Source organism: Atta cephalotes (assembly GCF_000143395.1).
Source record: "Atta cephalotes unplaced genomic scaffold scaffold00034, whole genome shotgun sequence".
Classification (NCBI taxonomy): domain Eukaryota; kingdom Metazoa; phylum Arthropoda; class Insecta; order Hymenoptera; family Formicidae; genus Atta; species Atta cephalotes.
In genome coordinates this window covers 278,141-346,209 of record NW_012130098.1, presented here as the reverse complement: position 1 = coordinate 346,209, position 68,069 = coordinate 278,141, and the positions used below count along the sequence as shown (strand labels likewise).

Genomic DNA, 68,069 nt, shown 5'->3' with positions numbered 1-68,069 from the left:
TCAAATGAAAGAAGGCATTGATAGGAATCTGTCTGATTTTGATAAATTTTTTTTATCAATATTTATGTATACTGCATGTTAATATATGTATATGAAAGAAAGATATAAACTAATTTATTAAAGATTTATTAATAAAATATTTAATTAAAATTTTATTTAAAAAAAATTGCACAAAGAATTATCTTCTCAACAAGAATTATCTTCACAACAAGATATTTACTTTTTCTTTGTGTATCTAATTTTTATACATTAAACAACTAATATTTTATAAAACATGTGCAATATTCTCTACACTTTAAGACTCAAAGACAAGGGAGAGTTAAAAAATCAGTCAAAAGTATTTTTGCTATCTTTTTTTTTAAATATTGCGGTGTTAAGTTTTTTACTGATTCGAAGAACTTTGCTAAACATAAATTTTATTATCGCTTTACGATATTAAACTTTGTATTTTATTTTAAATTTTGTCTGAAAAATAAGTCTGTCCGATTAGTTAATACTTTCTGGCCATTAACTTAAGAGTTAACATTTAGTAAATATAATCGATACATAAATATATCTATAATTAAAACTTCATGCTATTAATAAATATATGGCACGAAACATTTATGTATAATTGGAACTTCATCCTATTAATAAACATGGAAGGGAACGAAGAATTATCTTTTGCGATATGTGCACTCATATACGTTTTCGATTTCAGGCAGTGATAATTTCCATATGCTATATGAAAATATATATCTGCAGAACATAATATTATCTTTTCTTTTTTCAAATCAGATCTATGTACATCAGTCAGACTTTATTAATGCTAATTAATGATTAAAACCTGCCTGCAGGCTTTTTCTGATTTTCGCCAACAATTATTTGCCTCATTTATAAGGGTCTAATATGTTCTAATATTTTGTTTTACAATCTATACTTTCTTTGTATATAGGAAGGAAAATGGTTTAATTATATTTTTATGTTATAAATGATGGTAGGCCGAAGTGTTCTGGCTTGAAGTCTTCCAAACTTTCTAAGACCAACGTTGCGTTGTTAGTGAGGTGTTTAGGAAGCTGAGGATCTGGCACCATTATCACTTGCATCTTAGCAGCAATACCAGCCTGTACTCCATTCGGTGAATCTTCAAAGACTAGGCACTATATACAGATAAATAAATAATTTTTGATTTGAATTTTGATTTAAGAATGTATATATAAAATATGTATTGAAATATACAACAAACCTTTAAAGGATCAGGATTATCAGGGAAACGTTTTGCAGCAATCAAAAATATATCTGGATGTGGTTTTCCTCGGATAACTTCTGGGTCAGAACCACCATATACTTTATGATTGAATAGATCGAATAAGTGTTTCCATTTTTGAGTTTTTAAATCGCTACTCTCCTCGCTTGAACTTGTAGCTAGTGCGATAGGTATATTATTCTTTTTAAGATGCTGCAACAATTTTTCTGCACCTACATACAATTAAAATCAATCAGAATACAATGCTGATTCACTTTCGTCTTATATATATATATAATTTACCTGGCATAAGATTACATTGAAGAAATACTTCTTTGCATATAGGAGCGAGCTTATCTTCAAATGATTGCACTGTAATCGGAAGCTGTAACATTTCTATTAAAGTTTGCAGAGCTTCGGTAGTTTTATTACCCATAATTTTCGCTTTGTGCTCCCAGCCATACGTTTTCCCATATTCCTGAGTGACATGGTTGTACGCCATTGTATATATGGATTCTGTATCTATCATGTAATAAATTGAATAAATTAATATAAATTATTTTAAAAAATACATTTCTGTAAATATCTCAATGTCACGATCGTCAAAAGAAATTGATGTCATTACAAAAATATGTCATCATATTCTTGAAACTTCCACGAGTGCTTTCTATATAAAGATTATGTGTTTGATACAGTATCATACAGATTGCTCCTCGCTCTGATGAACTGCAAGGTTCACGGAACATTGGCATTCCAAGAATGGATCTGGACACGGAGAAAACCCGCGAAACGCATAATCTTTATGTCATCATATTGTATAGTAGCACAATGACACGGTGAAATTTCCCCAACAAACGAAAATGAACTGGAATGAATTGAAATAAATTTTCAGAAATATTGATTCACTAATATTAAAATGAACTTTTCAATCCTGAATTTTTATTTATTTATAGGAATTGCATGGAGCATATTTCTATGCCTTTCAATCTAAAAATAATATTAGCTTTTTCTGTGCAACACACACATTGTGAATTGTTCAATTCAAAATTTTAAATAGGAAATGCAGTTTTTCAATCCAATTGCATCCAATTGAATCTAATTAAATCCAATTAAATCCAATTAAATCCAAAAAAAATATTTGCTATTTAAAATATGCATTCGGATAGAAAAAATTTTAATCCATCTTAATCTATTCTCATTTGTTGGGTCAATTAATACAGAAATCGTTATAGAATATAAAATTGTGTAAATATTATTTATAACAATCCAAAATGTTCTTACCTAGTAATAAACCATCCATGTCGAAAATGCAATGAGTAACATCGTGAAAATCCATTCTAATCACTGATTCTCTTAGGTTATATACGGTATAATCCGCCGGAATTCTTATAAGGATCTCTTTTTGTATTTCGAAAAATATGAGAATTATTATTCGACAAAAAATAGCAGCTCGCCCGAAAATGTATGTTACCTACGTGATGACGTGATGTTTCAAACTAATTTCCGTGATAAAAAAGCAGATGTTAATACTTATGCTTGTGCAATCAGATTTCGACATGTAGTCATGTAGATACGGTATTGAGCGATACGAGTCTCCCTCCCTCTCGATATCTAGCATTAATCCTACACGTGATCTTCAACCCTGCTAGGGAACTCTCCACTATCTAGTTATCGAGCTAAGAAGAGCAAGATTCAATAATTGACTTGATAAATAATGTAAAATGTTTATACCAGTATTGGATAATGCATAAATTATGTAAAACTTGGAAAATTTGAAAATAAAATTTTAGATATCGTAAAAAGTCACAATGAGAACACAAACATTTGTAGTATATATATGAGTTGGGGAAATACAATATACATTTTTTATTATAAAAATTTTTACGAAATGTGTTCACCAAGTATATTTGATAATTAATGATTAAACAAGTGTATATATATATATACAATGATCTAGTATTATCAATACTAATAATGATACAATATAAAACGTATATAATTATTTTGTCTGATTCTATACAAAAGGCTGATACTATTTATATACTTATGCATTTAACTAGTTCCCATGTTTTTGTTCCAATCTTTTAGCTTTTAGATTCTGTGGATTACATGCGAACTAATTATTTAAATTATAACATAATTTAATTATGACATGCGAACTAATTATTTAAATAATTATTGATTTTTCTGTTTGCATGTCTAAACAATAAGAATCTTATTTTTAGACCATAAAATAAAATTTAGAAATTTAGAAATTTAGAAATTTTATATGTTTAATACGTTATTGTGTGTCGCATGTTTTCCAATTTTAATCAATTGGCACAAAAACATAGTCGTCTTTATTCAAGTTTCATCTTAACTTTTACCTATGTTGAATTAAATCATTTTCCGTAACATTAGGAATGCTGTAAAAGTTATACGGCAAGTTCGTTGGCAAAAAGTTTTGTAATCCTGGCACTGTATTGAAATATGTGTTTCGATCTCTGAATACCGTTTCTTGGACAGTGCTAGTGACATCCGTTTGGAAAGTTTGAATAGCAGTTGTTGGAATAGCTTGGATGACTATCGGTTGTGATGCTGAAGCATGAGGAACTGCTTGTATTACCTGTAAAAATACAACATTGAAATAATCCTTTGCGTTAATGCTGCTTGCAAACAGCTGTAAATTATCTAAACAATAAGATTTGCGCTTTCTCATACATTTTTCAATTTAATATAGTCTATCTTGAATAAAATGTGATTTAGCTTATATTTTTTTCAATTATTATTACTTTAATTATTATTGATGTACATACATAAAATAGAATGTTATTAATAATTCAACATCTGATAAAATTATATGCTATGATAAAATTATATGCTACTTAACTTTAAAGGCACTTAAATATTCACTATTTGAAAGTTTCTAAAAAAAATTATAATGAAATCAATTTGAAACCTTTGACCCACTCAGGATTGTGATGCAATAAAATAAACAATACTTAACGAATAAAAAATTATAAAAACATGCATATCTACTTGTACTGTCGTTGATTCTGTTTGAGGTATTGGAAGTGGATCCTCTTCAGCAGACTGCTGTTGTATCGGAGTTTGCGTTTGTTCTGTCGACTGCTGCTGTTGCAATTGTTGATTATTGGTTAGATGCTTAGTATGAGAAGTATTAATTCCATGTCTACGTTTCATGTGTTTGTTATAATTTGGCCAATTCGTAAAATGATGCTGACACTCCAAACAACTGTATGGACGCTCTCCGGTGTGTTGTCGCCTGTGTGTCTGCGAATGTGAAATAATCGCATTAAGTAGAGCAAAATATAATTAGATTTCATAATGATAACTTACAGTTAATATCCCTTTGAAACGGAAGCACTTTCCACAGAATTCACAGGTAAACGGCATTGCACCGGTATGAATTCTGTGATGTTCTCTCAAGGTTCCTTTCTCTCTAAAAGTTCGTCCACATACAGCACATTGATGCGGCTTAGCCCCAGTATGTACTGTTTCATGTTTTTTCAATTGTAAGGGTGTTTTAAATCTGGAAGTTTATATTCTTAGATTCCGAATTCATTTCTAACTTTTATTCTATGGTTTATCATCTCATCATCATGATAATAATATTTTTATGCTATTCTGAAGTGTATTAAATATGAAAGAGGCAGCTAAAATTTCATTCAATTGTTACATGAAAAAATATTAAAATTTTTAAGAATACCAAACGTGTAAAAAATTTTAAACATATTAAACTTAATTATAGATTTAAGGAAAAAAAAGAATATGTATATTTTTACTTACGCTTTTGTACATTGAGAGCAATTGTATGGCTTATCTGGTGAATGAGTTAGGAAATGAGCTTCTAAATTTCCTTTTTGTATGAAGCTCTTACCACATTGATCGCACGTAAAGTTTCTGACACCAGAATGAATACGTTTGTGTGTTACAAGATTTGGTTTTGTCGAAAACCTAAAAAAGTAAACTTTTTTATTAACATATAAAAATTTTCTAAAATGTGTAATTTAAAAAAAATAGGTTATACCTTTTATCACATTGGTCGCATGGAAATCTATTCTTCATAGTTTCAGGCAAATGGCATCGATTATGAATACATAAAGCACTTTGCTGCCTAAAAGCTTTACCGCAAGTTTGGCACACATATGGCCGTTCCTCGCTGTGAATTGTCTTATGAGAGTCTAATACTTTTTTATGTACAAATGATTTTCCACAATCGTCACAGCTAAAAATAAATTAAATTATATTAATATACGAATACACAAAGTTCTTATACAATCCTGATATAACAGCAAATAATTTTTACCTGAATTTCGCTTTATTCTTATGCCTTTTAACATGAGTAAGAAATCCATAATATTTATCATAAACCTTACAACATTGCACACACATATACTTGGCTTGCTGATTATGCACCATTTCATGATGCTCTTCTAATGCTTCTAGAGATGGTAATTTGTCATTACAATCTGTACATAACCAAGGATATCTCTCCAAACCTTCTGCCTTTTTTCTTCCATGCTTTGTTGACTCTATCGTTCGTGTTTCTCTTATTTCTAAATTTGATTCTGTCTCTACTTTAAAAGTACATATTATATTAGATTTATGATAGATTGATATCATTAATATTATATACATATATATATGTGGGAAAAAGTCGTGACGTTTTTCTCGTTAAATGGCATTAAAAAAACGCCACGAACTTTTTCCCACACCTAATATATATTATATATATATGTATACATGACAACTTTTAAGAAATAAAACAAATAATAAAAAAAACACATTTTTTATAAATTATTTATTTTTATAAATTATTAATCTTACCAGGCATATAATTATCTACGACTTCATTTGCGACATCATTCTGATCCTTGTCTACTTGAGAAGGTATATCAAGCTCAGATTCTTCTTCAATTTTTTGTATTTGACCTTTTTTTTTAATTTTTTCTTAGTTTGTTTGGGAGAGCTCTTCTTTATCTGTAGCTTACACTTCTTCTGTTTTGCATTATCTTGCATCTCTTGAGTTTCGGAATTCGCGTTTTTATTACATCCTTCAATGAAGTAAGAATTATTCAAGATATTAACTGTTTCATTAATATAATTGCCAGATAATTGACACTGGACAATCTCCTCCTTATTATTGGCTTCGTTCTTTGGAAACTCTACGGTCTCCTCAACACAATCTATATTTGGTTCGGTCGGTTGTGGTTCAGACTTTGAATCTATTAGCAATTGTCTTAGAGATATTTGTGCTTGATTTGTCTTCTCAAAGAATTCATTGCATTGGTTCAATGAATCACAGCAGTCTATGCAAACCATGAGTGGCAAGCCATCTGTTATTACAACCTGCACAATTGTAATAATTATTACAAATAAAAATATATCAGAAGTAGTATAGTTTACAAAATAAGGAAATTGAGGAAATTTACAAATCAATTATTTCTTAAATAAAAACTTTTATTTTATTATTTTAATGAAATATAAACTTAAACATTATCTTTGCAAAATTTATTAAGTTTCTAATATAAAAGAATTATGCATAAAATTGAAGTTTGTTTGATCTAATATCTCTATTTTTTAAATTTTCGAAAAAGACAGTTTTCATTCAGGAATTGAATAAATAAATGAATTTTAAAGAATCTAGATTTCTTAAATACAGAAATATAACAAAATAAAAGAATATATTGGGCGTTCCGTTTCATGCATGATGCGCATATCGTTTTATCTTTCTTTAATATTTGATGAACAACAAGGATAAATGATATATCATACGCACTACGCATGAAACGAAACGCATCTATTATAATATATTATTTAAGATTTTTATTCTTAATATTTAAAATTTTTTCTTTCAAAGAGAAACTGTGTAACAATAGTTACATTCAATAAAATACATTCATTTTCGTCTTCTTAGATCAGACAGATGGTTTTCACCAAGGAAATAGAACTGCCGGTTGACTGTGATAACTGCATGTACCTGTATCTGCAGGCATTTCGCGATCTTGGCCTCGATCGCGAGCTTCTGGCCTTCGGCATCGTAGATCCCGATGAGACTGTCCTTGGTCTCGGCGCATAGCCGGCAAAGTTCCGGATCCGTCATCGTCGTACAGTGCGTATACAAAGTCGTCGCCGTCGTCGTCGTCGTTGTGCGCGAGATCGTCGTACGCCGTCGTCGACGTAGCGCGTGGACGCATCGCGTTTACCCCCTAAGCTCGTATGCGTCGCGCGCGCATCATCGTATCGCGCCGCACGCGTAGTACGAGATCCCGGGGACCACACCGACCCGGGTTGTAGCGGACATGTTGTATCCACGCTCGTGCAACGAAAGTACCGCGACCACAGGCGCGCTGATGATGAGAGGCAGGCGACTTGTTGCTCCTCTACGCAACACACTGCTGATCGATCAAACGACCGGCCGGATTACTCAGCGATTATCCACCTCGTTCTCGGAAGCAGGGAATAAAACGCCGCGTGTGTCCGTGTACTCTAATATACTTCGCAATGGTCCCACGAAAACATATACAATCGTCGGAGCGTTTGTTTGGAGTAAAAAAAACATTAGACTTACGAGCGCGCACGCGCATACGTTATCCGGCTAGTCGATATAGTTGGCGATCATATTTACTGACGGTCGATAATGTCGAGTGTGATAATACAATTGCTTTGAAAAATGAAACATGGCCGTTTGGAAAATATTGTAGTAGAGATCATTTGCGGATTGAAATGAATCGAGTGGATCATGGATGATGTTTTAGTTGTTCCAAGTAAGTTAAACAATAGATATTGATTACATAAAGATTAATGATTTATGATACAACGAAGATATATACATAATAAGCAATTTATTGAAACAGAAATTAAATCAATTGACAAACATTTTTTTTCCTTCATTTTGTTTTTATTTCAATGAAAAATAAAAACAAATTTTTATTGTCTTTTTTTATTAAATCTGCTGAAATTATTTATTAAGCAAGTGTCACTGCAGACTCATATACACATAGATTCTGTTCACTGCATCATTTCCCAGCAAACGAGAACGATGGATTAAAATGAATTGAAATTTTTTTTCTATCCGAATATTTTAAATAGCGAATACTTTTTTTTGAATTCAATTGGATTCAATTGGATTAAAAAACTGCATTTCCTATTCAAAATTTTGAATCGAACAGTATTCACAATACACACACAGAAAAAGTTAATATTATTTTTAGATTGAAAGACATAGAAATATGCAATTCTTCATGCAATTCCTATAAATGAATAAAAATGCATTTATTTTAATCCATTCTCATTTGCTGGATTTCTAACAGGGACTCTCGGATTGAACCGAAACTAGATGGTGCAACCCAGCAAATGAGAAATTGAAATGAATTGAAATGGATTCAGATTTTCAAAAATATTGATTCACGAATGTTAAAATGAATGCTTTTCAATTCTGAATGCATTTTTATTCATTTATAGGAATTGCATGGAACATACCTCTATGCCTTTCAATCTAAAAATAATATTAATTTTTTCTGTGCACACAAATACAATTGTGAATATTGTTCAATTCAAAATTTTGAATAGGAAATGCAGTTTTTCAATCCAATGCATCCAATTGAATCTAATTGAATCCAATTGAATCCAATTAAATCCAAAAAAAAGTATTCGTTATTTAAAATATGTATTCGATAGAAAAAAATTTCATTCCATTTTTATCCATTCTCGTTTGCTGGAAAGTTTTGTTCCCTTCTAAGTCACTTTCGTTTCTAACGGAAAACGGAACGGTACTTGTACTAAATAAAATAACGGTTACAGTCCGCAAACGAGAATCGAATTTAATTGGATTCAATTAGATTTAATTGGTTGCAATTGGATTGAAAAACTGCATTTCCTATTCAAAATTTTGAATTGAATAGTATTCACAATGCACAGAAAAAACTAATATTATTTTTGAATTCAATTGGATTCAATTAGATTCAATTGGATTGAAAAACTGCATCTCCTATTCAAAATTTTGAATTGAACATTATTTTGAAAGGCATAAAGATATGCTCCATGCAATTTCTATAAACGAATAAAAATGAAAAGAAAATTCAAAATTGAAAAGCATTCATTTTAACATTCGTGAATCAATATTTCTGAAAATCTGAATCCATTTCAATTCATTTCAATCCATTCTCGTTTTTTGAGCGGTTATCGGTTTCAGTCTTGTCCGAGTCCCTGTTAGAAAACAGTGGACAAAGTCTATTAAATGTTTCAAAACTTTAAACACGTTTTTTTCGAAATCATGTTTTCGTATATGGTGATCATGATTCCAAAAAAACTATTAGTCCGACTTTTACGGTTATACTTAGAGAAACATATTATTAATATATTATTATCGCCTGAATTAATAGTTTACGTTAATTTTTTTATTTTTTTTGGAAGATCAAATAATAGGAAAAAATGAGTAAAATTCAAATCATTTTTTCAAACTGTAGATATTTTGAATATCTACAGATATGCATGTGATATTAATTCTAGTTCAGGCGAGAATTACAAATCCACTCATTAAGAAAAAACTCCAATTTTGCTTCCAGACTAACAATACTACTTTTACTTTTATCACCATTTCTGTTCGTGGTGCAAGCTAACTTCAGTGCTTATTACTACTTTATAAAAAATAAACATTAAAAAAAATTTTTTTACATGTATGCACTTTCTAAACCTGTATTATTTTTTAAGTAAATACTTAAATTTTTATTCATTAAAAAATTCTTAAAAAATTCCTTTAAAATCGGCCCTCAAACGTAAAGATCCCCTTAAAAAATGTTTCTTTCAATAAACATGAATTTTTATATGCAATTTATACTTATTATATTAGTCAGCAAATGGAGAATGGATTGAAATAAATGAATTGAAATGGATTCAGATTTTTAGAAATATTGATTCACGAATATTAATTAAAATGAATGCTTTTCAATCCTGAATGCGTTTTTATTCGTTTATAGGAAATGCATGGAGCATATCTCTATGCCTTTCAATCTAAAAATAATATTAGCTTTTTCTGCATAACATACACATTGTAAATACTTCAATTCAAAATTTTGAATAAGAAATGCAAATTTTGAATCCAATTGCATCCAATTGAATTCAATTGAATTCAATTAAATCCAAAAAAAAGTATTCGCTATTTAAAATACGCATTCGGATAGAAAAAAATTTCAATCCATTTTAATCCATTCTCATTTGCTGGGTACCTTTTTCTATAATAGATAATCATAACAAAAAACCGTAACCATAACAAAAAAAAATTGAAATTTAAATGGTTATGATCATCATTGTTAATAAAAGAGCTGAAACCATTTGGATTTCGGACGTTTCCGATCCGGAATCGAAAAAGATCGAAACCATTATCCGATAAAAAGACCGAAATCGGAACCGAAATTGAGTAGCCTCTGACCGTGACTGTAACCGGAAATTTCATTTCAGTCCGAGTCCCTGATTTCTAATATCCTTGTCTTACATGATGTTATATCATGTACATTATTTAAGCGCATCAATCGAGAAACAAAGGAAAGCCAATGGTTAATTTTATTTGATAACAAAAGACTAAATTGAAATTAGCGCCAATATGTCTATATATTTTTAATATCATTTTTTGAAACTCAAATTATCTTTTCTAAAAAAAATCATCAAATATCTTGTTAAAATTATTTCTGATTTTAAGTTCATGCGGACAACTTCAATAAGCAATATTTTTATTCTAATTCTAAATTTTTATTTTAATTCTAATTAAATTTGTGTAGAGTAAGAATTTGCAGAAATTGAACGTTCACATAATGAAAAATTCTCAGGATCTAAGGATGAAGCATAAGCCGATCACGCGCCTTAACATTTATTTGGTCCCGTAAAAATGTCTGGACGAATCGCTTAAAATTCAACGGGCGTGTTAGCGAAAGTCTACGTTTTCTCGCAAAGTCATCATGTCAAACGCAGTCAAACGGTCCTGTTGAACAAACATGCAAACATGATCGTGCCGTTAATCAATTCTACATATTTGCGGGTATTACGGAATGTATGCTTTTTCCGAGAATTTTTGACGCAGCGTTATTTCAATTTTCATGCTTTCGTATACTTTACTCCCCTTTCACTCAGCATTGGCAAACAAAGATTTTACTTTCCACTTTTCATATAATCTGCGAAAATTGAACTTTAAAGATAATTTTGTTTTGAAATCTGAAAATTATGTTTCAGTAGAAAATTCTCTTGAATTTATTTTAGAGAAATTATATGTTATCTTCAGACTCTCGACTTATGAAAGTGTTCTTTAAAATTTGTTTTTTATTGGATTGGGAAATTATGGCTGCGGAAAAAATTATATCATCAATTAACACTTAGTGATTCTTTAATATAATTGGTTCCTGTATACTTGGATTTTGGAAAGAACTAAAGGCAAGAATCATATTAAAGAATCGCTAAACTGCAGATTAATTTTCTCTGCTGAACATAGCTAATGTGATGAGAAATAACCAATTAATTATACAAGCCTACAAAAAAACATTTTTTTTATCCAAAAATGGCAGTATGCCATATAATCCTGAAAGTTTTCAGCATGCTAAAACCAAATCCGTAGCTAAATTGCTCCATTACGTCAAGTTTCCGAGATATTCTAAAAGTCAAAAAGGCTTATTTCAGGCATTTTTAAATTAAAATATCTCTATCTAAACCTGATGTGATGGAGCAATTTTGGCTACGGATTAGAATTCAATATGAATAAAAATCTATGAATCACTTATGATTATAAATGGATAAACACAGTAACATGAAAAAAATTATTGCGGTCTTAAAGCGTTTCCAAACGATATGATCAATATATACGCCAACTTTGCATACATTCACTAAATATTGACTATATTCAATATGAATAATTATTCACAGTTTAATTAACAATAGCAAATAAGTGAAAATCGAAAGCGGACATCCGAATAATTGTGTGTTTTAGAAATTATTGTAAGGCGCAAAGAACTCGGAATTAGAACCATATTAAATTCAAATGATGCATGTAATGGTTCTGGGTTTTAAATCTCTTCGTGGTTGCAATAACTATTCTATTCATTTTATTTTTAGGAGTATATTCTGCAATCCAAATGTCATCACGCGTATATTGTCCGCTTTCATGTCCAATTGCTGCCACAATAATGGAAGGAAAGTTTTTTTTTTCTTTAAGGCAGAATTCTTCCAATATTCCATATTTTTTGGAGAAAAGATCCTTTCCGCATCGAGGACGGAAGAGTTTTTGAGCATCACTTGAAATATCATTGGAAACACGTCTCCACGCCCAAGCACGGTTCTCCTTACAGAAGAGGGAAAGAAAGAGGGAACGAGCAGTTCACGAAACGTACAGCGTCAAAGTCTTCGTGATGGGCGAGACCCGTCTCTCGAAAACGTTATTCAGCGGGTGGTAAAAGTACTGACACGACGTGTCCTCCTTGTGTATATATAGGGGTGCCTGCCAAGAAAGTATTGCAGTTCTTTGCAGAACGTCTGCAAGACAACATCAGTGAATATTCGTCCTTTTAACGTTCTTTGGTGGAGATATTCAACTGTTCAATCATCGATTACAAGAAAATCGATTACAAAAAAAAAGGTAAGTTTAACAAAGAAAACACTCGATCGCAGGCTGATCGTAGTAAATTAATTTAATATGTGAATGTTATGCAGTTAAGATTATATTTTGATGATTTATAGTAAGAAGTTAGATTATATCAAGATTACATCATTCTATGTAAAATATTAAATGTTAAATTTCAAATTATTACGAATTAATTAAATTATTACAAAGTAATTTTAATCAATGTAATTAATATTTAAAAAATTGCAATATTTATTTACTAACATTCAGTAAAATTATTGCGAATGGATTTTGTATAATCGATATTATATTTTAATATTATTATTTGCAAGAAAGATTAAAAACTGGCACTAGTTGAAATATTTGTCACACAAAAAAAAGATTGAGCGTAAGGTACCACCCTGTATAATATTGGCATCACGAAACCGGTTTAAGAGTTGCTTCTTCATGAAAGTTCGGACATTTATGTAAATCCATAGATAACGAAGAAAGCACTAATGATCACAATAGGCTAAAAATAAATTTCTTTAAATTAGAACAGATCATGGAAATTATGTTCATGCACATTAATTTCATATTTCTTTAGTGACCGTGGCGTAAAAAGAAGAAAAATGATAACATTCGTACTTCTTATTGCTTTGGTGACGTTGTCCTCTGCCCAATTTCAACCACAACCCAGCGGTCGAATTCTAGAATCACCGAATCCAGCACTTTGCGCGCAGAGTAAGTCTCATATTTATTATTGTCAATATTATTAAAAGAGGAGTATAAAAGTCAACGCAAATTTTTTTTATAGCGGAAACATTTATATAACATAAATTTCATAACAAAAGATATAAGACGGTTTGACCATATTATTTGCAGTTTTTTGATCTAAAAGAAAGAAATTATAAAATTATTATATATAGCTAGTGTATCAAAATAATAAATACCTAATTAAATTATATCGCTTACTTTTTACACATTTATGTCATTATTTTAATCTAGCTAAGGAACATGAAAATAACTTCTAAAAACATTTAAAATTTTTTAATTATCCTTTGTATCTTTAAATTTCTATATTGTTTAGAAATGAGAAAGAGAGAAATGAAGAAAAAATGTAAAATTAATTTTTAAAAATATTGTTTAATATTAAAAGTAATTAATTTAATACTGTTATTATTATTCTTGGCTGACAAAGGAAATTGCTATTGCCATTATTAATTTTATGCTATTAGATTGATCATAGAAATCATCATTTAGAGAACCTTTGTTGATCTTCTACTAAGATAAGTAATATGTTCCCGCGATGCTTAAAGATCCACGCTGGAGAGAGTCTTCCTTATTCCTGTTTTCCTCGACAATTGATTGTTTATCCAAGAAAACCTCGAACTAGAGAAAGTATTTTCAATATTTGTTATTAAAGAGAGGCCGTGACCTATAATCCTATGACGAAATTCTCCTCCTACTTTGATTTTTTACTTCCTACTCTACCTCAGTCCGCTTCGAGGTCATTGTTTAACTCTCGACTCTTCAGCCATCCCCGTCCAACGCGTCCTCTTACATCGACGTCTATCGTTAGTTAACACTATCGCTAATTATACGTGCCCATCCAGCCTTATACCTCGCGTCTTTCTGGGTTCACGCTCGTTATAGAAAGTGTGACGATGACACGGACAGCAGTGTAACCCGAACGCATTTGAATTGGAAATGTTCTCGTCCTCGTCGTAAGTAGTACGGAATGTCAGTTGGCATTTTCATCATTTTTTGATTGGATCGAAATGGTGATAATATATCATTGTTAGAATATTCATGCTTATCTATTTTGGAATGGAAAATCTTTTGGAAATCAGTTCTCAGGTTCTTATAAGCTATATTGTAAACAAAGATAATTCGTAGATAAACGATTTATCAATCAAATTTTCCTCTTTTCCAAGAATATAATCTTGAACTCTTTTGGAACCGATTCTCAGATTTTGATCAGGAATAAGAAATCTTTTGAGAAACTTCCGCTTCCTAGATTCTGATAAGCTATATTATTAATCAAGATAATTCGTAATAAAAGATTTATCAATTCCAAAAAAAGATTAAATTTTATTTAAATTACATTCCTGTTTTTTAAATTCTATTTTTATTAAAGATAATGAAATAATTTTAACTTACAAGTTGAAAGACTCTTTTAATTAAAATTTTAATTAAAATTGTATCTCGTATTATAAATATAAACAATCTGATTGATGTCTCCTGGATTGTCGTCTTGATGATATGTATATTATTTTCTTAGTTGTCTATTTTTATTAATTTTTCATCTTTATTAAAATAAGATGAATTTTCTCTATTCTATATAAAAATCTTATTAAAAAAATCTAATGATAGAAGAATTAAATCATAATACAAAGCTGTCTGATGGAACATCGTCAAGCTTTCAGACTTCTAAGACGAAAGAATGTGGTATGTACGGAACTCAGATAACCGATTATTCATTCATTAGGCGTAGCCTATCGACGTGTTCCAAGACACGCCTCATAAAAAACTTTCTTTTTCTTTATTTAGAAAGTGACGATGTAATCAGCATACTACACTGGTGCCAATGTCTAGGTCGTGACTGTGGTCCCTCGAGGTCATCGTCATGACTGACACTAATTTCGTAACTTTCACTCCGGGAATGAGCGAAAGATCTCCAGCTCTTCCCGGTTAACTCTCACGTTCAAAGATATTCATAAAGATTATGGCCTATTGTTTATTGCCTATCTGATTTGCTTCATCTTCTAATTACGGTTTTTCACAGGAAGCATCCATCGACGATTCAATGGAAAAGGTTATTACTTCTCATGGGCCGATCCGAGGACAACTGGACAGGAGGTAGATTGGCTGTCAGGTAGAAACTTCTGCCGACAACGTTGTATGGACCTGGTTTCGTTGGAAACCTCGGCCGAGAACGAGTTCATCAAGAGTCACATCGTTCAAAGTATGCATGATTCTGCAAGTTGTATTTATGAAAGCAAAAACAAAGGATGACGAAATGAAACGTTTCTCTTGTAGACAACATAAAGTACATCTGGACCTCCGGTCGTCTATGTGATTTCAAAGGCTGTGATCGGCCGGATCTACAACCCCTTCACATCAACGGCTGGTTCTGGACCGCCGAATTACAGAAGCTCGCGCCGACCAACGATCGTAGCCAAAATGACTGGTCTGAGAGTGGCGGGTAAGATTTATTATTTGCAGTATAACGCATTCTTATAGCATATATCAACCTATAATTTTGTATGTGAAAATAATGCCTCTTAGAATGCTTATATCAAGATGCCAAGAGAGTACAAATGCTATTTTCATTATTGAGATCAAGGATGTCGAACGGTTGTGATTAGATCTTTTTCTATTCAGTGTAAATTCCTGTTATTATCTGTTCTGTAATGATCTCTGTATATACACGCATATCAATACTCAGGGTCTAATACTCAACTTTCTTAAATATCTACGATATAAAAACAATAATATATGCATCTCGCAAGAATTATTGTGGACAATATGTACATTTTTAGTATTGGCAAACCGCAACCTGATAATCGTGAGGCTCTTCAGGGAGGCGCTCCTGAAAATTGCCTTGCAATCCTCAATCAATTCTACAACGATGGAGTGAATTGGCACGACGTGGCATGTCATCACAAGAAACCATGGGTCTGCGAGGATAACGAGTCTCTTTTGAAATATGTTCGCTTCACCAATCCTAATATTCGTATATAATGGAAAAAAAAACTAAGTAATGACAACTTTATCTTGGTTTGAGTAGATTTAAGCATACCTATAAAATTACAACGTTCAAAAGCGCATCTATACGACACGCCAGTGAAGCGACTGAATAGTATATCATCTTATTTATTGTATTTAATACTTCCATACTCTCATTTACCCAAAAAACATGAATTATTTAATGAAAATTTTATGAATGTTAACTTCAGGAAATATCACTATTTATATTATATACTAGATATAATCATAGATACACATGGAAAATTATATTTAATAGAGAGACTGCAGTTCAAGATTTATAGATTAGTTTACTCTATATAAAAAATTATATATTCCTAAAATATTATACTAATTATATATTCAGATAGCAATAAATTTATGAATGAATAATATGACGAATTTATTTATTATTAAAAAACATCATTTTACTTTATATGTATCAATTTATGGCAAGTATTATTGGGTTAAATTACCCTGAATTACTTTCTTCATGTAAAAATTCAAGATATACAAAACATGCTTATTATAATAAATATCACAGATATTTAAAAAATCAGTACCTAAATGATATAATATATATTTACTCCATCAGATATGTAACAAGACAAAATATTCACAAAAGAGTTTAAAAAAGTTTTGGCAATTATTTTTGATTACTTTTTACCTTCCACCATTATGATGTGATACCCGAACTTCGTTTTTACTGGTGGATCCGTATAAACCGGAGATCCCAGGCTAGAAACTGGTAATGCAAAGGCAGCATCTTGGAAAGGTCCCACCATGGAACCTCGCGTCATCCAACCAAGATCACCCTTTAAAATAATAAATAAAATACAAGATTTATAATACATTTTCTCTCTAATTATTCACATATCCAAAGAATATAAATATATTCTTTATGTTACCCCAGATCTGGCTTTGTCCTCGCTGTATGTTGCCGCAACCTCATTGAATTTCTGACCAGTCTTCAACTTCTCCAATGCCTCCAATATCTTGGACTGTTTCTCGCACAAAATATGTCTAACCTGTGCCCAGGGAAAAAATGTATGAAGAAAATGACACAACAATCAATAGTAAAAATCTATTTTTATACATTTGTAACTGGAGTAATCAATCATTGAAAGACCGATTACATGTGATACACATGTCGCTATCAGATAAATTCCAAATATGTTAAAATGCATCTTCACCTTCACCGAAGTTCCTCCTTTTTTCTCTGTCTTCCCGCCGCTGCTCTCCTCCGAGGATTTTCCCTTGCTGGACTTCGCGGCACCGGCGTTCTTCTTCGGCGGCATGATCGCGTGCTATCAACGTAATTTCGGGTTACAGTCAATACAACGGAAATCAGCTGGAAATAGCATGTTTGAAGATTCAGCTGTAGATAAATTTTACGAATGGATAATCGGTAGTGCCGACATAACCAACTATCGATGACGAAGCTTGAAATTCAAGCTGTCGAACGTGAGCATGTATATAGAATTCAAGGTCGGGAGATAAAAGAGATATAAACATGTGTATGTGAGTTGATTTTCAGTGCACTTCAGTCCAACTCTGGTCTAGGATCCATTGTGATCAACAACGCAATTGTGATATACTATACAGCCTAAATATATTTTGAATCTTATATTTGTTTCTCTTTTTATTTTACATTTGTATTTTACTTCAAGCTTAGCGTTCTGTGATAAAGCGTGCTTCTGTATCTAGCAAGAACCGGCATACTAATTTTATAGAATATTTAATCTCAATACCAATTAACGCTGATAATAGTGGTAAGTAAATTAAAATCATTGTGTATCATTTAAATAGTCACGAGATAGTAGAGTTTGCTCGGCTTTTTTCATAGTCGATTTGCTATCATATTTGTGGCAAATTTCATTATTTCTGCTGACGAAGTATTTACCAACAAAGTTTGTAACAGACTTTGCAAATCTGTTTTGTCAGATTCGGCTATCTGAGTTATCACAGTTTCTTCTATAATTTTATCTGTAAAACATTTTTGAACTTAAATTGTGCAAGAAAAACAAGAAAAAAAATTGCAAAAGAAGTTAAACTTATTTACTGCCACGTTGATGTCTCGCTGTTAAACTTACGAAAATACATATAAGCTTTAAGATATCTTTTAAAATATTTAAGATATATAATATTTAAATGCACATTTAAATATTCAAGATATTTATAAAAGATGTATTTATAAATTTAAGGAACTTTTTAAATATCTGAGAGATATAATTTATATTATAAAGAGTAAAAAAATCATTCAGCATTTATATATAACAGATAACACATACAATACTGCATAAAATAATCTTAATGAACATAGGTCGAAATAAGCTTGACCGTTTCTGATATAAATATTTTTTTTGTATGTTAGCATTACAGATGACTTATTAGCTTCTACAATGTTGTCATTTAATTCCTATATTCATATTTCATCATTTTATTCCTATATTTCATAACAGAAAATTTCACTGACAATAAATCATTTGTTATCAACTGTATATATTATTTGATGATTTGATGAACACAGTTATAACTAATTGCCTAAAATCTTTTATTATGAAGTATTTGTGGAAATTAAATGGAGACATTTAGGATATCGTTTATAAATATTGAGATAAACATCATATGAGATACGTAGAAGCTATTAAGAATTGATGAACATACAAAAAAAATGTTTATATCTCAGAAACGGTTGAATTTTCGATCTATGTTCACTAAGATTTTATATTCAGTAGTGTGTAATATATATCTATCATATAAATAAATGATTTTTTAAATATCTTTTATATTATTATAATTTATTACAGCTAATTTTTACTTGATTGATAAACAAAGGAAAAGACTGCTATATAATGGAACTGATACGGCCAGACCGACCATCTAAATGTACATATAAAGTGAATGGAGAAAATTCACCACATACGAAACAAACGAAGTAAGTTTGTCATAACTGAAAGCTTTACAAAAAATTTTGTCCATATAATCAATTTACACATCTTTTCGTAATTGCACGATATACATTACAAACTTGTGCTAATTTTAACAGAAGAAAAATTTCACCTGCTTTGAGATATCAAAATTTATCAGTAAACTATACAAATATGTGTTATTACTACATTGTCATACATGAAACAAAGAGAGAACATCATAAAACTTGTCATAAATATTGCCATAAACTGTAATGGGCTATGCAAATAAACATGACTTAGATAGTTATTGTAAGATATTAATGTAACAGATATGATAATAGCATGTTTGCGTTATTTTCTAGGTTTCCAAATCGTAAAAAGATATTGCCAAACATTTTAAGTACAATTGGCCAGACACCTCTCATTCGACTTAATAAAATTCCCAAGGCTCATGGAATCAAATGTGAAATGTGTTAGTACAAATTTGATATTATATTAATTATATTTTATTTATAGAATAGAAATTTTCTTTAATAAGAAAAATCTGATGAGAAAATTTTTCTATGTTATACAGACGTTAAATGTGAATTCTTTAATCCCGGAGGATCTGTCAAAGACAGAATAGCGGAGAGAATGATCTCAGATGCAGAAGAAAAGGGTCTAATAAAACCGGGATATACCATCATCGAACCAACAAGCGGAAACACTGGAATCGGTTTAGCCATGGCCGCAGTGGTCAAGGGCTATAAATGCATCATCGTAATGCCAGAGAAAATGTCTAATGAAAAAGTCTATGTGCTTCGCGCTTTGGGTGCAGATATAGTTAGAACACCGACTGAAGCTTCTTGGGACAGTCCGGAAGCGCATATCAGTGTTGCCCAAAAATTGCAAAAGGAAATACCCAATAGTATTGTTTTAGATCAGGTGCCTTATTTCAATAACTTTTTTAAAACATTCTTAAATTAATGAATTATATTTTTATGTAAATACTATTATTTTAATGTAAATACTATTAAATGTTACATAGTATACAAATCCTGGTAATCCATTGGCGCACTATGACCAAACTGCAACAGAAATTTGGGAGCAATGCGACGGCAATGTAGATTATGTGGTACTTGGTGCTGGCACTGGAGGCACTATATCCGGAATTGGAAGAAAATTGAAGGAATTATCGCCTAGTGTAAAAATTATCGGAGTAGATCCTAAAGGCAGCATTTTAGCGGAACCACCTGAATTGAATGAAAACAGCGTTGGTTTCTATGAAGTAGAAGGAATTGGTTATGACTTCATTCCTACCGTTTTAGATCGAAAAGTGGTTGATGAGTGGCACAAAACTGAAGACGACGAATCTTTAAAAGCGGCGCGAGAATTAATTAGGGAAGAAGGATTGTTGTGTGGCGGTAGCAGTGGTGCGGCACTCGTGGCGGCGTTGAAAGTCGCCAAAGACTTGCCTGCGGATAAACGTTTGGTCGTTCTCTTACCGGACAGTATAAGAAATTACATGACTAAATTTGTGTCAGATCAATGGATGGAAGCTAGAGATTTTTTGGTAAAGTTATAAATTATACATCTAGAATATCGTAAATATATTGCAAATATTAAATATTTACTTAAATTACAATTTATTTTCAGGTGTCTAAACCTTCAACAGAAGCAAATAAAAAGTGGTGGAACTTACCAGTATCAAAGTTATCACTAAAGAAGCATATATTATTAAGAGAGATGTCATGTCAAAATGTTGTGGATTTTTTGAAATCCTCTAATCAAAACATTCAGCAATTGTTAGTAACTGATGCGAAGGAAACAAAAGTATTAGGCGTTATCACATTGGATGCCCTTCTATCTCATTTAATATCCGGTACAGTGAATGGAACTGATTTCGCTGAGAAAATCATGACTAAACAGTTTACGAAGATCACAGCTTCTACGACAATCGGTAAAGTGTCGCGTATTCTTGAAAAAGAATCTTATGTCGTAGTTGTAGACGATCATGATGCTTTAATCGGACTTGTAAGTCGAAACGAAATTTTTGATTTTATTACTAAGGATGATGATGGCAACGCGAAATAATGGTATAGCATAAAATCCGTTCCATGTTGTATGTGATCAAGATTGTCACCTGTGTTGTGTATGTTTCGATAATTAAGATTAATTATGTCAGGAAGTTTCTTCCTTTTTAATATTGTATTTGATACTATTCTTATATTATCTAAATTGAATGTATTATTTACATAATACATAATGAATTGTCAATATGGCATTTATACAATTTAAGTATTTAAGTTACTTTTGTAATAATTTTATGAATATTTATCAATGCAAATGTAAAGGCAAATACAGACGAATAAAATAAAAAAAATGTGAAACGAAAATTGTTGTATGAATGTAGACATATATTAATTCTTTATTTTTCATTATATTTTGGGATCGGAGCAAAATTTACAAATGGATATAAACATTGTATAAGAATATCAGAAAATACTTAATCCCTGGGAATATTAATATATTTTTTCCACTAAATACAATAAAAATATGTATGTCATGGTACGATAAATATTTAGTCATATTTTACATTTCACATAAGAGATTTACTATATACCTTTTTATCTCTGTACCTTCTTATTTCTCGAGTCTCAGAATGACTATTAAATCTTTTGAACTTGAACATGGAACTTGCAGCTTGGTAACGTAGTAGTTTCTGCTGTGACAGTGCTAATAATGCCAAGATTCGCTAAACTACCTCGAAGAAGGCCACAAGTAAAAGCCAGTAGACGAGGGCTCTCCTTGAGGTACTGCTTACTATTGCTCGTACCAACTTTATCTAGCAACCTAAAGGCATTGTCTTGCAATACGTACACTCCGTGATGGTTAGTTCTGAGATTATCGATTTGTTTGTGATACAGGCTAGACCAGAAGTCTGTGCAGATAAATTTGATCATGTCTAACTCATCTTTGAATCTACTCCACTCTCTCGTCAGTCGTTCAATAATTCTATATCCGACGCTAAATCCCATCCATTCTAAACGCGAGAGCTCCTCCTCACCTTCCTATTGAAAATAAAAAAAATTTAAGATTCTTTCTTATTCTTTTGTTAGTAAATAACAGGACTTGGCTATTCTCAGCCAAAAGTAAGTTATATGTACCTGTTAGTTTTAGTTTCCTACTCAATAATATAATTGTAATATAACATAATATATTAGATCACAGTTATATTGTTGAGTAGAAAATTATAATTAATAGGTACGTTACATGTAACTTGGTGTTTGCTGAGTTACTCTTGTCATGATCGATTACTCACTGCATTAGACGAACAAGCAGCATTAGATGTGCCCGCGGCATTAGATGATCTGCTCAAAACATAATTGACCAGCTCGGCGTGTAAATATTCGAAAAGACAGTCGTCTGCTTCCCCGGTTGAGCTAGGATTCGCTTTGGAATCAATTATCTGTTGTTTCATCGTTATTCGACGTTTTGGCTCGATTACGGACAATTAATATTTTCTTATGTAACTTAAGGTATAAATGTATCGTTTACAGAAAAAAAAGTTAAACTTGAACACAATCGTCAACGTTTCCTAGATTGTTAATTAAAGAAAAATTACTTTCGCATCTGACTGCAAAATTTGCTTAACGAAATATGATAAAACATATGATATCTTTGACAGATTCGCGCATGCGCTGTGAAGCGATTGCATGATAATACAGTGTACCACAATGGTAACCATAGAAACTGTAAAGCATGCTTATTCCACGCTGCAGGATAATCATATCGTACAACGATAATTATTTTCTTTTTAAAAGATATATTTTAGTTCATATAATCACGTTAATCTTCTTTTCATGTATTTATATTTAATAAAAATCTTGAAAAGTAAGTATATTAAGTTTCGATTATATTTTATATAAAATATTATGTATTTAATTATTACATTTGCAATAATAATCATTAATAACAATAAATAAATTAATAAATAATTTTGATTATATATTTTAATTATTTAACAAATATACCTTTAATTATTTTATCTAGTTAATTGTGTATAATATTTATACTGATTGATATATGCGACTATTTTTATACAAGAGTAATAAAAAATATTTGTTATTCGTAATTTTAATAATATAAATTGTTGAATAAAATAGAATATGGACAAATATATTATCAACGGTCAAATCGGTGAAGGAGCGCAAGGCATAGTCCTGAAAGCCCACGACTCATCTCGAGATCAAGAAGTAGCATTAAAGAAAATCCTGATTAAAAAGATCGAAGGTGGTCTACCGACATCAATCATACGCGAAGTAAAAAGTCTGCAACAACTTAAGCATCCCTATGTAAGCTTTCTTTCATCTGATATCTTTTTAGCTTTCTTCAAATCAAGAAAAAATTATATTTAAAGCATTTACTGTAATTTTCTGAATTAATTCAACGAATTTACATGCATTATACCATTTGTTTGCAGGTAGTGGAACTACTAGATGCTTTCCCAAATGGTTTGGACTTCATAATGGTGTTTGAATACATGCCAACAGGTCTGTGGGAAGTATTAAGAGACTTCGAGATATCTTTGACGCTGGCACAAATTAAAACGTACATGAAAATGTTGTTGGAGGGCATAGCGTACGTGCATGGTAAAAATATAATGCACAGGGTACACAACTTTTTATTTAAAAATTATTTAAAAATAATTTAGATTCAGATGTATGTAATCCGAATCTTTTACATGTTAATATAATGTTAAAGAGTTTCACATTTTAGGATTTGAAACCTGCAAATTTGTTGATCAGTGCGAAGGGTATCTTGAAAATTGCGGATTTTGGCTTAAGCAGATTGATGTGGAAGGACGGTACAAAGCCGTATTCACATCAAGTCGCTACACGATGGTATCGAGCACCGGAACTACTCTATGGAGCACGTTATTACACGTCTGCGATCGATATTTGGTCGATCGGTTGCATATTTGGTGAAATGTTGAACACTTCCCCATTATTTCCAGTAAATTATTCCTTTTTCATTGAAATAAATTATTAATTTATATAGCAGTATTCTGTTACTTGTAATTGCAGGGTGAAACTGATATTGAACAATTGGCCATTGTTCTGAAGTATTTGGGTTCTCCTACATCCGAATCCTGGCCCGAATTAACTTCGTTACCAGATTACAACAAAATCACCTTTCCTTATCACAAAAGCACATCATGGGAAAATATTATTCAAGATGCTCAGCCGGAAGCTATTGATCTAATCAGGCAAATTTTGATTTACAATTCGTCGAAACGTCTCACAGCTGAACAGGTAATATACAAAATTATATAATGACATATAGATAATGAGGTATATAACACAGAGTTATAAGATCTCTATTATCTTCGATTTTTTATTAGTAATTTTTATTAGACTATTATTTTTGTTCATAGCATTTCATTAAAGAAAAAGCAAAAGAAGATATAGACATAACATAAATAAAAATAAGAAATTATTGTTACAGGCATTGTGTCACACATATTTTTATTCCAAACCATATCCCTCTATGAAGACTCTGATAAAACCACCATCGGATCATCGTCTCCGCGTAAAATCAAAAGAAATCAATCCGAATGTGCAACCAAGCACGCTTTTTGAAAATCTTCTAAGCATTGTATAACGATGGCATGATATATATTAATAGTATGTTATTAATATAAATAAAAATATTCTTCATAAAAAAGATTAAAAAATCTTTTAACAATTTTATTTAATTTAACAGATTTTATTTAACTTCCATTCCTGTAAAACGCAAATATTCTTCTGAATACTTCTGGATTGTATCCTTCGACTACTGGTCTAGCATTATCATATTCAGCTTTTTCATAAAGCGTCAACGGCGATAAAGGATACCAGAAATTCTTTACACTGACATCATTGGCGTCTAACGAATTGAGTTGAAATACGAAAAAGTGATAATTTTTTCCATCTGATTGAATGCATTGCACAGTCACGGGTTCTGGTAGTTTTTTCACGGATGAGCCAAACTTTTGCCGTGCACAAGATGCTGCCACGACGTACGTTTTTATCAAAGTGCGACTAAAAATCTGACTCTGTGTTACAGGTAATTCCGTCTTATTTCTCACACGAACAGGATCGTAATGCACAAAAATAGTGTGGACATTTATCCAAGGTATAGTTGGACTGACAGCTGTTAATATATTTATGATATTAGAAATATATTGTGTATATATATATATATATATATATTGAAAATAATCAGCATTAAACTTACGATATATATCCTCAGTTTTGTAGAAGTTTGTCTCGTCCAAACCAATGGTGTGATGCAGTGGCTGCATATTCGGAAGATCTATTTCCATATTGCTGTTAGAATTTTCTATTGGTTTTAGAGGATTTGTCGACATGACCGTCACATCTGAACTTAGGGTAAATTGAATAAGGTCTGATTCCTTATCTAAGAAACATTTTTATTTGAATAAAAGTTGAATGCAATATTAAAATATTGCAATATTTAGTTATCTATAGCTAAGCTACCTAAGTTTAACTTTGTGATTCCATTATAAAATATGCATCGTTTCTGTGCGATCTCTGGACCCGACAAGGACTCGCAAAGTTGTAATAATTTCCTAGACAAATTCTGCCTGCAAAAATATTCAAAAAATAAATGTGTAAATGTGCAAAAATATTTTTATTGTATAAAAATAATACTTAAATATTTCTTAACTAACATTTTTCTACGATTAGTTATGCCATAATCTCTAGGAAACACCCATGCAGGTCTTTCAGGATCTTTTCTCTTTGGTAATTTTTCTTGATAAGCATCAAATATATTCGAAGTATAAATTATCCTACAATGGCAAGAAATATTTTATATATATGTATAGAATTAAAATTAAATAATTTAATATACCTTTTTACTATGTTGTCCACATGTTCCGGTAAATCTGGAAATAAATCTTGGATATAATTTGAAGAACTGTTCGACAGACACACAGTGTTCGTCAATATCTGTGCTTGATGAAATCCTTCTTGCAAAACGTTATTATCTTTAAATACCAAGCAAGCTTTAGCTTTCCAGTTGGGATGCGTTTCATCAAACACTATTGGTCTTGGCTTCAAAAATTCTAGCTTTAACCTTATATAAAATACAATTTACAATTAATGTCTTAGTATAGAATTTGCAAAAAATGCAAAACTTTATAGAAAAAAAGTACTTTGGAAATTCCTGTTTTGGATTGATCATTTCTAAAGAATCCTTCACTTCAATTCCCAATTTCGACAATTGTCTTTCTATTTTGGTATCATTCACTTTGCGTTCTCGCTTCACATACCACAATTTTTTAAGTTGTCTACCTATATGTTGCTTGTATAACACCCCCGTGAGTTTCATTGTTTTTATTTGAAACAAGAAAATTAATATAAATTTTTCAAAAATTTCGAGGTTATGCGGTTTAATAGAAAACCTTCTCTTTTTCAATATTAAATTTTTATCAAACTATCTAAAAAATCGTATGATAATATTCGATATCGTAACTTATGATAAGAAATAATGAAATCAAATTGTATGTAATACTTTTTTTAAATCTTCAATATATTTTCGGGGTAAAACGTAACCTATTTTCCGGTTCATATATGCTATGGCACAATCATAGACTTCTATATATACTATAGAAATCTGTTGTCACAACTCAAGCTATATCGATAATATAGGATTCTTCTATCCTTGTTTTATATCTACAAATGATAAAGCATAGAATGACATAAAAGCGTCTCCTCGAACGCACTCCAAGTAAAAAGTTGCCTACAATTGATCTTGACCTTTTTGATAATGGAAATTACATTTGGATTGAGACTTAATATACATATAATAGAATTAGAAATTTTAATTAGTAAACAAATATTTTTTTTATAAATTTTTTTAACGGATATCGAATTAGAGCAAAACTAGAAATCTTATTTCTATAAAAAATTATCAAAATCTTGGTAACTTCAGCAAAATATATATACTTTTTATAAAATATTTTTGTATTTAATATTTTACTATATGCAGATTTTCAATAACATATAAACCCCCTCTATTCCTTTTTTGTACATATAAATATGATTATGAAAATATACAACAAATGTATATAGATTTAAATTAATTAGTTTTCTTCGCAGCAACACTAGGATTAAGTATTTTCCGCCTTTGTGCAAACATGTGCAAGTAAAGTGGTGGAAAACCTACAGTGAAAAATATAATTTTATGAATTCATAATTTTACGATTTATTTTTGTATTTATACGCTTTTTATATTCACCTGGAATGTAAAATAGCATAACTGCTATCAGGAGATACAAATAGCTAAATGTGAAATTCCATTTATTTGGTAGAACATAACTCCAGGAGTCAGGATTAGCGTTGGCGTATTTTACAGCGGTATATAAACACAATAGTTCACCAGTCACGCCCAATGGATATAGTATGATGAATGTAGTATATCTAGAAGCATGTTTCCATTTAATGCGATATATATGAAAGTAATTTTAGATTTAAAATGGTAGAAGAGATTAAACTCACCTCAGCCAGACTAATACACGTGGCACAATATCAGAGACAAGATTTACGAAATAATAGGAGTATCTAATGATTTCTGTAATGGACCATGCGATGAGAGCTAGTGGAAGACCTGGAGACGAAGCAGCGTATGTATAAGGAGTAGCCAGAAGAACTCCGTTTACAAGCATGATACGACTGAAGACTTGAGCCAATGTGATTAAAACATTGGATGGTACTAGCCCAATTCCTGCATGCATTATCTGAAATAGGAAGTTTTTATATAATGAACGATGTATAATTAACACACTTTATTATTAACAACACTTTAAGAGATAAATGTATAGAAACTAGGTAATACTTATAGTCTCTAATCTACTAAAATATTTCATGAAATTTGTATCTCAGTGTGTTTATCAATAATTTTAATTAAATTTTAGTCTTAATTTTAACAACTTTTTTGGATTATATTTTTTTGGATTATTTGATATATTATTTGATATATTTTCAAATTTAAAATCTAAAACTCAATATTTGGCTTAAAGGTTTCAAATAATTAATTATCTGTCTGCCTCATATATTCAACCAAGTTCTAAGATCAAATACCTCCAATAGAGCTGCATTTTGAAAAATGATTACAGGTAGCTTGGTTTCATTCCACAAGGTATTATCTGAGGAGGAAGATTCAAGATAATATTGTATAATCTGATACAATAAATAACTCCATCTGAAATAGAAGAAAATTTATTTCCAAATTAATTTAAGAAGAAAAAATACATAAAGAAAACTCTATAATAAATTCTAGAACAGAGTAATAAAAAATTGTGTACAATATTGTGTTAAAAAGTTATTAATTATATAAAAATAGTTCAGAGAATTTCAGATTTTATTTTGTTATTTACAAGACAAAACGTACCCCAAAGTCTGACCGAGATTATATGACGCCAGATATAACTTCGAGAAAAAGCTTGGTTTCTTGGATTTCACTCCTGCCATTTTTACGTGGAAATTCGTTAAACGTTCTCAGATAATTCACGATGAACTAAATTTAAGCTGATACCCTTCGATCCTGAAGAATATAAACACTCTTTAATATTCACATATGTAATAAAAAAAATATAACAAAAAAAACCTTAATCGTGTGCTTTCGAATATTACATAATTTATAAGAAAAAAAACTGCGAAGTAAGCATGGCAAAGTAAGTATTGCAACTCACTCACTTTTTTATTCTTGCAACGATATACATATTTTTATATAGAACATATCGAGTGATCAACATCGAACGATGAATTTATAAATTCTGCACTCCTACCAGAACATCAACTCCCACTCCTCTCAGGATCGATCTCACAACACAACAGTCATGTCGGCCACATGTAATAATAAATTTGTAACTCCGATCAACTTCGACTTAAGTCGGCCGATTAAATTTCAGAATTGCCAACTGCAAAATTAGATCTTTTTCCTCTAAATGCTTCATGATCTTTTTGCACTCGAGGTTTATATTTTTTTAACTACAATTTTTGTATCTTCGTTATTGGTTCAGCAGAACATAACAATTTTGCAACTGTTTAATGATTGTTTGCTGAGATAGGATCATTTTTTTTTAGATCTAAAAATATAATCTAATTAGCGTGAAAAAAACTTCCAACAGTTGCAAATAAATGTTCTTTTTCTAAAGCCTGCATTCTACAAATGCTCAATGTTTCTTTGTTTCCTATTCTTTGTTTTTTTACCTTTTGTTTTTTTTTCCTTTGCAACCGTTTTATCAATAATTGTATTTTTTGCTACGTAATATATTTCTTGTTTTTTTCGAAGTTCATTAACTTTTATCTCGGATGATATAAAACAAAAAACCGGATAAGAAGCAAAAAGACAAGATGTAAAAAATAACAAGAGGCAAGAAATAGGAAACAAAAAATACATTGTAGAACAGGTTTAAACGCTTCTAAACGCAGTCTTTTTTTTCTTTTCTAGATTTATATATTTATTTTTTATATTTATATATTTATTAAAAAGCATATTCAGTTCTGAAAAAAGACGTAAATAGAATAGAATTTTATTACTTCAGTTTAATGAGGACGCTAGTTGACTTTTTGTTTAATAAAAAAAAAGTTAATTTCAGCATAACTATAGTAAACAATTTTAATTTAAGCAATTTCGTCAAGTTAAGTAGCCAATTTTATAGTTAATCGAAGATGCTTAATTTATCCAACAAATGAATAGATTAAAATGGATTGAAATTTTTTTCTATCCGAATGCGTATTTTAAATAACGAATACTTTTTTTTATTTAATTGGATTCAATTAGATTCAATTGGATGCAATTGGATTGAAAAATTGTATTTCCTATTCAAAATTTTGAATTGAATAGTATTCATAATGCACAGAAAAAGCTATAAATATTATTTTTAGATTTAGAAAAGCATAGAGATATGCTCCATGCAATTCCTATAAATGAATAAAAATGCATTCAGGAAAAGCATTCATTTTAACATTCGTGAATCAATGATTTTGAAAATCTGAATCCATTTCAATTCATTTCAATCAACTCTCGTTTGCTGGGTAGTTAATAAACGTTAAATATTAGTTGTATAATAGGCTTCAAGCAAAAAAATTAAATAATAGGAGGGAAAAAATATGATTGGTCGCGATAAATAAGTTAAGATCGCATGTAAGGGATTTGACATATACTTTGATATCGGAACATGCCTGGAGCTTTTAAGGCCAGGTTCACACCTTGACGGAAAAACGGAAAGCGGAAAAGCGGAAGCGACTCGAACTCAAAAGAGGAAAAACAGAAGCAGATAAGCAAAATGTACCGCCTACTACTACTGCAAGTTCCGATTGACTTCTGCTTTTTCGCTTTCCGTTTTTTCATCAAGGTGTGAATCTAGTCTTAAAAGCTCACATACCATCGAATCGTAACCAATCGTATCGTTAAGCGGGAAGCACAGACTCTTGTATAACGCATAAAACATGAGGCATAAAAAAATCAACCAATCAAAGAATCCTATTTCATGGAAAGGAAGGAAATGAAGGACTTTGATTGATACATTTTCTTAGACCGGAATCAAACTACGCTATCAGACTAAGTTTGATCAATCAGAAGGGAGCTCAATAAGAAAGGAGCTAAAATTTCTTTGTCCTCATTGAAATTTTCAATCTTTAATCTTTAATCTCAATCTTCAATGCATAATCTGATTCCAGCCTTAAGTCGTTCTACATTAGTTGCAAGCCGATCACAAGTTTGTTGAGACACCAATCTAAAGCTTGCATTTTAAAATTAACGCTTCATATTGGCTATCGCAACAAACTTGCGATCAACTTATAATTAATGTAGACCGGCTTAATGTAAAACCAGCTTTATGCGCTATGCAAGAGTCTGGTACTTTCCGGTTTACTCGCGTCAACTCGCGTCGCAAGTTGCAAGTAGCTTTGTTTTTGTTTGGGCATTTGATTTATACGAAGTTGCATGAATTGCATGCTACGCGATCGAATCGCATTACCGAGAGACAAGAGCGAATCAGAGATAGTGAGGTAAAAAGTGAGATAAAGGAAAACGATAATCTCTTCTCGAAGAGATAAAAACGTGTTTGCACTATCACACTCGACGACTTTGATTTTACAAAGGTTTTGCGAGAGACATTTATTCGAAGAGTACGAAATTGCATGAATTAACTCTGCAAATTGTCACAAATTGATTCGAGCGGGAAAGAATGATGTGCCCTGCCAAGATTTTCACCGCGCGAATTATCACGTTTGACATAATTAACGTCATGCATTTTTCGAGTCAGCTGTGGTCGTGATTTATGAAGCAATAATCTTATCTCTGAGGTAACGCAGTAAAAGACGCGCGGTAAACATCTCTCTGCCTAAATCCTCTCGCATTTGTACATAGCAAAGCAAGCGTGAAGGGAATTCTCAAAAGCACGTGATCCTGCGCGGTGGAGAGTTAACGTCAAGATGAATAATATTGTCGAGTTGGTCGTAAATTGCGCTTTGCTATGGATTTTCCTCCAGACCGCGATAAGTGTGCTGATCACCATCCTGTATGAGTTTTGCATTCCCTGGATCGTTTGGGGCTCATTGATTATCATGATATCGATGAAATTGGCCCGAGTGTCCCCTCCGCCTACCAGCATCATACAAGAGGTGCTTGGCGTGAATCCGCTCTTCCTGTGCAAAGATAACTCCGTGTCCGAAAACCACGGTAATGGAGAGCAATATTGCATGCGAGTGGTGGCCCACCGTGGTGGAGGATATGATTATCCTGAGAACAGTTTGTTGGCTTTCCGAAATGTAAAGTTACACTCTTCGATGTAGCTTAACTTTTATAGTATCTAAGATTTTTGTAGTAGTTCTTTTGTGTGTCTTGATCTTATCAGCTTGTTTAACATTTATTATTGCTTGATAATGTAAGGAAGAAGGAACTAAAAATAATAATGCATTGTTCTATTTAATCATCAAATATTTCTTGTAACTTTAAACATACTAATTTTTTTTTACTTATTATCTGACAAATATGTTTATTTTAGATATATTTCATGGTGCATTATCTAAACTTTTTACAGTGCATAAAAAAGGGTTGTAATGCAGTAGAGCTTGATTTACGTCTAACAAAAGATAACATTCCAATATTATTCCATGATCCAACAATTGAAAGAGTCACAGGCCGAACAGGAATGATTAGTGAAATGACATGGGAAGAATTGAGGGAAGTTGATATATCTTATAATCATCCACTTAGGTACGATTATATGTATTTCAGCTTAATCATAATCTTTTATATAAAATACATGTCTATAATGTATCTCAGAGTATTTTAACAGAGAAAAATAATTATTTTGCCAAAGGAACAAATTTTCCGAAGGCGCGAGAATCGCACTATTAGACGACGTATTACAAATATGTCTGAACAGTGAGCAAAGAATAATTATAGATGTAAAAGAGACGAGCAAATTGTTGGATGTCGTGCAAGTTGTTCTAGACATTTACAAAAAATACCCAAAACTGTTCCAAAGATGCGTCATATCGAGTTTCAATCCAATTTTAATATACATGGTACGTGTAATATAAACATTAATTAATATAACTTAAATTATATATCTTAAATTATATATATTTCGCAAACATATTTTTAATTTTATATTCAGATTAGGAAGAAAGAGCCACGTATTGTTTCGAGTCTCGCTTGGAGGCCGTATTTTTTTTCAAGATCATCATACAATGGTCTAGAAGCACCCGGCCCAGTACGAAATCACAATCAATTTAAGCATTTGACAGCTTGCATCTCGGAAATTGTGTATGAATGGCTGCTACCAAGTTTTATCTACTATGTAGTTGGCATTTCCGTTGTGTTGTTGCACAAGGACATAATAAACCCGTAAGTAATTATTACATAACTCAAATTTTTATGATATGTGTATATATATATATATATATATATATATATATGGATTCACAAAAACGAATGTATGTATGATTTTCATTCCAGACGCGTAATCGAAAAATGGCGCGATCGCAATGTTCGCGTCATAGCATGGACGGTGAATCGGCCGTCGGAGAAAGCGCATTTCTCGAAGTTCTTTAAAATCACCTATTTAACCGATACGCTACATCTAGAGGACATGTAGTGATGTCCGATATATTTTTGTTCAGTATTAAATTTCAAAGACTTTGTACTATACGCTGGCATTATGCACGTACAAATTTTTATATTTTCGATTATACAGATTATACGTCATTGATACACGATCGATCAATTATCTAGTCGGGTCGTAAAAAAATTGACATAACGACTTACATTATTTTAAACATAGATTATAAGGCATTTATTTTATAATGTCTTGTACAAGGCATATATATGTGCGAATAGTGATAATAAAATTAAATTATTCGTGACTGATTGAGGGGATTTAAATGGACGGAATTATCAATGATTTCTATAAAAGATTCATTGTAACTAACTACTGAGAGTAAATTAATTACTACATAAAAGTTTTTTTTAAGAGTACACATTAAATATAGAACTATAAAAATTATTCATTTATTATCCATTTTTCACACATTATCGATAAGACGCTTTAAAATAGATCGTTTCTTTCATGATTGCACAGATATGTAATATATATGTAAAAAAAAAGATGAAAAAATATTCTTTCAAATATAATGTCCATAATCACATTTCACAATTAGCATTATAAATATAGTTATTTGATTATTCGAATGCAATCTTCATATTGCTTAGCATAATTAGATAATATGATGATCTCTTTCTTTGGATAACGCGTAATGTCATAAAAAAATAGCACGATTTATACATCGGGTCGAGGAAGAATTAGAAACGACTATCTAAGATTATTATAACAAAATTGCAAAAGAAAAGAAAGTCAGTCGGTGCGATACAAAAATTTGTAAACGTATGATACTTAGGTTTATGTTCAAGATGTCTCTTCTCAAACGATAGTAGTAAGTTTACTTTTACGAGATTCCATACCTTCAATGAGGCCAGTCAATAGATCTTCCATCTCTGTGGTGGCACGTTTCAATTTACAATTGTCATTGCCGTCGTATGATTCTACAAATGTATTACATTAGCGTGTGTATACATTAGCTATGTACATATTTACATTTCATGCTGCATAACTTACCGTCAAAGCAGTCATTGGCAACCATATTTTGCAATCTATCTAATATATCATTAAGATCTCCTTGAATATTTTGCAAACTACTATGTTGCGAATGTTTGTCAGGACGCTGCAGGGAAGACGGCGTGTTGTCTCTATGAGTGCCACTCGGAGATTGAGAAGTTATCAGTGATGTATCGTTATCTGTACTACTAATTGCCGTATTGGTTGCATAATTATCCTCTTTGCAATTTGAGTTGCCAGCGACTAACCACTGAGAGAAACCACTGTCGGTTGCATTCAATTCTCTCCTTCTTGTTCCTAATTTAACAAGTATTATATATTAAATTCATATAAATTTATGAATTTCTTTCTAATTATGTTAATGTATTTTGCACTCACCTCCAATCCAAGTACTTAATTCTATACGATTTTCTGATATATTAGCGAATCCAGTACTCGTAGAAGCCTCTTCGATGCAAGGAAGAACATTAGCATTATTCTCCTCCACTATACGTTCTATAGGTGACGATGTATTAAAATTATCCAATGTTAATGTGTCATTTCTATGTTGTAATGTTTTGGCTCCTGACTGATTTGTGTTGTCTTGTCTGATAATCGGGCTCAATTCGAATTCTAGAGGCAAAGCCGTTAATCTAGATGCTAAGGGTGGCAGCATCGGGGTACTTTGCATACGAGTAATAATCTGTGGCACTTGGGCCGTATCGGTGAATAAATATTTCTGTAAAAATTAAACATTTTCAGTGAACAATGCCTAAAGAATCTTTAACTTGATGTACCTTAAGTAATTTCAATCGCTGCAATTGAGATTCGATAGTCGCTCTATGACGCTGTAATCTTTCCGCTTTTGTACCCTGTATATCTAACAACTCAATTTGCAATTGTCGATTTTCTTCTTCCAAATGCATTATGATACTTTGTAATTCTTTTTGTGGATCAGTTAAAATTTTTCGTTTAACTGTGCTCCTTAACGAGCTATAATCCGCTCGTCTAGTTTCGTTACTAAAAGAAAATATATTTTCTACTAAAAAAGAATATTGCATAATTGTTTTTAAAAGTGCAGTTTATATAACAACAAACCTGGCAGTATCTACAACCGAGTCCTCTACCGCTGTTCTGGTAGGACACAATCTCAGTTTATTTCTAATCAGTTCAAGGATCAGTTTTGTAATTTCACGATGTGAAGTCTACGAGAATTGCTTCTGAGTAATATATTTCATATATAAAAAAGGAATTACAGAAAAGAAATCTAAACATACCTTTACACAAAACTCACGAATTGGATGTTTCAATTTATGTTTGTTCGATGTCTTTCCTAAGAAAAAACAGTCCTGGCATTGATGATATCCTGTGCATTTTAAACACGTATATCTTGGTCCCTGTACTGGTGTTACTTTACACGAGGAACATCTGATATTATGTACAACTGCAAGTTCAAAAATTGTTCAGTATTACATTTAGATACACGCGAAACTTTAACTTTGTCACTTACTATGTTCTGCAGATTTTATTCGATTGAATGTTGTTATCCAGACTAATAATGGAGGTTCCTGAATAATCCATGCAGCAAATTCTACTTCAGTAATCCCAAGACCACCCTGAGACTAAAATGGATTGACAAAATGATTAAAGAGCTCATTTTTAATAGATAATGTACATAAAAGTAGTTTTGTTTATACCTTTATAAAACAGGCATCTATATGTGACTGAATCTGTTCATATCCATATGCTATATTTTCTCCTAGCATTTCTGTTATTTTACAGATATTTGTTAATAAAGTATGCAAACCAGCTCGAGACAAACATGCATTGTGATCAGCTAATTGTTGATATAAATATCCATATTTCTCTTGTAATTTACCATTGCACAGCAATACTAATGCAACTTTTACTGAAAATACTAAAATATTTCCAGTATTTTGTCTGCAATGTTAAATACATTTTCATATTATTTCAAAATTTCCTTTTTATTGTAATTATTACTAAGAATATGCACATTTAACAAGAGGTATTTTAAATTATATTAAGAAATTATAAATATACAACACTATTATATGGAGAGATAAAACTTACTTGTCAAAAGTATTAAGGATATAATTTGTGGCAAGCTTGGTCACAAGGTCAACGTCAAAATTGAAATTACTTTCTTTCTGTGCTGCGAAATAGATGTCAGATAGAACATCCTCAATTTCACTCGGGTCTAAGTTGACACAATTTTCAGTGATGGAGAGTCTATGACGTTCAAATACTCCTGCTATTAATTCCAGCTGTACGTGTGTCACTAAGTGAGAATAAAGAAAATTTGAGAAAATCAGTGATATTTCATTCAACAGAAGATCAGATAAGGTTGACTACTTACTATTCAATTCTCTATGTAATATCTGCATTTTTGCAGCAGTTCTATATGATGGATAACGAATAGCGTTACACTCTTGCATGGACCGCATGATATTCTCCATGATAGAATATTACCACTCTGAATTGTTCGATACTCAACTATAAATAGTTTTTAAAATTTGAATCTTTGTCAATATAATAATTTAAAAAATTTTTATTAAGTTTACATGAGAAATCATTGGATATATATTCTTAACTTTATTAGTAAAGTAGAAAAACAAAGTAAATAAATATTCTTGGGTACTTTTCCCGATTTATAAACATTCATTTTATATAATCTATTTAATATATATATATATATATATATATATATATATTCAGCATTATATAAAATAATAATAATAATGCTAATACAATTAATTGTATTAAAAAATATTATATTTGTTAGCATTAATTGTTAAAAAAGATATATGTTGATAGCATTCAATGTTCTACTTGTGCAGTAAATAGCTCAGAAAATGAGTTTTTAATTACAATTAATGTATATAAATAATAATTTAATATTTTCCGTATTTAATTAAATACGGTAAATTAAAAAGCGTGATCGATTCGATGACATCGACAGTTCAAAGAGATATAAAAATACATCAACATAAAGTGAAACAAATTATAAATGTATCAGAGAACAATATTTTTACGAGAATTATCAAAAGATGCTTACTCTCTGTCATCTCGACATAATTTTGTAGTTTAAATTATTGATGTAAACAAAAGAAACGATCTTTCACTGTGTTTAACCACGAAACGTAAAATGTATAGAGGACACAAAAGTAGGAAAACATAAAAAGTCACTAGCAGTTGATTAAAAACTGAACCTAACGAATGGACTAACGATACTCCATTCTAATAATTATTCATTATTACAGAATCGCGAGCAAAATCTATAATTGCGTAAGATTGCGTTACTCAAAGAATTTTCTTAGCTAAGATTAGATGTACGTAAATAAGACCTTCGCGTCGCGGTTTTAATAGTGCGCTCCAAAAAAGAAAATTACATTATGCGCGAGCAATAGTGCAATATCCTGCAAGAAACACGTGTTGTAACAGGACATAAAGTTTACATAAAGTTTAGGAGTAATAAATTATTAGAATAAGTTATTGGAAGACATCCAATCATGTCGGAAAAATTCGAGGACGGGCAATTCAGCGACGTTGAGGAGGATACACTGCCTTGGGCGTAAGTTTCATGTTTTGTATTTATATTCTTAATTCTCAAAAAAGAAAGAGAGAGAGAGAGAGAGAGAGAGAGAGAGAGAGATGAATAAAATAATAAGAAAGAGAGAATAATGAACAAAAGAGTTTAATTAAACTACGAGTCGAAGATTAAGAACATTTATAAAATGTTTGCAAATCTATTGTATTCATTTTTACAAAAAAAGACTTTATTTACATTATATCATTTTGCACAGGCAGAACAAATTCAAAGGAAAACCTTTATCTAATGGATATCCCAAGGAGCAACTCGAAGCAGAAGTGGCCAATCTGCACATTACAGACAGTAAAGAGAATAATGGAGACGATATCGATGACGATTATTATTGTAACAATGATTATGATTTGGATGAAAAGAAGAATACTGTCATAAAAACAAGTTCGCAGAGATCCAACACTCAAACTGAATCTACGAGGGTAATAAATTATCAACCTAAACACAAGCTGTTATCTCGTTATGCCAACAAAATTAATTTAGAGAAATATGCGGGTCCGTCATTACCAGGCTATGTGGCCAATGTGCTGATCGAAAGCGACAAACGGGTCGATAGAGATCGCATAAGAATGAAGGACAAAAGTGATCATGCGACGATTGAGAATGTATTGGATTCGCGCATTAAAAACAAACTACACAAGCTGTTTGAGAAAGGAATACTGGCAGAGATAAATGGTTGTATCTCGACTGGGAAAGAGGCCAATGTCTATTATGCCAAGTCGAAGAATAAAGACGAGATCGCTATCAAAATATACAGAACATCTATTTTGACATTTAGAAATCGAGAAAAGTATATCAGGGGTGAATATCGTTTCGACCATGTGCATTCCCTAAGCAATCCACGCAAAATGGTGAAAGTCTGGGCAGAGAAAGAATTTTCTAATTTAAAGCGTCTGGAACAAGGAGGCGTCCGAGCACCGCGGCCGATTTTGTCCGGTGGTCATCTGTTGTTGATGGAATTCCTGGGATCGGATGGCTGGGCGGCACCCAAACTTAAGGATGCTGTACTTACAGATTCAAAATCGAGAACATTGTATAGGGAATGTATTGAAATTATGTGGAAGATGTACAACAAATGCAGGCTTGTTCATGCTGACCTAAGCGAATATAACATGCTGTATCACAACGGATCGATTGTAGTCATTGATGTTTCACAGGCTGTAGATCGTGATCATTGTAATGCAATGGAATTCCTTAGAAATGACTGTAGCAATATTACAAGTATGACAAAGAAATATTTTATCACTTGTTAGTTAAAAAAGTAAATTTATTATTTTTTATTGAATAGATTTACTAAAGCAAATATTTGAAATATATAATTTTTTTCAGCATTTTTCAAAAAGTACAACGTGGGAGTTATGACGCTCCAAGCATTGTTTGACTTTATAACAGATCCAACTATAAACGAAAATAACATGGACGAATATCTAGATATACGGATGCAAGAGGGAAATGATGAAAAAGATCCACAGCAACAGGAAGTAGAGGAGGCAGTTTTTAAGCAAGCTTACATACCTCAAAGATTGACGCAGGTATCGATGATTATTGTAAATGTATACAATGCATGACCTTTATTTCATTTTGTATTTTGTGATAGGTGATTAATGTGGAACGCGATATAAATCTCGCGAAATCTGGAAAAGATTTGATTTACAAGACATTGATAGGCTTGAAAACAGACTTATCGAAGCCTGCAGAAAAACCGGAGATCCTTGCTAATAAACACAAGGCAGATAACAAAAGTACGAAGGAAGGGAGCGATATTTATACCTCCTCCGAGGAGAGTGACGATTCAGATAGCGAAAACGAAAATGAAACAGACAGCGAGGATAATAAGATCAAATTTGTAAGCTCGGCTAGGCCTAGAAACGAAAGTCCCGAAAGTAGAAAAGTAAGTACATTATTTATTTTTCTGCGTAATTATACATTTATTTCAAGTGTAATTATACATTCTTTACTGCGTAATTATATATTTATTTCAAGTGTAATTAATCTCCAGATTTCATATTTTTTTAGGCGCGCAAGAAGGCAGTCAAAGAACAGCAGGCGGAGAAGCGGAAAGTCAAGATAAAAAAGCACGTGAAGAAACGTAAAATAAAAGTATCAAGAGGAGGAAAATGAATATTTGTATTTAAAAAAAAAATGAGAAAATTATATAATATATGCATTGTATAATTATTAGTTTACTTAGGCTCTTAAATAACGTTTTAAAAAAAAAGAATACAAAAAAATAGCAGGACGCGATTTAAAAAATGTTTGAGCGCAATTTGACTTTAGTAAAAAATACGTGCATTATATCTTTTTTGACATTATCTAGTACTTTTCCTAACGTATTTTTTGTCGTTGACAAAAGACGGCGCTACAATCGCGAGGAAAATAATAAGTACCATCTGATACTCAATTTACCAGACTGGTATCACTTTCGAGAACACTGAGATTCAATCGATTATCCAAAATGTCAATTTTCAAACAATTGTAATATAAAAGTGATACATACAATATATCAAACTATTGGGAAATCATCTTTTGATCATCTCGAGATAGATCTGCTAGATATTATTTAAGAAAAGAAAAAGTAAGTAAATGGGAGTAATATTTTGACATTTGCGACTGCACGTATATTTAAATACACTATAATATTTATGCTGTGTGATTGCACGTTAGTGCTGGATGCAGCCTCTATTAAAGATAGGTTTTTGACAACCGGTTGTTCGAGACTGGATGCAAAACTCCGGGGCGGCATACCTTGCAGGGGTATCACACAGCTTTATGGTGCTGCCGGTACTGGGAAGACACAGTTGGCTCTACAGTTGTGTCTCACCGTCCAACTGCCGATAACCGCTGGTGGTCTCGGAGCTGGTAACTTGTAAAGCACTTGATATATTTAAAAAATTAGAGAATTTAATATAATCAAATTTGTGAATAATAAATTTCTATTGTTACATTTTCAATCTTTTCTCTTTTTCTTTTATCTAGAATCCTTTTTAAATATTTTATGCTATTATGAAATGTTTATGGTGAAATTACTGATGTTAACAGGTGCCATATACATTTGCACAGAAACTGCTTTTCCTTCAAAACGGTTGCAACAATTGCTGACGAAATCAGAGATAGCCAAAACTCATTCTGTGAATGGAGATGTGATACTTGTGGGCCATATAGCTACCAGTGTAATTAAGATATTATATTATTTATTAATTGAGGGATAAAGCAATGTAAGAAATTATATATCGCTAACTGTACATACGCTGATGAATGTTGAAGGAAGAGTTGGTACTGTGCCTACAACGCAGAGTTCCAGTGCTGATGAATACTCGTAAAATAGGATTGTTAATTATCGATTCGATAGCTGCCCCTTATAGAGCAGAGGATTGGAATGATGCGGAACAATGCAGAACTAAGAGGAGCATCGGAAGGCAGTTACATGAACTTTGTAAAAATGATAATTTGTGTGTAATCTGCATTAACCAGGTAAACATATTTTAAATAAATGCATTGTTATATCGCATGCTAATATATCTGTTTTCTAGGTTTCTGCAGTTATAGATGATCATAGACTTATTTCTGAAGGTACAAATGAGCAGCCAGCTTTAGGATTAGCATGGTCGAGTATGATAACCACCTCTATATATTTCTACAGAAGACTGTCCTCGCGATACGCTTGCGTAATGCTTGCTTCACATTTGCCGAGGATTACTTTTCAGTTTGAGGTGGAAGAATCTGGTGTCAAGGCAGTTGAATAAATCTATGTTATACAAAACAAAAACATCTTTATTCCACAAGTTTGTATATATCGCGAAATATATTTTCGTCCAAGATCTTCGTTACATTTGTCGCTTTATAATCGGACAATATAGTGGCATCAAACGGATCCGCCGTTCTCACATCTATATTTTCGATATCACAGTTTAATATTAACCTTGAAAATAAATATAATATTAATAAAAAATAATTATGTGTATCCCAAACGGTGATATGTTAATTGTACCTGAGAGAATGGAGGTAGGTTCTATGAGGTTCTATATCTTTGCCTTCGCTATATGTGTAATCTCCTATGACTGTATGACCAATGTAATGACAATGTACTCTCAACTGATGTCTTCTACCAGTACCAGGTGCTAGTAAGATTTTAGTGGCGGGCTTTCCTTTCCAAAACCCACGTTCCAATACAACCAGTGTTGTGTAAGATCTGCGTGGCTTGTCGCAAAAGATACTATCACTTATGCACATTTTGTGATTACCAGTCTTTTCTCGAATATCAGCACCTAGATCAAGAAAGAAATCAAGATGAGACTTTATCAAACTTGTTACTATATATTTAGCATTTTCCAGCAAGGACACACATTTGCTGATGTTAAACAAGGATAAAATGATTCATTGTGTGTTATATTAGATCTGTTTTGTGATTAAATTAATATATACTTTGGAACTTGAAGTGAGATACTTGGCAGTGATATTTGGCAGTGATGAGATTTCTAGTGCATGAATAAAAAAGATCTATATACACTGTTAGAAATGTAATCAGAGCTTCCTTTATATATGTAAATGAAGCTTATGATAATGAACGAAATTAAAAGTAATAAATGATTTAAATGAAAATTAAGCTATAGTAGTCACTTAAATGAAATGAACATGTACATTAAATTTCATAAATTTTCATAAAAAATAAATACATTAAATTTTACATATACAAATACTGTAATTTGTAATTATAAATATATTAAATTTAATGTAATGTCATGAAATTAAATTCAAATTGTGTAACTTAAAAGTTAATAAAATTTAAGAACATTTCTAACAGTGTAGGGTCTTTGCTGGAAACGCATTGTTGCATTATCACAATTCCTAACCAATAGGCTTGTCGATTATGATATGAGGTTCGTGTATATGACCATGTACCAATGCTAAATAAAATTTTTGCACTTTATGATTTTCGAAAGCGGACGACGCTGCTCTAGCCGCCTTTTTATTCAACGCTATGCACATGACGCCGCTCGTGGGATAATCTAATCGATGCACAAAGTGAAATTCATGGCACAATCGTGGATTAACCAAGTCCGGCAGCATCTGTCGCAATTCCATTTGAAGAGTATTCTGAAAACATTAATACCTGATTTATGGACACGTTAATTGCAAGCACTTGAATGAGAATGTCCTCACCTTTCGATCAGGATTATTACTATTTATGTACATGTCGTAAGGCTTATCGATTACTAAAAAGTTCTCGCTGCGATGCATAATCTTGACGGATTTATGCTTCTCGTGCCAATTGTTCAACAGTCTCTTGATGTACGAATGTATCAAACGAATTATCGTGTACATGACATTGCAGATGATCAGCGTACATGTGTGTAAGAATTTGTTAACATTTACTCTAACCATTGTAGAGCAAGATGTTTACCTCAACTCCGAACGATGTTTTCACATTGCGGCCATTTTCAGTTGTTTACATACACACGCGGAGGGAACGTTATATATATCATACATGCACATAGCATTCGACATATATGCTGTATCCATTCATGTATACATACATTCATGTATATAGGGTGTTCTGAATTTTTGCGAATCAAATTATTAGCAAGAAAATTTTCGAAAAATTAAATAAAAAAAGTTATATATATATTTTCATTTCAAATAGTTTTTGAGATGTAAGGGTTTAAATATAATTAATTACAGATTACACGTTTAGAGTTTAATTACCTGTTTCATGAATTTTGTGTGTAATAGTATTAATAATAAAAGCGCATTCTTCACCATCTAAATATAATCCGTAGTATACACGTAGTAATTGGCCTTTGAAAATTTAATTCTTACTGTGATATTTTGATTTGTGAATTTGAGACATCCTGTATACAATATGTATCTATAAATAATCTTATAAATAATCTTATTTTCATCTATTTTACGATAGCCAATGAGTGTCTTTCAACACAGCATACACATGACACTGTGCATCATTATGTTCTTATTGTTCGCCAATTAAACAAGGCTGAGATGATCACTGTGTTATACTGAGTCGCTTGTTGAAAGACATCCAATAATTTTATGAATCATGCACATGCAAACTATGCGGACTTTCATATAACGTGAATCTGCGCGGTGTGTAACATAAGGATGTGAGAATGCAATACAAAGATGCGTGAGAGTACACGTAAGAGAGAAAACGAGAACGGACGTATCTTTGTCTCTTTTCAATTAAGAAACTTGAGAAGTTTTTGTTTTCCCTCTCAAGTTATATATTTCTATAATTTTTAATTTCTTTTCTGCTTTTAACTATTTTGCTTCCCCTAATTTTTTAAAATCTTAATCAATTGTTCAACATAATCATAGTAAATAAATATACATATATATGAAAAATTCATTGCAAAATAAAAATATAATATCTATTAGGCCGTATGAAACAAATCTTAACAATCTTAACAATGGCAAATCTTAACTTATTATTGAAAAGAAATAATATAGGTAATGCATTTCTTAATATGTAGAATGTCTAAAATCGACGCATATAATACAACTTTTAAGATATCTTTACAAATTCAATTTTTAAGAAACATCTTCAAGATATTTTATAGATGCACAGATTTTTAGATATTTTTAGATATTTTGCACACTGGATTGTGGTGATAATATAATACTTTTTTAATATCAATATAAAGCTCTATGCGAAATTCGTTGTCAGCACTGAAGATCTATAGCTTACATTAACTGTACTACAAATTTTCAACGCTGACAGTAAAATTTGGAACACAGTCAAAATCGGCCACTAGCAAATAATGCGGGAAATTGCATTTTCTAATAATTGAAATAAAGAATTACCATGCGGATAATTGATGGAGATGTAGGAGATTTGTATATAGAACGACATATACGTTCTCATTTACATAGATGACACAAAGCTTGTGCCGACGAGATACGTATCTAGAGAGGAATTGAATGCCATACACAAAAAGATCCTCTCTCGACATGTATTCGCTCAAGGAGATTGCATTCATCGTGTCTGTTCGACGTAAAATATAATCGAGCAAATGAAAGGATTTTTCATCTCATTATTACATCATATTTTATTTACTTTAATCCTTCTATCAGAAATGATTCTGTCACAAAGATATAATCTAAACGTAGAGATAATAAATTTACACAAGACTAAATCTCGATTGTTATATAAATTACGTCGTTCAAATTATTTAAGTATTATTATATCTCGAAAATAAAATTGCATTAATTATAAAATAAATTTAAAATATATTAAATTCATGAATGTAAGGAAAGCACTCTTTTTTTATCGTTCTTCACTGAAAAATTGAAACATCATTCTGGTTAGAGTAATCGGAATAAGATAAAAGTTAATCGACGTTCAACGATCAATTAGATTAATGAATGCTTAGAGAGTTACTTCCAGTTACCTCGCGTACTTATTTGGTACTTCGCGTACAAATGTATGCACGTCGTCCGGGGAAAATTTGTGCAATCCGAGCATTCGTACCGAATGCAAGTGATGGTAGCGGTAGCACGCTAGATGAGATGGAGATACGTTATGCAAGTTTGCAGCATAGAGAAGTCTATTGCGTCAGAGTGGATCGTCAGTTCTATGTGCAGACAGAGAAGTCGCGATGTTTAGGCTTTTTACTTTTATAATTGGAGAACATACATTTTACGCGCTTGTTATTACCATTGGCATTTAAACGCGTCAACCATGAGGGGCAGAGGTCGGCTAATTTTTTCCGTAGAGGACCAGATATAAACATTTAAACTTTGCAAATCAAAACTTTCCATAAATTTTTTATTCAATTTAAAATATCTGATAATAATATAATAATAATAATAATAATAATAATAATAATAATAGAATTGATAGATAATAATAGATAGATAATAATACACATACAAATAATAATAATTCATCTATCATCTAATTATAATTTGACGACTCTTGCGCTAAAGTGTGGATTTTTTGATCATTTCATTGACAAAGGAAAAATTAATAAAATAAATTGAATGATGCGGTTACATATACTATGATAAGTTAATAACAAGGAACACGGTGTCTGCGCTATGTATTCTAAGTCTTATATCTACACATATACATGATGTAAGCAATTCCTCAGTTTTGCATCGTAAAGCTTAAGAAAAGATACTGCTAAGCGTACATTTTTACGTTCTTTCGCGTAGCATAGATTTCGGAGCGATATATCAAGGACCACGTCAAAGATACTACGTGAGACGATTTAGAGGCGCTCCAGATGATTACGAGTTAACGATTTGCGGTGCAACTCTGACGGGAGTCTCGATCGGCGAGATATAGAGCGCGAATCTTCTCGTGAGCATACGCTTACGTACATGCCGATCCGATTCTTTTCCATCGATCCCGTGCAGCATCTTGTGACACACTTGCGTCGAACGTTGCTGTAAATCTTGCCGATTGCACCAAACTATGATCTAGAAACGCGGATGAGCCCCGGGATATATAAAGAGCGGAGCAGACCTCATGTTTGTCATTCCCTCGAGAAATCCATCCTGCGCTGAAAGGGTAGCAACAAGAGACAGGGAGAGCGAGTCTCCCCCAGAGGGATAGCTAGAATAACAAAAATTCGATTTCTTTTTTGTCACTGGAGAGCATTATGGGAATCGTCAATATGCTTAAGGTGAGAAAAAATAATATCTAGCTTCACACGAAACATGAAACTAATGTATCTTCAAATATATCGAAATTTAGAAATTACTTTATTGAGAAGAAGTTGATCATGTATTCATGAGAAAGTATTTATTTTTGGCATCAATAACAAATATTGTGCTTAAATCATAAATGTGTATTTTTAGATATTATAATATTTTGTCAACATTATATTAAGATTTTGTCTTCGACAAAAATTTATTTAGCATGGAAATTATGTAATATTTACAATCATAACAATTAATTATTTAATGATGTATGAGATTAGATACAAAGAGAATTGTTTAACATTTTGTAAAATTAACATTATTCAAATATTTTTGTTATTTATAATATATATTTTATGATTTATAAAATTCTTGTCACAGATCAGTGGAACGTTTATTGCGATGTTAGCCGTGGTGCGTTCGGAACCTCCGGTTAATTCGTATTTACATCCAGGATCGGATACCTCTGGTACGAATGGCGGTCGAACTGACTTGTCTACCCAGTACGGAGCGCCGGATTTCAATAACAGGGGTAATGGAAATAGTGGCGCAACAAGTTTCGGAGGGTCCGGCGCAGGTAATGGTCCGTCAAAACTTTACGATGTACCCATCAGAGGAAATACTGGCGGAAATGGTTTAGGTCAGTTTCGAGGAAATGGATTTGAGAGTGGACAACCTTCTAGCTCTTACGGCGCTCCTAAAGGTGGTTTTGGTGAAAATCGTGGCAACAGAGGAAGACCGTCGACTAGCTATGGCGTTCCCGACTCAAATAGGAATAACAGAGGTGGTTTCGGAAATGGAGGTAGCGAAGCAAGACCGTCAACTAGTTACGGTGTTCCCGGTGCGAATGGGAACCAAGGTGGTTTTGGAAGCGGAAGTATCGGAGGAAGGCCCTCGACTAGTTATGGTGTTCCTGGTGCGAATGGGAATAACGGGGATAGTTTCAGAAACGGAGATATCGGAGGAAGACCGTCGACTAATTATGGCGCTCCCGGAGCGAATGGAAACCACGGGGGCGGAAACGGTGGTAACGGAAGGCCCTCGAATAATTACGGAGTACCTGGAGCAAATGGAAATACGAATGGTAAAGGTCGTTTGAATGGAAATAGTGGCGGAGGACCATCGAATAACTATGGATCTCCGAATGGATTCGGTAAAGGATTATCAACCAGTTACGGTTCACCTAATAGAGGTGGAAATGATAATCATTATCCATCGAGAGGAAGTTTTATAAATGGTGGAATTAACGGCTATTCATCTGGAAGTCCAAATGGAAACGCAGGGAATTTCGGACACGGCGATGAAAGTTTTGGCAGAGGAGGAGGAGAAGGAGAAAATACTGGCGAGGGTTATAATGCCAACGCGCAAGAAGAGAGTACTGTAAGTATACATAAATATAAATCTCATATAAATCTCATTAAAATAATTGAGTCAGAAGCGAATGAGACAATTATCAGAGATGAATTGTAGAAATATTTTCTTCAGAAATATTTACCAGATTTTCTGATATTTGTCAGACTACATACTTTTACTTTTAGTATAGACTTGAAAATTATCTCACGTTATCTCATGTTTTTTAGGAACCGGCGAAATACGAGTTTTCATATAAAGTGAAGGATCAGCAAACCGGCAGCGATTACAGTCATACGGAGACTAGAGACGGTGACCATGCTCAAGGCGAGTTCAACGTTTTGCTTCCAGATGGTAGGAAGCAGATTGTTGAGTATGAGGCTGATCAGGATGGATTTAAACCGCAAATTAGATACGAGGGCGAAGCGAATGCCGACGGAGGATATGGCTCTGGACTGAATGATAACAATGACGGTTATTCTTCTGGCCGACCGGATAGCGAAAGCGGTGGCTTTGCGAACTCAGGATTTAATGGAGGTAGTAGTAACGGCGGTTATCCAAATGGTGGCCCTGGCGAAAGAAAACTCGGTGGATTTAATAACGGAGGCAGCAGCGGTTATCAGTCAGGAAGATCAGGTGCGATAAGATTGCGATCTGCCGTTTAATTGAATCGAAGTGACGCGAAAGACAAATGGATATTTCCAAGAATATATTGAAAAACTTTTATAATAAGAGATATTTAAATTCTATATATTAAATCTTATATTAAAAAAATCAAATTTTAAAGTTAAGAAATATTATTCTAATAAAATCAAGAAAAATATTTTATTATTAAAAACTTGATTTTTCTCTCACTTTCTTTCATTTTTGTTTATATAATAGTAGTAATAAAGAGAACACATAATTTCCGCAGAAAAATAATAAATTATTTTATTTATATTTTAACTTATTTATAATTCTTTGATTGTAATTCGATTTATGTTTTATAGCAGGACAATCCTTTGGCCGAGATAATGCTGGTGATTTGAACAATGATATCGGCGGCTACTTTTCCAATTCTCCTAACAACATTGGCGATAGTGACAATGCGAATGTTGGAAGTAATAGACAAAACGATGGTAACAGTGGATATCAATATTAAAAGAACACATAGTGTTCTTAATCAATAGATTTAGAGACTATAACTATTTTGAATAATTTTGCATAAAGGTGACGAATTAAATGTAATCAATTATTTAACATAAAAATATTTAGCCAAATTAATTATTATTATTTTATAATAATCACACGGATAATGGGAAATTTTCATATAACCATATTATTATATCATATTACCGTATTATGCGTTTCTGAGAATTTTTTGTCAACAAAAGAAATAAATTTATTAAAATATAAATTTCTTGCGCTCTATAGATTCGTTAAATAAAATTTATAAATTCATATAAATTTATTATTAATGTTTCGCGTACATAGCATGACTTATTTAAACTGTGTAGCAACTTTTAATTAGTGAGCAACAAAGAAAAAATAAACAAATGTATAACTGACATCGATACAAAATTTTTCTTTATTATTAGGATCCCAAAATTTTTTTTTTTTTACTTTATGAATGAACAATTTACTGAAGTATATATACCATTCTGTTCTATCATGTTTCTCTGAAAGTTTCATGATATCAATTTTTCGCAATTTCGAAATTTTTTTATTTACTGACAAAATACTAATTGAGGTGATTTTTTTATATTATTCATATAGAAGAGCTGAATTTTTTATTACAAAGACAATTTTGTAGAAAAAGGAACAAGTGATAATTAGAAGAGGTGAACTTCAGAGAATAAAAAGGATGAGATAGAACTAATCAAACGCCAGCAACTTGTTTCAAATGTACATCTTTTTGGTCGTTTGAAACAAGTTGTTAGTATTTGATTAGGACGTTCTACCCTATTCTTGTTACTATTTAGACCTTTCGCCCTTTCTGACTACTACTTGTAGACTGAAATACACGTAATAGAGCAAAATGGCTCGTATATACTTCGATAAATTGTTGCTTTTAAGTAAAAAAAAATAAAAAAAAAAAAAAAACGTAAAAAGAAAGTAAAGAACTTTTTGGAATCATTTAATATAAAACGTGCTTTTCTTCATACAATTATTCATTAGTCGAAAGATATATCTTTCTATATGCAAAGACATATCTTTCTATATGCTTTAAAAAAACAAAAATATATACGAAAATATTATATAATATTTTTTAGTGAAATTAACACGAAGAGCCAGACATCGAATTTTACCGTTATATGGAATTAGACATTGTATGTGCATGCAGCTGCGTAGAATAATTTCGTCCTCTTATGCCGAACTAATTTCGCACTTCCGTGGCGTGCTTGGGGAAGCGCAACCTTAAGGGTCGCACGACGCGCTCGACGCTACGACAAAGATTAACACGGCAGAAACATAGCCGATGTGTACAATTATGTAGCTCTGTATCCGGCTTGCGTTATACCTCATGCGACCCGCTCGCTCGGCCGTCGACAGGAAGTCAAACTCGGCCCGGTCCGCCGCCATACATACGTGTGAATCTCCGGGCATTAAAACGCGCGTGCGTTGCAGCCGGTCGCGGTTTCCTAAACGGCCCCCGCGATGTGCCCAGACACCAACGAGAGAATCGTGAAAGACAACACAAAAGTCACCTCCGAGTCCGTTGTTTTAATAGACTGAATCGCTGAGATATGAAATTTGACCGATCTGAAATGAATGATAAAAAAAATTCTCTGAGAAAATTAAAAAAAAATTCTCTAAAACTTTAAGAGAGAAAGAAAAGATAAAAAATAAAAATATGCATATTATATATTTAATTTAAAATTATTACGCGTTTATTGTAAAGACATTAAAATTTGAAACTTCCCTATATAATAAAGAAAAAAACTTAACATTAAAACTTATTTCTTTGAATGCTTGTAATGCAAGAAAAAAGATTTATTTGACTCTTCTATTTCCTTGAAAGAAATGTCTGCGTAAATATTATTGTCCCAAAATTTTTCACGTAAATTTCGGTTTTTTTTTTTAATAAAATATCTTTATCCGCGTTTATATTGCATAAGTTTCACGCAGGACGATTGTGCGTCTTAGTTAGGTGGACATTTTCGTGACGTGGCGTGAAATTCTCGCATTCATACGGGACGACGCATCGGTAATATTTCATAATTAGTTGCAATTCAATTTGTATGGCGGTGATATGCGTGCGCATATGCGTAGACACACGCGTGCAAATGCGCATAAATATAGCCAGCGCAACCAGGAACAAGAGAAACAGGTTCCAGCCACGGTACCGTAGATCCTTAAGGCATCATTGAGCGAATGGTAAACCAGCTGCGCCCGCTGCTCGGGATTTCACTGTAAATGTCAACCTAAGGCACGCGAAACGTCCCTTCGATTTAAAGGAAAGTCGTTCCGCAAACCGAGCTGTATAATAAAGTCATTGCGCGAACGCGAAGGGATGAAAGACGCGAAGAGGGTGTTCATTCAACGACCGACTCTCGCATGCGCCTTCAGAAGATTCATCCTTGCAATTTCTTTCCCTCGTTTTTGTATAAAAATATATATTAGCAAAGAAACGAAGTTAACATTCTTCGTCAACTTTCAAAGTATGAATCGCTTATTCATGAGAAAAAGTCAACTCACATTAAAGTGACAAAATAAGAAACAAACGAATAGGATATAACAATACCATCTTTGTCAATCGAGTTGTTCAAGCGTTCATATATTATATGACTAGAAGGCTGATCGAATAATTAGATATTTATAAAAGATTATTGTAATTGATACACGAGGAAATTCATGCGCCTTGCCTTGAACTTTCCAAACTTTCCTAACGCCATGGCCGTTTTTTAATTTCAAAAGGTGAAAAAGATATTGTTATACGTGTTGCGGAACGACGTAGCCCCGTTACGCTTAAACAGAGATACTTGCCGAGCACATTAGAAAGTTGCGGACTTTATGAAAGTACATGAGTCCAAGTATCGTTAATTACCGCTCCTCTGTGAGTGCGAAGTGGTCTAACATCCACGAGGATGCTAAAAGCCGCCCTCACCGTCAAAGATCAGTCTAATTATTTTACAGTGATGTGAAAATTGCCAGATCACCGCAAGACAATTTCGCGCCATTCGATACTTCCTGTCTGCTGAAATCCTTCATATCTTTAAAACATCAGTTATTCTCACATTCTCACATTGCTATGATATTTCGTGCTTCTCGATTTATGTAAATTAAAAGATATTAATTAGTCTATACAAGATAATCTAAAAAAAGACAGCACGACACTTGAAGGAAAAATATAATCGTGCTGATAATAATTTATTGATTCCAGCGATATTTCTCGTTAATATTAACAGAGATTTATATTCTATAATTATATTCTATAATTATATTCTATAATTATATTCTATAATTATTTTTAAACTATAATTATATTTATTTTTCGCATTTTTTATACTAAAAAAACCAAAAATTGAAAATATGGAGAAAATATGGAAGTGTTCCAACTTTCCGAATGTAACATGATATTTTCCTTCTAAAGTAGAAAGAAAACGATAAATATTTCTACTTAAGCATTCTTTAATTGGCTAATTGGTAAAATTTTATCTTCTGATTAGTCAAGCAAATACTTCGAAGTATCTATAACATTAAAGTCCGATTGTATCAACGTTACTTTGGTTTTAAGCGAGGCTTAAAACTCTTTCTGTCTCTGTCTCTTTTTGGCTTTAAAACGAGACAGATAAAGTTTTAAGTCTCGCTTAAAATCAAAGTGACATTGGTGTAACTGAGCCTAAGTGAATTATATCCTAGAAGTCTGCGAACAGTTTGAATTCGAATTGAATCAAATCACAGTGGATTAGATTTGAATTCATTTTTCTAAGAAATTCAAATTAATTACTTCAAAAATTTCAAATCAATTCCCTATTTTATTTATGCTTTATTTAGAGGAAAGCCAAGCAATTCTGATCGAAAAAAAAGCTAGTTTTCACTTCTAGTAACGGACGTTTCATTAGGATCATCAAAAATCATGGACATTTAAAAAAAATTTAAAATTAAAAATATAAGTTCTTTTTTAACATGTAAAAATTATCATTTTACACTGAAAAAAATTTTAATAAATATTTGTATGAATATAATTTTAAATATAAGTAAATATTTACTAAATATAAACATATATTTATTTAATACAAAAATCATTAATTTGATTTAACTGTTATTTTTTACTAAGTAAATATTCATTTACAGTAAATAAATATTTACTTAGTACTATTCAAAGAAATATACATATATTAAGTTTTAGTAATTTTTGTTCAATGTAGTATGTTTTACATTTTAACAATAAGCATAAAAAAATTTTATTCTGTCTAGATAAATCAGCTGGAAATAATCTTTGGATCTGATAAGTCTCACACTTCTCGGTATAGCATTTCACGACGAGGCGTCTTGTTACCGGGCGCACTTAGGTGTTTTCGGCCATATTCGGCGATGCATCTGGGCATCTTTACGATCCAGGCAAGAGGACCCGTCGGTAACCCACGGCTGCTCTTCGTCTTTCCCTTCTCTCGCTCTTCACAAAACGTAATCGTTTTTGTAGCCGGTCCGGTTCTCGGCGTCACCGACCTACCGGAACGCGTCGCGCCGGGTTCGAGCGCAACCTGGACCAGGTATGAAAAGACGAAACGGACATGTGGAAATTCCATTGTGATTTTCGCCGATGCTTCCTTTTTCTGCACCGATAAATCCGAGGATATGGAAGTAAAACTTTTGCATCGTCCATCTCCTAAGATCCACGATGAAATTCTCACGGAATTGATAAATCGTTTTTCAAGAAACACATAAAAGAGAGAGTTAATTAAAAAAAATATAATGACTTTATTTTGATTTTTAATGTCAATAAACAGTCAAATTTTGTAACAAAAAATCATTTTGATTTTCATAACAACAAAATAAAATCATATTGACTTAGTGTATTTTTTGGAGTTTAAAATTTTTATTCATATCTCGTAAAAAAATGCAAATAGTAATAATTTGAAACATTTGAGTCGCTGTGTGACTCGCTTTGTAAAAAGAACAAGCTTCGGTCTGTGAAGAAATGATCTATCAAAATATTCCATGTGGAATATATATTTCGTTATGGATGCTGGAATGAATCGCAAGGAACGCGTTAGCATTGAAAAAGAGCAACTTCCTCCTTAGCAACAGTCGAAAGTAGAAAATCATGCTACTAAATTTAGATTAAAAGTGGACGTTGAAGAAAATATAAAAGCTTGTTACTGAAGTAAGAGTACCTGAAGCACTGATGTGCACCTCTCGTCTTACAAATCCGATTCTTATGTATCTACAAATCTATAAATCCGAAGGATTGCGAAGCAAATTCGTTTGGACGCCGTGGCAAGTGCAGCTGTTTCTCGCGGGAATTTATCGTGAAGGATCCCTCCGAACGGGTCTTAAACCGGGTGACTCCTCGCAGGACAACGTATCGAAAGAAAAATCCAAAAATATCCTCGGGGCCCCGTTCGCGATCTCATGAGAAGAAGAAGAGAGATCTCGTCATCTCAGTCAAAGAGAGAGAGAAAGAGAGAGAAAGAGAGAGAGAGAGAGAGAGAAAGAGAGGTTGGCCCCTACTCCATTCGCGGAGAGCAAGACCCCACCACGAATGGCAAACGCACAACGACGGGGAAGAGAGTCGGGGTGGCGAAGAGAACAGCGGCAGGACGAGAGTGAGAGGACGGAGAGAGATCCGTGGAGAGAAACGGAGAGGAGAGATCGGCACTGCTCTGAGTTTTCGGAGCAGTCAGCGGCGACGACGGCGGCGGCGGCGACGGCGGTGGCGGCAGCGGCGACGACGGCGGAGCCAGTTTCTCGTAGCTGCTCGTGCGGCGGCAGCCTGCGGCGGCATCGTGCTCGCCGTGTATCTCTCCCCTTCAGTATGAAGCCGACGACCGTGCCAGCTGCAGCGACTGCACCTGCCGCATCGTCCTCGACAACGCGTGATCATCGTGTACTCCGCCAAGCCTGCGACGCGCGTCGCCGTTCTTCCTGATTGTGAACGGGGACCTCGCGCGCGTCTCTCCAAATTCCTGTCCCCGTCCCGTTGAGGGATCCCCGCGGGATCCTTACCGCGTAAGCGGATCGATCGGCTGGGAGGGGAATCGCAATCGCGAATCTTTTTTTCTTTCTCTTCTTCGTTCGCTCCCTTGGTCGTCGACGAGTGCCGAGATTCATCAAAGCGTACGTATTCGTGCACGTGTCGCATCCAGGTGGACGTACGCCGGGCGAGTAAGTAATCGCGGGTGAGAAGAACTGTGGATACACCGAGGTGGGCCCTTCTGGACTATAAAAGTGAAAATTTGTCCTTCGTCCTTGTTTATTGGACTTGATATCGGACTGATTCTTGTTGGTGATAACCTTGGTAATTAGGCGAGAACAGGCAGACTTCGCGGGATAACGCGACAATTATTCGTCGCGGCAAGGTGAGTTCTGATTCCAGTCTCGAGGGTCAAGAGCGGTCAGACCTCTCGTGCGACGACCGAGACCGTCTCTGCGAATTCAGAGTCTTAGGATTATGAAACTTGATAATATCTAAAGGTTTTCAACGGCCGAGTTGTAACTTTGATTACGAAAGATTACGCGCCGCTTTCTTTTCGATCTATTGATAATTTTCACTTTTTAATTAGAGTAGTACTCAATGGATTTTACTAGAAAGTTTTTCAACAACGTAGTTACGTTTTATGTTCTTCGAAATTGGGGAAATTAGTCTCATTATCGATTATTCATAAAATTTCTTTTACGAGCAGATCTCATTAAATGTTCTACTTCAATGATGTAATATCATTGTATAATGAAACATACGGTCCGAGATGGAAACAAGTAGAAATACAATATTAGAGTATCAAAAGAAATCAAATAAGGAAATTAGAAATTATGTGTGATAATTAAAATTAAATCTATTTAAACGCATTCTCAGCTATGAAATTTGTTTCTCCGTTTGATCGATGCGATAAATCATATTGATCGTCGTGCTCAGATTGGCATTTCATTCGCAGAACACAACAGTTGTTTAACTTACTTGCCGTATAAATTACCCGAAGATACTCATTTGTACAAATAATGTGAAGCCTTTCTTTCATCGTCGAAAAAAAAGAGGAAGAAAAACAACATCTATTTTCGCGCTTCCGCCAGACGGTTTACAATAACGCAACGATAATAGCGTTAATAATGGCAAGCCGTGCGGGGGTCTTCATTAATGCTAGTCGACGAGAGATGGTCCTTTGAAAGCCTGAGAACCCGGATGATTTACCGCGTTGTCTCGTCACGACGAGACCGTCCCGACGATTTATTCGGCGGAGGTCGATGGTCTCTTTTTCCGCACGAATCGACAAGAGACCTGCCGCGACCTCGACCTCGGGAAATAACGCAGAATTACCATCCCGGATGGTTGAAGCAGCCGGAGATAATGTAACGTGGGACCTCGAGGCCAGAGAGACGATCGCCTACAGTATAGTCGCAACAATTCTCGTTAATGTGTTGCATTAATCGCGGACTATTCTTCTTCTCTCTTTCTTTGTCTTTCTTTCTCATTTTGCTTCCAGGACGAATCATGCCATATAATACGAAGCCTTTTTTGTTTTAATTACAATGCGTATTAAATCGACAAGAATAAATCAATTAAGAGAAATAAATCTATTTTCAGCCAAAGTGAATCTTAAACATTTTAGAGTAAACATTTTAGAGTAAATTTATATATTTAACAATAAGATTGGAAACAAGACCGTTTATGTTAAATACATTAGTTTAAATACGAAGCGCCACTACGGTTTGAATGTTAAGATGTTGAATTATTATATATATTCATATAAATGAATTAATTTCAGAAATGATAATTGCGTGCCAATATGGTCGGACTTTCAACGCAATCAATCTGAAATATTAATAATTCCTCCAAATTTCCCAAATTAATCTTAACAAACTGTAATAAACTTATTGCGAAAAATATTGTCTCGGCCGGGAGTCGAACATTATATTATATATTTAAGATAATATATATTTAAGATATTAATTAGTATAAAAAAAATCATTAAATTGTTTATCAATTTCATATTACTATTCTACTCATGATTGTGTAACAACACTAAAACAAATTTCGGCACACGTTTTGCAAAATTGGATACGTATATAAATAAGAAAATAGATTTATTTCTCTTAATTGATTTTTTGTTATATTACAAAAATTTCATAATGTTTAATTTTGTCATCCTAGCTGAAAATTATTCTATTCAGACAAATAATTTATAGATTAATAATTTTTTATCAGATTGGAACTCCGATTTTAAGAGATGAAAAAATTATGGCTGCACCAGCATAACATTCTCCGATTGATTCGCGTCCGAATTTTGGCAACGTAAGTGCGGCTTTTTCTTATGAGTCTCAACGCGATCACAAGCGTTTCGTTTTTACGATCCGCGACTCGCATCGGCTTTCCATGTTTAATGCGCGTTGCAATTAAAGTCGCAACTTGTCTTCAGCGACATGGCGACGGCGTGTCCCAAGGAAGACAACCGCGAGTGCAGTCATTAACTTCCGACACAATGCCGGGCAATTAAACTAGTTTGTTGTCCCCGCTCGCGAGAAACTCGTTCAATCTAATTTCCATGGCAATCTATTTAATTATCTTGATGGTTTTCGGACCTTTGGTCGCGTTCACCGATTAAAAGGTCTACTTCGGGAAAGCGATTTTTTCGTGCATAATGTTGTGGCATTTAACCGTCCATCGTGTGGAGTATGAAAGCGAACGCCAGGTCGATATTTCACACAGAATGCTTCGGTAATACGATATATATATATATATACGATATATATATATATATATATCGTAAAGGACGTTCAAGTAAAAAATAACATCCTGAAGAAAGGTCGTCTGAACCTTGTTCTTACATAAACGACGCTTTCCCCCCTTGGAGAGCTTTTAAAAACCTAACTTTCACAATAATAAACAAGAATAACTTTTACACAGACAGATATCAATTTTAAAAATCTTACAGCTTTACACTTGAGTGAGATTTATCATAATTTATTATTTTATTGTATTTCTTATCTCAAAATATGACTATTTCAGTGCCTGTAACGGCTTTCTCGTATTTTTTACTATTTGTCCTGTAAATAGTAAAAGTAACAAAAGATTTAGGACTACTCTTTTTTTCGCGGTATCGTTTATCGTTTTGAACTTTACCCGTGCATTTAGCATTCAGCATGAAAAACTTGCTGTTCATGTAGCTCTGTAAAATCGCTCGCATGGGAGTCACAAAAGTGGCACACACAAGCAGGTGAAAAACACATAAACGTCGCACCAGTGCGGGTACACGGTCGATGCGGTATTAATTGAAAGTATTTAGCGCCCATATATTATCGTGACACAAATAAATTCTATACTGGGACGATGGCATACAATGCGTACATCGATTCCCGTTTCAATGATAACAGCTGTAAGAAACGGCTGGCCAAACTCGTTCCTATTATCATTTAATAATAATCTCCGATTTGTCTTCGGGAACGGGATTAGACTAGAACGAACGGGTGAAAAACTGTACGTGAAAATTGCGTAACGCCTGATTCATGCGAATCAAATATAAATCCATGTACCGTTTGACGTCTTTTACGAAACTGGTAACGCCAAATACAACGTGCGCGTATCTTTATCAGTATTTTTTAGTATATGTAGATTGATTAAAATCAGAATAGCGATTAATACGTGAGAAACTTTTGCTTCTGTTCACTCATCACTATTGTCAGATTTCGATGTCAGAAGAAAACATGCAATAAACATTCTTGTAAATTAGAAAATAATACTTTTATATATAAAAGTATTATGAATATATTAAAATATTTTTCAATAAAATAACATTTGCAATTGATAAAATAGATCTAGAATATATTGAAAACTATTTTTTGTTTCAGGAAAAATTAAATCATATTAATTTCTATGTATTAATTTAATAATTTCTCATAGCTGAACGTAGCTTATTTTATTTTTGATTATGTACACTTTATTTCAAAATATATGATTACATTTAACAAATATAAATAGTTTTAAACAAATATAAAGAGTTTTTACAAGTCGGTTCTGTTGATTGTAAGAATTGTTTTATTGATATATGTTTCTACATTAATATATTTTGCAAGAAATTTATACAAGTTATATTTTCTCACTTCTGACGTCAATTTGAGATAGTAATGATAAGTGAATTAATTGCAGCGTATATTGCTTCATATAAAATATGTAAAATATGTAAAGGAAAATTATAAATATTCGATACACATTTCTCAATGGTGCATAGAATTTCTCAGTTATTAAACAAAAAAAAAATATAATCATTTTGTCATAAATAATTACTCCAGAAATGTAATGAAATGAAATAAAAAATTGTGCCTACGTTGCGAGATTAATTGCCATACTTTGCAATTATTGGACGCGTGTGCTGCGAGATATAGCAAACAGGTACAGGTGTGGAAAACGGGTTATCTTCGCGAGACAAGTTCGAAAACGATATGCGCGATCGTCCGTGGACGCGAAATCGATCGTTAAGTAAGTCGATGACCAGTCGAGTCGCCGTAAAGATTAGCGCGCGCAGTACGACCGCTAAATGCAAATGTGGCGGCGCAAAAGAAGATTACGGTTCGCCCTGAGTACATCGTTACGCTGGAGCCTTTTATGCCCGACTCAAATCGCCATTTAGGTACTGTTTACAATGATTCCCTAGCTACGGTTGGACTATGACCGCGAATGGACTTCTCCTCGCGTAATACAGTCGCGCGGAAGATCCGAGGTTGAAAATAAGCCAGCTCGAAGTTATTCAATCCCATAAACTCTTCAACTTAACGGTTTAGATCCCGGTAGTATTTTGCGATAATTAAGATAATTAGAAAATTGTTGTGAATTAATTCGACATCTTGTAGAGATCATCATCTTGTAGACGATGTCTCGCGGGAGTTCTGTGACCATAGCGATATCGTGTCAAACGCGTTTCTTGAGTCAATTTATCTTGTTCCACTCGGATTCGTTTCGCCCGACAGTTTGAATGCTTCATTAAGACTTAGTAAAAGCATCAAATGTATTTTTTGATACGTGACTGGACTGATAAAGCCGACGAGGTGCGCGGTCCCAACGACCTTCACGAACGATCGGTTCTTGTCGCGCCCGCACACGCAGTTACGTTCGCCGAGTATTCTCGATGTATTTATAGTCGACCTTTACTCTTACTCGAATCTTTTATATATCCCGAAGGAAAGTTGGACGATAAAAGCCCATTTTACCGGCGTGTGCATCGAGCGCGTAATTGATCGATAGCTAACTATCTTTCCTAAGAGCGTTACGTGGAGTGACAGAGACGATGGAAGAGAAAATTATCGACTTACGCGCATTTACTGTCTCTCCTCTCTCGTAAAAAAAGAAACACATCCGGCGCGCGATATGCATTTCTAGCTTCAAAAAATTCATTTGTCATACAATTTCGAAACAAAAAAAATGCGGACATAAGACCTCTTAAAGACATCATTAAGATATTCATAGTCAGATCTTATATTCAAGATCGTCTTAAGTACAGTCTTAAGAAGTCACGAACCAATCAGAAGGCCATATTAGCGTTTTAAGATATTACTTCAGTCTTGAAATAAGAACTTGAAATATGAATATATGACACTTTCAAAACATATATTGTAACGTTTTAAAGATGTTCTTTTATACGGCTTCTACATTTTCATATCCAAACTCTTACTTTACGCGACGTTATATTAGATAATGTTATATTAGATAATGTTAATTGTGAATTCGAAATGCAGAAGTGACGAAATTAGTCGTGCTATGTGCAATCCGATTTCTTTAATTTCGCGAGTTAATTCATTTTTATGTAATGAAAAATCTTTCCTCGAAAAATCTTTATCTATCGCGACTTTCCCGTTCGCTGACCTTACGATGACGTGGGCCGAGGGAAGGAGAAAGAAAGAGAGTTCCTCAGCCTATTCCCGATTGGTAACAAGGCTAATGGAAAAACGATCGTGTTGGTCGGCTTTTCGAAGTGCGGCAAACAAGTAATTTCTCCTACACTAGATTCCGCGGGAAAAACAAGAAGAGGTACGATCGCAGCCAACATACTCTTGTCACTTACTCAGCAGACTATTCGATGCATTAAGTGCAGCAAAGATTTGAACATAGTATTTCACTCTTACAATTGGAACTTTCGAAGTAAATCGAAGTCTTCACACACACATCGGTAAATTTAGTAAATAGAAATTACCTGTCTTTTCCTCAAGATTTTTCTCACAGGATTTTTATTATTTAAAATTGGCAGAAGAAAGTTTGGAAAAATGAACAATAATTAATATTAATAACTATTACATATAACTATTACATAATTACTCTCTAAATCAGTGAATAGTCACTAATTATCCAGTGGCATACATGACATTGATAATCAGTGAAGTTCAACTAAAAAAGGAAGAATGTTTATATAACTAAAATATTGGTATTTGCACGTTAATTTCAATTTTCCAATACCATATTCATTGAATTTAAGCACTAAAACAAGGTTAGTTACATCACATAATAAAGATTAGCTAAGGATTTCACATTTAATTCACTGATTATCAATGGCATACTTGGCACTGATATCAGTGATTATCCACTGATTCAGATTTAGAGAGTATTATTTAAAATATCTCTAAATATTATTTGAAATGTCTCTTAGTATTATTTAAAATGACTATCGTCCCCGACCGAGAGATATAATTATTATTTAAAATTTTGACAGAAAAAAAGCTTGAAGAGAATAATAATTAAATTGTTAATATACAACAAGCACATGAAATACTTGATAATATATCCTATGAAAGATAAAAATATTTCGAATGGACATAAGAAATTATTATATTCGCGTTCGATGAAGCGTGTCGGTGCTTCAATTAATCTCCATGCAGTTCCTCGTAAATGTGACACCGCTAGCGATCTATCTCGTTGGCTAGAGACATCGACCGTTTATGGTCAAGCTAGAGACAAGCGGCGAGGAAACTCTGACGCGCGATTCAGAAAGCGGAGGTCGAACAGCCTAGAAAGATGGCACACACTTGGTCGATCGTCGTCGATCGACCATGCGCGCAGCGGGGGATTTTCTAAAGTGATTAGAAATAATTGCGACGCCAGCCCGTAGGCTGGAAAAGTAAGGACGTACGACAAGTCGGATTTTAATTAATTGACTCGCGACGACTCCCGTTCTCGACCGAGAGACAGAGAGAAAAAAAAGACCGTCGGAACGACCGGAAGTAAAAGCACACACGGGAATCATCAGTCCTTGGGATCTACTAATAACGACGTACATTTGACCCCGGGCTTACGATGTCGTTAATGAGAGATCGTTTCCGACAAGTCGCGTCGATGTGCGCGATTTCGCCAGAATAATTTTGCAGAGGAGAGATATATGAGAGATCTGCGAAAAGGATAGTGGAAACGTTGTGAACTGTTTCGACGATCGATTTAACAGATCTAAACAGTGAATCAGATAGGCTGGCATTTATAGCCATTATGGCATTTGGTTCTTATATTTAAGACGATCTAAAATTATTTGGCGCTTTTAGCAAGTCCCTTACTTATATATTATGAATTTTAATTATTAGACGCTGTAGTTAACTGTACTTCTTAAGTACAGTTTCGAGATGTCATAAGCCGACTAACAGAGTCGTATTAATATCTAAAGATATTACTTGAGACAGTCTTAAAATAAGAATGGAACATTGGCCATAATGTCTTCAAATTAACGAGAATCTCAATTCAACGGATCTCCAAATTTGACCGAAAGAGATTTACACTTTCTTCTAATTAAAAATAAGACGTGCTACATTTGCCGTGCGTGAATCTTAAAACGCTAATTCTTTTCCGTGTCGACGTCGAAGCTAAAGAGGAAACGTCTGTGTCTGCAAATTACATATTCCGTAAAAGCAGAGAGATAGCGGAATGGTAAACGGATCAGGCCGTTCGCCTGGTCGACTTGGTGATCGCGCGTTTTCTATATAAACCGATTAGAAATAATTATACTGGAGGCTGCCACCGACGGTTGGAAAAGCGAGGATGTCCGTTCTCGTCGTTCACGCCGATTTTATTAATGCGCGCCGTCCGATCGGCAGGTGGTGAAAATAGTCCTAATTAATACTCCGCGGTACACACGAGGAGTCCGTTAATCGTTCCAACGTTATTAATGACATAGACTTATCGATCATAGACTTTGCGCCGCGCCGGTGTGGTGCTACTTATGTATGTGCTCGCTTAGATACGATGTTGATATGAAATTATAATGCTTCCGCCTGAGTTCCATTGCTTTATGGCAGTCCGAATTAAATTCCGCAAATGGGACGGGCGCGTAAAACGCACACGACGTTTACCATAATGCAAATCACAGGCGCACGCCTTTATCGCCCGTTATTTACGTCTCCGCTTCACGGCTCTCGCGAGGGGAAACGCGAGATAAATTTTCAATCTACGTGCTACGTAATGACAGTAATCAGTCTCCCACTCACTTCGACGGTTTCTCGAGGCTTTGGACGAAGAGACCGCCTGCGAAATTGACGTCCGCGCGCGATTTGGATAGATTTGAAAGTTTCAATTAAAAGGATCCCCCCACTCTCAGGGGATAACGCCGGGAATTTCTCTGAGATGGATCACGTATTTGATTATGGTTCACATGCGCGTACACAGTTGGAAAATTTGTATTAAATTTAACATGTCCCAAATAATCCACTCAAATTTTTGGGTTAATTTAACGTAAGATGAATATGTTGGAAAGTAGCGCAAATATTATATGTTAAATTAACACAAAAAAATGTAACACTGATACAATTTGTGAGTAATCCTATTTCTTTAATTATTAAAATTAACATTTAATTTAACATTTATTAAAATTATTAAAATTAACATTTTATTTAAATTACCATATTAATGTGTTAAATTAACTCATCTTATTCATTTATCTTAGAATTTATGTAAATTTTAAGATAATTTACGTTTCTTTAAAAAATATTATTTTTGTGTTATTTGTTTACTTTCTCGTAAATAGTGTTATTTTAAGACTAAGAAATGTTGAATATTAATTTATAAAATATTCAAATAATATTATCACATTATGTTAAATTATAATTATATTATGTTACACTTAGATATACTAAAAATTCGACTCAAAATTTTGACAAGGACTTGAGTGGACCGTTTCTAATATAAATACAAAATAAAAAGTCAATCAATGCTCAGTAATCTAAATTGAAATAATTAAAGACCTCAGTGCTTGTTTTATACACTATTATGCGTTGTAATTCTGATCATCTTTGTTAATAGTAATACAGGTATGACATTTTAATTTGCGTTAAATTCTCTTTAGTTTCAATTATTACTTCACATATTATTTTACACGAGCAATATTTCATCACGAATTGATGGACAAGTATAGCTTTAAGCGTTTTCAATAAGAGATCCAACAACCATATACCAAATAAATTATTATTATTATGATAAATTATTATTCTAAACGCATACTTTTTATCGAGATGAGCACTTCTGAATTGACACCATGGACAGATGTAAGGGAAGAATCTATTATTTCTTGCTATATCAAGATCGGATTACACAGTTTGTTTCGTAAATATTGAAGTTTTTATATATAATGCGTTAGATGTTTCTAGAATTTTTATGTCATTATTTTAATATAATAGTTTTAACATTGAAAATGACCTGATGTAAAGTCGAAACGTATGTATATTGTTTTGTTAAATATAATGTTTTTGTAATTCACAATATTAGCGAAGTACATCCTGCTTTTGCTCTGAGCCCTTTAACGGATTATTTAAATACAAAATGTTTTTTACTGTATACGACACGAGTGATCGCCGCAAGCGTATTCTTCTCGTATACACGTCGCTTGCAGAATCGTGCCTGCGACAAAAGTGGAACGAGGCTCCCGGCGTGCGCCTCTTCGCTTCGATACGGCATTCCCGTCGCGCGATCCCACCTACAAACTATTTTACGAGTTGGTAATGACACAATCTCCGCCGCCCACTTTTTCATTATTTCTCTCACCTTTGGATGATGTAGGGATACACGACATGCAGCAGCACGACGCCTTCAGGCGAAGGCACGCGACTCCGCTTCATACGTTTCGAAATTTTCGAGAGGCGCGAGATTCCTCTCTACCCAATCTCACGTATCACTACCCTCGGGACAATGAAAACGACTTTCTTAACACCGAAGATAATCGGCTGATGATAATTACAATTGGATGACAATTAGACACGAATTTAGCCGCGCGCAACCGAAATTGCGCGCATCGTTGGAGAGAAGGTTTCTCGCGCGAAAGCTGTAAATGTCAATTTGACGAGCAGAACTTCTTCGATTAGCGGCGTATCGAAAGGCACGAATTTGCAGAATCGCCGAGGGTGTTGGTCACGGCTAATTCTCGCCGTAGTAACGAACTTGCTGAATTTACACGGCAACTTGCAATTTAGTGACTTTCTCGAGTGTACGTCATTACTCTATCGATCGTACGTCAAGCTAGAAACAGAGGCTTACTTGCAATCTCGCTCAGGTAAAACGCTTGCTTCGTTGTTTCATGTGTATGGAAACTATGGAAAGTGCGAGTTATATCTTGACTTTACGTTACAATAATGTATGTAAGGGACACGTCGTTCGACCAAAGACTTTCGAGCGTCTTAGTGGGAAGGAATTTCTATTATGTGCAACATTAATGAGCGCAATTCGCTTGTATGAGTAAGTCACTCGCTCAATGGGGTTAATATTTCAGGCAAGATCAGGCCTACATTTTTATAAGATATACGAAGTCGTATTACAAGTTATGCAAAATATAGAATGTCTCCGATGTTAGTTTGATTTTAAAATATTCCTGTAGTTTAGAAATTAATTATATTTCTAATAATTAATAATAATCAATTAATTGTATTTTATATTATAAATTAATTGTACTGTTACTTTACAAAAGATATTGAAAAACTATTTCAATTAATTATTATAATTAATTAAATGATGATTACGACACATTCCAAGAAGAAAATGAAATCTATCCTAGTCGTATTTTTATATCTATGTCTAGAACTCACGTTTCACAGGTGTGAAAAGCAACGGATATTCAAATGTGTAAATTAATAGCGAAATGTTGCAATGACCGCCGCTATTTATATGTCATTATTAGCGAATCTGCGTGAATCTCTTTGCCGGATTCCGTCGTCGATTCTGTTCGCTGGACGGGCGAACGTTGTATTATTTACGCTCGCATATGCACATCATTACACCTTCCACGTAAATTGTTATCTGATTACAGACGGTGAACTTAGATCAGAATTACGTAGTTCACCGATGTAATTACAAAGGTTGGTCAGTACGTAAAACCTACGGCAGTCTGAGAAATGGACGTTACGTTGAAGAGTATAATATTAGCCCTAGTATGCGTTCCGGGATAAAAAATAATAATTGCAGAATGTACGATTATTTTCTAATAACATAGAATTTTCGAAACATTTGAATAATTTCTTTTTTCTCAACACGTGTGTGAAACGTGTATTACAGTAATACAAACATTCAACTTCAATATATATTTTTAATTACATTACTTATATATTTTTAATTACATTTATTAGTCTACGAAGATGAAGTTAAAATTAAAATGACACGTCCTAAGAATAATATTAATTTTTTCCCTTTTACGTAAGTATATCTTTTCTTTCGTTTCGAGAAGAGCTGTGAAGAAATTGAAAGTTGAAATTGAATAAGTCCGAGGGTAGATGTTATCCACCATAAATTTTATACATCCCCTCGCCGTCGCGCTCGAAAATCTCGCTTGCGAGGCTGCTCGCACACCGCGTTGTGCCGCGAGGAAAGGGTTAATGACGTTCCCACGCCCTTCGTCACGATCACCCACGGGCCGCTTAAAAAAAGCGAGAGGCTGGGCCCCGCGGCCGACGCAAGTTCAAGTCCGGAATGAATCTTCTCTCGCAAGACGAATCTCCCTTGCATTCTATTGTGCGGGCGACACTTAAGTGACAAATCGTGTATCGCCGTCGGGAGAAATTCGCGGCGTGTGCCTTATCCTCGCGTATACAATTCGCCTTTTTTACAATCTCACAATGATGTAAGAGAGACGCAGAAATACGTAGAGACGTGTCTCACGGCTTCGATCGAAGAATTCCTTCGACAAGTTCGACAAAAGGACCGCGTCGTGTAATTTTTCTTCTTCTTCTTCCCCCCTCCTAACATAATACAATTGGCCTCACGATATACGCGCAGACACTTTGCACAGGTAACGATTTCCGACGATAGTCGTAAATTTGTCAAAGGTTGTCGTTCCATGCGGCGCGTGAATCACTCGCGCGAATTACCATAACACTGCGGCCGTTGTGTTGTATTCACAGGGATATTTACGAGCCGTTTTGCGACGGATACCGGCGGCTTTATGGCATATCTCCTTATTAAACATGCACCTTGTACGTTTCCTCTTCAACGTTCGGTTGATGTTCGACGCGTAACATCTCTCGGAGATAGGCATTGTGCGACCGAACGGATTGAATCGCGCGCGTGAGGAAAATCGTCGGAATGAACGAACGGAGAATTTCCGTGTAACGAAGTTATAAATCGTCTCTTGCTTGACTTTCTACGAGCCGCGGTTAAAATTGCCACAAATCACGCGCCAAAATTTTACAAGTGGTTTCGTAGAGATTTACGGATTGTTCGGTGTTGCCGA

General features: G+C 33.2%; 15 protein-coding genes across 15 annotated transcripts; 7 read left to right on the top strand and 8 right to left on the bottom strand.

Moving 5' to 3' along the window:
• Positions 1–959: 959 nt before the first annotated feature.
• On the bottom strand, positions 960–2,561 carry LOC105621489 (pseudouridine-5'-phosphatase-like). The gene is made up of 4 exons (XM_012202956.1): positions 2,507–2,561; positions 1,529–1,747; positions 1,226–1,458; positions 960–1,139 (listed from the first exon to the last, which is right to left on the bottom strand). Exons 1-4 carry the CDS (start codon positions 2,559–2,561, stop codon positions 960–962), a joined length of 687 nt encoding a protein of 228 aa, XP_012058346.1.
• A 1,026-nt stretch (positions 2,562–3,587) lies between these two features.
• LOC105621488 (zinc finger protein 773) lies at positions 3,588–7,732 on the bottom strand. Its single transcript, XM_012202955.1, is given in 9 exon segments — positions 3,588–3,830; positions 4,244–4,498; positions 4,565–4,757; positions 5,015–5,182; positions 5,256–5,453; positions 5,535–5,805; positions 6,056–6,172; positions 6,175–6,577; positions 7,209–7,732. Coding segments are annotated over 9 exon segments (1,971 nt in total). The 5' UTR covers positions 7,332–7,732.
• A 5,709-nt stretch (positions 7,733–13,441) lies between these two features.
• LOC105621486 lies at positions 13,442–16,556 on the top strand. Its single transcript, XM_012202954.1, has 4 exons — positions 13,442–13,553; positions 15,598–15,777; positions 15,852–16,017; positions 16,355–16,556. The coding sequence occupies exons 1-4, from the start codon at positions 13,442–13,444 to the stop codon at positions 16,554–16,556; spliced, it is 660 nt and encodes a 219-aa protein (XP_012058344.1).
• Positions 16,557–16,960: 404 nt separating this feature from the next.
• LOC105621485 (peptidyl-prolyl cis-trans isomerase NIMA-interacting 4) lies at positions 16,961–17,857 on the bottom strand. The gene is made up of 3 exons (XM_012202953.1): positions 17,753–17,857; positions 17,468–17,587; positions 16,961–17,374 (listed from the first exon to the last, which is right to left on the bottom strand). The coding sequence occupies exons 1-3, from the start codon at positions 17,855–17,857 to the stop codon at positions 17,216–17,218; spliced, it is 384 nt and encodes a 127-aa protein (XP_012058343.1). The 3' UTR covers positions 16,961–17,215.
• Positions 17,858–19,414: 1,557 nt separating this feature from the next.
• On the top strand, positions 19,415–21,544 carry LOC105621555 (cystathionine beta-synthase). Its single transcript, XM_012203028.1, has 5 exons — positions 19,415–19,497; positions 19,834–19,943; positions 20,046–20,395; positions 20,499–21,023; positions 21,107–21,544. The coding sequence occupies exons 1-5, from the start codon at positions 19,415–19,417 to the stop codon at positions 21,542–21,544; spliced, it is 1,506 nt and encodes a 501-aa protein (XP_012058418.1).
• Positions 21,545–22,119: 575 nt separating this feature from the next.
• On the bottom strand, positions 22,120–22,931 carry LOC105621484 (trafficking protein particle complex subunit 6B). The gene is made up of 2 exons (XM_012202952.1): positions 22,773–22,931; positions 22,120–22,521 (listed from the first exon to the last, which is right to left on the bottom strand). Exons 1-2 carry the CDS (start codon positions 22,929–22,931, stop codon positions 22,120–22,122), a joined length of 561 nt encoding a protein of 186 aa, XP_012058342.1.
• A 688-nt stretch (positions 22,932–23,619) lies between these two features.
• Positions 23,620–25,114, top strand: LOC105621483 (cyclin-dependent kinase 20). Its single transcript, XM_012202951.1, has 5 exons — positions 23,620–23,805; positions 23,934–24,122; positions 24,230–24,466; positions 24,538–24,765; positions 24,959–25,114. The coding sequence occupies exons 1-5, from the start codon at positions 23,620–23,622 to the stop codon at positions 25,112–25,114; spliced, it is 996 nt and encodes a 331-aa protein (XP_012058341.1).
• A 109-nt stretch (positions 25,115–25,223) lies between these two features.
• On the bottom strand, positions 25,224–26,848 carry LOC105621554 (39S ribosomal protein L37, mitochondrial). The gene is made up of 6 exons (XM_012203027.1): positions 26,673–26,848; positions 26,369–26,593; positions 26,187–26,306; positions 25,993–26,099; positions 25,730–25,912; positions 25,224–25,645 (listed from the first exon to the last, which is right to left on the bottom strand). Exons 1-6 carry the CDS (start codon positions 26,846–26,848, stop codon positions 25,224–25,226), a joined length of 1,233 nt encoding a protein of 410 aa, XP_012058417.1.
• Positions 26,849–27,436: 588 nt separating this feature from the next.
• LOC105621482 (very-long-chain (3R)-3-hydroxyacyl-CoA dehydratase 2) lies at positions 27,437–28,989 on the bottom strand. Its single transcript, XM_012202950.1, has 5 exons — positions 28,910–28,989; positions 28,600–28,720; positions 28,018–28,256; positions 27,758–27,939; positions 27,437–27,681 (listed from the first exon to the last, which is right to left on the bottom strand). Exons 1-5 carry the CDS (start codon positions 28,987–28,989, stop codon positions 27,599–27,601), a joined length of 705 nt encoding a protein of 234 aa, XP_012058340.1. The 3' UTR covers positions 27,437–27,598.
• Positions 28,990–31,959: 2,970 nt separating this feature from the next.
• On the top strand, positions 31,960–33,895 carry LOC105621481 (glycerophosphodiester phosphodiesterase 1). The gene is made up of 5 exons (XM_012202949.1): positions 31,960–32,295; positions 32,568–32,743; positions 32,850–33,057; positions 33,150–33,379; positions 33,491–33,895. The coding sequence occupies exons 1-5, from the start codon at positions 31,960–31,962 to the stop codon at positions 33,627–33,629; spliced, it is 1,089 nt and encodes a 362-aa protein (XP_012058339.1). The 3' UTR covers positions 33,630–33,895.
• Positions 33,896–34,451: 556 nt separating this feature from the next.
• LOC105621480 (dystrophin-like) lies at positions 34,452–37,102 on the bottom strand. Its single transcript, XM_012202948.1, has 10 exons — positions 37,003–37,102; positions 36,717–36,924; positions 36,323–36,566; positions 36,136–36,247; positions 35,903–36,069; positions 35,724–35,830; positions 35,423–35,645; positions 35,025–35,364; positions 34,647–34,943; positions 34,452–34,573 (listed from the first exon to the last, which is right to left on the bottom strand). Exons 1-10 carry the CDS (start codon positions 37,100–37,102, stop codon positions 34,452–34,454), a joined length of 1,920 nt encoding a protein of 639 aa, XP_012058338.1.
• Positions 37,103–38,155: 1,053 nt separating this feature from the next.
• Positions 38,156–40,380, top strand: LOC105621479 (serine/threonine-protein kinase rio1). The gene is made up of 5 exons (XM_012202946.1): positions 38,156–38,217; positions 38,450–39,468; positions 39,577–39,779; positions 39,845–40,138; positions 40,264–40,380. Exons 1-5 carry the CDS (start codon positions 38,156–38,158, stop codon positions 40,366–40,368), a joined length of 1,683 nt encoding a protein of 560 aa, XP_012058336.1. The 3' UTR covers positions 40,369–40,380.
• Positions 40,381–40,889: 509 nt separating this feature from the next.
• Positions 40,890–41,990, top strand: LOC105621478 (DNA repair protein XRCC3-like). The gene is made up of 4 exons (XM_012202945.1): positions 40,890–41,106; positions 41,287–41,417; positions 41,512–41,718; positions 41,778–41,990. The coding sequence occupies exons 1-4, from the start codon at positions 40,890–40,892 to the stop codon at positions 41,988–41,990; spliced, it is 768 nt and encodes a 255-aa protein (XP_012058335.1).
• A 28-nt stretch (positions 41,991–42,018) lies between these two features.
• On the bottom strand, positions 42,019–43,629 carry LOC105621477 (RNA pseudouridylate synthase domain-containing protein 1-like). Its single transcript, XM_012202944.1, has 4 exons — positions 43,408–43,629; positions 43,098–43,341; positions 42,236–42,512; positions 42,019–42,166 (listed from the first exon to the last, which is right to left on the bottom strand). Exons 1-4 carry the CDS (start codon positions 43,627–43,629, stop codon positions 42,019–42,021), a joined length of 891 nt encoding a protein of 296 aa, XP_012058334.1.
• A 3,239-nt stretch (positions 43,630–46,868) lies between these two features.
• Positions 46,869–49,809, top strand: LOC105621475 (pro-resilin-like). Its single transcript, XM_012202943.1, has 4 exons — positions 46,869–46,892; positions 47,290–48,288; positions 48,489–48,894; positions 49,248–49,809. The coding sequence occupies exons 1-4, from the start codon at positions 46,869–46,871 to the stop codon at positions 49,397–49,399; spliced, it is 1,581 nt and encodes a 526-aa protein (XP_012058333.1). The 3' UTR covers positions 49,400–49,809.
• The last annotated feature ends 18,260 nt before the right edge of the window (positions 49,810–68,069 follow it).

Bases quoted from the DNA above. Each gene is read 5' to 3' on its own strand.
- LOC105621489 (XM_012202956.1), bottom strand. From the start codon at position 2,561: ATGGATTTTCACGATGTTACTCATTGCATTTTCGACATGGATGGTTTA. The intron at 1,748-2,506 runs GTAAGAACATTT...ATTACATGATAG, and splicing joins CATGGATGGTTTATTACTAG to ATACAGAATCCATATATACA. The intron at 1,459-1,528 runs GTAAATTATATA...AATTGTATGTAG, and splicing joins TCAATGTAATCTTATGCCAG to GTGCAGAAAAATTGTTGCAG.
- LOC105621486 (XM_012202954.1), top strand. From the start codon at position 13,442: ATGATAACATTCGTACTTCTTATTGCTTTGGTGACGTTGTCCTCTGCC. The intron at 15,778-15,851 runs GTATGCATGATT...TTTCTCTTGTAG, and splicing joins CAAGAGTCACATCGTTCAAA to ACAACATAAAGTACATCTGG. The intron at 16,018-16,354 runs GTAAGATTTATT...GTACATTTTTAG, and splicing joins GACTGGTCTGAGAGTGGCGG to TATTGGCAAACCGCAACCTG.
- LOC105621485 (XM_012202953.1), bottom strand. From the start codon at position 17,857: ATGCCGCCGAAGAAGAACGCCGGTGCCGCGAAGTCCAGCAAGGGAAAA. The intron at 17,588-17,752 runs GTGAAGATGCAT...CCCTGGGCACAG, and splicing joins AAGGAGGAACTTCGGTGAAG to GTTAGACATATTTTGTGCGA. The intron at 17,375-17,467 runs GTAACATAAAGA...ATTATTTTAAAG, and splicing joins AGGACAAAGCCAGATCTGGG to GGTGATCTTGGTTGGATGAC.
- LOC105621555 (XM_012203028.1), top strand. From the start codon at position 19,415: ATGGAACTGATACGGCCAGACCGACCATCTAAATGTACATATAAAGTG. The intron at 19,498-19,833 runs GTAAGTTTGTCA...GTTATTTTCTAG, and splicing joins CCACATACGAAACAAACGAA to GTTTCCAAATCGTAAAAAGA. The intron at 21,024-21,106 runs GTAAAGTTATAA...ATTTATTTTCAG, and splicing joins TGGAAGCTAGAGATTTTTTG to GTGTCTAAACCTTCAACAGA.
- LOC105621484 (XM_012202952.1), bottom strand. From the start codon at position 22,931: ATGAAACAACAGATAATTGATTCCAAAGCGAATCCTAGCTCAACCGGG. The intron at 22,522-22,772 runs GTGAGTAATCGA...TATTTTCAATAG, and splicing joins CTGCTTGTTCGTCTAATGCA to GAAGGTGAGGAGGAGCTCTC.
- LOC105621483 (XM_012202951.1), top strand. From the start codon at position 23,620: ATGGACAAATATATTATCAACGGTCAAATCGGTGAAGGAGCGCAAGGC. The intron at 23,806-23,933 runs GTAAGCTTTCTT...ATTTGTTTGCAG, and splicing joins AACAACTTAAGCATCCCTAT to GTAGTGGAACTACTAGATGC. The intron at 24,766-24,958 runs GTAATATACAAA...TTATTGTTACAG, and splicing joins AACGTCTCACAGCTGAACAG to GCATTGTGTCACACATATTT.
- LOC105621554 (XM_012203027.1), bottom strand. From the start codon at position 26,848: ATGAAACTCACGGGGGTGTTATACAAGCAACATATAGGTAGACAACTT. The intron at 26,594-26,672 runs GTACTTTTTTTC...ATTTTATATAAG, and splicing joins CCAAAACAGGAATTTCCAAA to GTTAAAGCTAGAATTTTTGA. The intron at 26,100-26,186 runs GTTAGTTAAGAA...ATATTTTTGCAG, and splicing joins ATAACTAATCGTAGAAAAAT to GCAGAATTTGTCTAGGAAAT.
- LOC105621482 (XM_012202950.1), bottom strand. From the start codon at position 28,989: ATGGCAGGAGTGAAATCCAAGAAACCAAGCTTTTTCTCGAAGTTATAT. The intron at 28,721-28,909 runs GTACGTTTTGTC...CTTCTATTTCAG, and splicing joins AATCTCGGTCAGACTTTGGG to ATGGAGTTATTTATTGTATC. The intron at 27,682-27,757 runs GTGAATATAAAA...TTTTCACTGTAG, and splicing joins TATGCTATTTTACATTCCAG to GTTTTCCACCACTTTACTTG.
- LOC105621481 (XM_012202949.1), top strand. From the start codon at position 31,960: ATGAATAATATTGTCGAGTTGGTCGTAAATTGCGCTTTGCTATGGATT. The intron at 32,296-32,567 runs GTAAAGTTACAC...AACTTTTTACAG, and splicing joins GTTTGTTGGCTTTCCGAAAT to TGCATAAAAAAGGGTTGTAA. The intron at 33,380-33,490 runs GTAAGTAATTAT...TTTTCATTCCAG, and splicing joins CACAAGGACATAATAAACCC to ACGCGTAATCGAAAAATGGC.
- LOC105621480 (XM_012202948.1), bottom strand. From the start codon at position 37,102: ATGGAGAATATCATGCGGTCCATGCAAGAGTGTAACGCTATTCGTTAT. The intron at 36,925-37,002 runs GTAAGTAGTCAA...ATTCTCACTTAG, and splicing joins ATTACATAGAGAATTGAATA to TGACACACGTACAGCTGGAA. The intron at 35,646-35,723 runs GTTTGTTGTTAT...ATTTTCTTTTAG, and splicing joins TCGGTTGTAGATACTGCCAG to TAACGAAACTAGACGAGCGG.
- LOC105621479 (XM_012202946.1), top strand. From the start codon at position 38,156: ATGTCGGAAAAATTCGAGGACGGGCAATTCAGCGACGTTGAGGAGGAT. The intron at 39,780-39,844 runs GTATCGATGATT...ATTTTGTGATAG, and splicing joins TACCTCAAAGATTGACGCAG to GTGATTAATGTGGAACGCGA. The intron at 40,139-40,263 runs GTAAGTACATTA...ATATTTTTTTAG, and splicing joins AAAGTCCCGAAAGTAGAAAA to GCGCGCAAGAAGGCAGTCAA.
- LOC105621478 (XM_012202945.1), top strand. From the start codon at position 40,890: ATGCTGTGTGATTGCACGTTAGTGCTGGATGCAGCCTCTATTAAAGAT. The intron at 41,107-41,286 runs GTAACTTGTAAA...TGATGTTAACAG, and splicing joins CGCTGGTGGTCTCGGAGCTG to GTGCCATATACATTTGCACA. The intron at 41,418-41,511 runs GTAATTAAGATA...TGAATGTTGAAG, and splicing joins TGGGCCATATAGCTACCAGT to GAAGAGTTGGTACTGTGCCT.
- LOC105621477 (XM_012202944.1), bottom strand. From the start codon at position 43,629: ATGGTTAGAGTAAATGTTAACAAATTCTTACACACATGTACGCTGATC. The intron at 43,342-43,407 runs GTGAGGACATTC...TAATGTTTTCAG, and splicing joins GTAATAATCCTGATCGAAAG to AATACTCTTCAAATGGAATT. The intron at 42,513-43,097 runs GTTAGGAATTGT...TTCTTGATCTAG, and splicing joins CATAATCGACAAGCCTATTG to GTGCTGATATTCGAGAAAAG.
- LOC105621475 (XM_012202943.1), top strand. From the start codon at position 46,869: ATGGGAATCGTCAATATGCTTAAG. The intron at 48,289-48,488 runs GTAAGTATACAT...CATGTTTTTTAG, and splicing joins ACGCGCAAGAAGAGAGTACT to GAACCGGCGAAATACGAGTT. The intron at 48,895-49,247 runs GTGCGATAAGAT...TATGTTTTATAG, and splicing joins TTATCAGTCAGGAAGATCAG to CAGGACAATCCTTTGGCCGA.